Source organism: Onthophagus taurus, chromosome 8 (assembly GCF_036711975.1).
Source record: "Onthophagus taurus isolate NC chromosome 8, IU_Otau_3.0, whole genome shotgun sequence".
Lineage (NCBI taxonomy): Eukaryota > Metazoa > Arthropoda > Insecta > Coleoptera > Scarabaeidae > Onthophagus > Onthophagus taurus.
Window position 1 is genome coordinate 20,703,184 of NC_091973.1, and position 56,040 is coordinate 20,759,223.

At 34.5% G+C, this 56,040-nt stretch overlaps 2 protein-coding genes and 1 long non-coding RNA gene across 3 annotated transcripts; 2 read left to right on the forward strand and 1 right to left on the reverse strand.

Moving 5' to 3' along the window:
* Nucleotides 1-18,251: 18,251 nt before the first annotated feature.
* Nucleotides 18,252-23,423, reverse strand: LOC139431393 (uncharacterized). Its single transcript, XM_071199053.1, has one exon. It carries the CDS (start codon nucleotides 23,421-23,423, stop codon nucleotides 18,252-18,254), a length of 5,172 nt encoding a protein of 1,723 aa, XP_071055154.1.
* An 8,630-nt stretch (nucleotides 23,424-32,053) lies between these two features.
* LOC139431394 (inner centromere protein A-like) lies at nucleotides 32,054-33,640 on the forward strand. The gene has a single exon (XM_071199054.1). The coding sequence runs from the start codon at nucleotides 32,054-32,056 to the stop codon at nucleotides 33,638-33,640; it is 1,587 nt and encodes a 528-aa protein (XP_071055155.1).
* Nucleotides 33,641-47,908: 14,268 nt separating this feature from the next.
* On the forward strand, nucleotides 47,909-50,247 carry LOC139431082 (uncharacterized). Its single transcript, XR_011641377.1, has 5 exons — nucleotides 47,909-48,225; nucleotides 48,290-48,892; nucleotides 48,960-49,122; nucleotides 49,180-49,307; nucleotides 49,370-50,247. It is a non-coding gene; the product is annotated as an uncharacterized lncRNA (long non-coding RNA).
* The last annotated feature ends 5,793 nt before the right edge of the window (nucleotides 50,248-56,040 follow it).

Here is a 56,040-nt window from a genome sequence, read left to right on the forward strand (position 1 = left end):
GTGTTATATTGTATAATTAAGATGTAAATTTATATTTACGGAACAACATCCTCAAAATACAGTCTTTAATACTGCTGTTTCAAAAACTGCAATAACTTGTGTGAACTCTGCATTGATATTGCAATAGTTAAATGTGCTTAGTGTTTGACATCAATGTATATGCAGCACTTCTTTACGGTAACAAACGACAACTCTCCACATTACTGTACTAATTTTAAAGTATAGGTCAAAAAGCACCCCGATTAGAAGGAGAGTCCACCACGTTCACGTCGTGCATCCTGGATAACGCTAACAATAAGAAAGGTTTGATAGTTACTTGCATCACTACTTGTATTGATGAGTTTCCATGATTCGTTACTGTTTGGGGTAGTTTCTGATATTAACCGTTTCCTAGAAATCGGCCTTAAAATTATCATTTGTTAAATTTTTTTTTAAATTTTTCGCATTTTTTAACAAGTGTGTACCACTTTTAAAATAATGCGCCCCCCATTTTATATTCTTGAAATCAGACATCAGATTCGTCATCAGCGACCCCTAAAACCCCTAGTGACATGATTTCGCAACAATCGAAAAATTAATTCGTAAAATAATCGCACTTATCTCCAAAATCGGAAAGGGTGATTTCTACCCTTAAAACGGCGATCGGGCGGAAATGACAATATACGTGTCGAAAATTTTCCATACACTACTTGTGTGCCAAATTTCAAGAAAATCGCCGTATGTCACTTCCCTAGTGTTACTTGTTAGTATGGAACAGAATTCTATTAAGTTAATTGGTGGAACGCGCTGTTCCTATCTTGGAGAAGTAACGTGGAGTGTCCTTCCAACCAAAGAATGTACCTCGACATACACTACCCTATATCATGGCCCAGCGACTCAAGTTACCAGAAAAGGTACTGACCATAAGTATATAGTCGTGGAACACCAAGACCGTATCTTTGCGCTCAACATTTTGAAGAAGAACTTCATTTGCTATTCAGAGGTATAGTTAACTGAACATCCAAGACTGGTCCTGTATTTTATCGAGAACAAAGAACTGATTCCGACTTCTCATCTTGTTAACCCGAGGGACGTATATTTGGCAGCATACATTAACAGTAAATTTATGTATGTTGAACATGCATACAAGAAATCGCTGAACGTGTTGTACCGAGACACGGTTCGGAGCCGTTGTTTGATGAAGAGGGAGATACTCCAAAATAGACTGCTGATGGCTGCTCGTGCGCCAAGTGCTGTAAGTACTCTATTAAATAATCACCCTGGTTATGTGGGTCGAGTAATTGGGGAAGTGAAACTGTTGCATATCCGTAAGGAAATCAAATGCTATAGCGAACTACCGTTATAACTTCATAGACGGCTCGAACCAGACTTATTTTATGGCTCCGCTGACGCATATTTTTACTAAAATGGGCGAGGAGGTGGATTGCAAGGTAGCGACTCCACTAATGTTCCCAATAAAAGATAAATGGGTATCTATAGGTCCACATGCAGTGTTACAAAATCCTCCTGATAAGCTAGATGTAAAGGAAGAATTGGCGTTTAAGTTCACTCCCTTATATAGTTTTGGAGCTGCCGGGTTATATACTCGAGAAGGTTTGGCTCCAGCTCAACATGCGATTCGCTTGGGAATCGAACGTAATGCCATCCAAAATATTCTGATTAGGCGATTGCAGGGTAAACATACGTATGGTAGTGGGATAGATGTGGAAAACTTTTTTAACACCAGCGAACTGAGACAATTTGCAAAAAGTACCTTATCAGTGGATTTATTGGAATTATAGTTGTATTTCAATTACTAAAAAGTATGGCGAGTGTAATAATAAATGGATACGCATTGTATCGAACGGAGGGCTGTTGATTGGTTATTCTAGCCAGTCTTTGGAATAACTTAACTATGTGGCTATTAAACAAACATAGGCTCAGCGTGTGGCCATGTTCCTATTGAACCGAAAGTTCCTCCTGAACCTCAAATTGTAATACCCAAGAGAACCCGTTATCCGTCAGGGGCCGAACTACCAACCTGGATGAAACAATCAACGTCAGGGAATAAAGACATGCGAGCTAGCTGATCTACGGAGCAGCAAGTGTAGAGTGAGTCGCGAATGTGTCGTGTGCGCGAATAGAGTCATTTCCGTAGTGTGTAAACAGAAGAAAATTGTACTAATGGAAAGAGCAATAGAACTAAAAAGACAAAGTGCGGATAAAAAAAATGTTTAATAAATTTAACTTCTTTAATCGTTGTTTTATTATGTTAATCTTGTTTACTACTAGTATCATATATCGGATAACATCGCCGTTATCGCAGTTTTATTTCTTGTTTGTGTAGTGTAAGTTGAAAAGAAACGCTTCTATGTACTAGCATTCATTTTTTAGGGGGAAGTGATGTGGCGAACCACAGGTTCGGTTAAAATTTATTGATTGATTTTGTCTTTGATTTTCAATTTTTACTTTATTTGTTTTGAAAATGGTTCTCTGTATGATTTCTCACCTAGTTTAGTTTAGAACTAACGGTTTCGACTGTTCGAGTTGTCGGCCAATGGAAACGATTGTTTAGATTAAGAGCGTTCGAAAGAAAGAGTTTAAAAATCTCAGACGGGAAAAAGAGAGGCAGTCCCGCAGTCTCGTAGTCCGAGATCAGTTGTGATCTTGCGATAGTAAATTGAAGTTGAAGAGTTTGGAAGTTGGAGACTTAAGGAAGAAGCCGAGGAGGCAGTCACTTGAAAAGGCTGGAAGTAGCAGAGGCAGTTCCAGTGGGTGGAGAAGTAAAAAGTCGACTCGAGAATTGAGAAATAGGATCGTTGGTCGAAGGAACCCCGTGGCAACGATGAGATTTTTAAGCCTTTGCGAGTAATGTTTTGTAAAATCGTACTAATTGCTTACGTTCTGTTTGGTTTGGTATGTGTTTTTCCTACATCTAATGCGGTATGTCTTCATACAATCAAAATCACCCAAGTCAAAAAAAAATAATGTTATTAGCGATTGAACAATGAAAATAATACAAAAAACACTAAAAAGAAAATCCCTAAATTGAACCCGCACGACTCCGTATATTTGAGCTCAAAATAAAGCCATAATAAAAAAATAAAACTAAAATCAAAAATAAATTCGCCAATGAAAATTATCGTAAAACAAAAAAACTAACTAATTCAATAGATCAAAAAAGTGGTAAGTACAAAAAACAAGTAACTGAATTATACAGGGTGAATAAAAAGTCTGGAACACCTGAAATATCTTCAAAACGAGTTTCTTTCTGAAAGAATCCTTTCAGGTGTCAAAGACTATAATAAATTTGTCGTCTTTTCCTATATCTAAATTTTTTTTACAATGGCGTACATTTTCGGGGTCCAAGGGAGCAACATTTTTTTAAAAGGCGACCCCAATTTTTTATTCGATATTCTGAAAGAACACATTTTTTTCAGTATCTTAGAGCAAATTTTGAATTAGGTTGCATAAGAAAAATTCTGCGAAAAAATTTTTTTTTATTAATAAATATTTGATTTGGAGAAATTTCTAGTAGGCGCTGAAACTAATTGAAAATGCTTTCAAACTATCGCGATGCATGAACTTATCGAAATAATCGAAGTAGGCTTTGTTCGTATCTATGGTTACGTTGAATGATATTTTTACAAACAAATAAATGATTAGTTGTTTGGTAATTTTGAACATTCAAAATTACTTTAATGTGTTAGTTAAATCAAATTTTCTTCGAAAATACATAATTCTACTGTTAATTTCAAGAAATCTTCTAAAAAATGTCTCTTTCTGAAAAAGATAGAATTGAAATCCTCATGATGTGTGGTTACAGAGATATGAGAAGAACCACTGTGGAAGTCTGCGCACTTTTTAATGAACTACATAACGATCGCCCAGCAATATAACGAGCCACGGTGAGTAAAATTCTTGCTAAATACAGAGATCATGGGCATGTGCGCGACTTGCCAAGATCTGGTCGTCCTACAATCGATGAAGATGCACGACTTGAAATTTTGTTAAGAGTTGCTGATAATCCTCATACGGCTTCTCGTGAAGTAGGTTTAGAAATGAATTTGAGTCAAAGTACTGTTCTCAATGTATTACACATAAATTCCATCCTTATAAAATTTCACTAACTCAAGAACTAGTAGAAGATGATTTTGACCGTCGACTGCAATTCTGCGAACAAATGCAAATTCTGTGTAATAATGTTGTTTTTAAATATTGTTTTTTCGGACGAAGCTACCTTTTCTTTAAGTGGAGCTGTAAACCGACAAAATTTCAGATATTGGACCTTAGGCAATCCCAAGTGGATGCAGGAGGCTCATACACAGTTTCCAAGAAAAGTTAATGTTTGGGCTGGTATAGTGAGAAACAGAATATTGGGAAAATTTTTTTTTATGAAAATCTGACAGGCGCTAGCTATTTGCAATTTTTACAGGAAGATGTGGTTCCAACACTAATAGCGATATACTCAGATGCAGATCAACCGGACAAATACGATAAACAACTATGGTTTCAGCAGGACGGCGCACCACCTCATTATGCCCTTCTCGTTCGAACGTATTTGGATGATATTTTTCCACAAAAATGGATAGGTCGACGTGGGTTTTTAGAATGGCCACCTCGTTCCCCAGACTTAACTCCCCCGGATTTCTTTTTATGGGGTCATTTAAAGAGTAAGGTATACGTTAATAAACCCGCGAACATCGACGATTTAAAGGTACGAATTCGGGAGGAGGTTAGGAAAAGTTGAACCTGCCATAATTGATAGAGTGCAAGATGAGTTTATTTTTAGGTTAGGGCACTGTCAAATAGTAAATGGACAACAGTTTGAGCATCTTATTCATTGATATTTTCTGTTTTGTTTTGTATGTAAATAAAATCAATTTTTCTACTTATAAATGGATTTCTTTTCATAAAATTATTACATGGCAACGTAATAGAAAGCTTGCTCTTAAAACAACAATGCCTTGCATGCTATGGTATAAAAAATGGGAATTGCAACGTCTACTAGAAATTTATGCAAATCAAAAATTTTCTTATGTAACCTAATGCAAAATTTGCTCTAAGATACTCAAAAAAATGTATTCTTTCGTATTATCGAATAAAACATTGGGGTTGCCATTTAAAAAAATGTTGCCCCTTTGATCCCGAAAATGTACGCCACTGTAAAAAAAATTTAGACATAGGAAAAGACGACAAATTTATTATAATCTTTGACACCTGAAAGGATTCTTTCAAAAAGAAACTCGTTTTGAAGATATTTGAGGTGTTCCAGACTTTTTATTCACCCTGTATACAATAATTTTAAGTTATAATTATTCATTTTATTTTAGGTTTTTATCTGACCTTGACTGTGGTGAACCTAATCCAGTAACTTTCTTCTTCAGCAACGCCTTCCAGAACTTAGAAAAGGATGGATATTGATGAAAGAGATGGAGTATTGGACTGGTGTGAAGTTATCCATAAATCCCAGCCATAAATTTAAAACATTAATAATTCCGTAGCCAATACGATTTGAGTCACCAAATTTCACACACAGGTCACTCTTACCCTCAAGAACAGCTTTTTCGGGGGTGGGGGTTGAAATTTTTTTTTTACCAAAAACCCCCATTTGGTAAAAAAAAATTTCAACCCCCACCCCCGAAAAAGGGAAATTTTCACCCTGATGGGCACCTTCGAATTAAACCAAATTCTACCACATAATAGAACACAGTTCTAAGTATTTTTATCAATTTTCAAAACACTGTAACCACTAACGGTTTTCGAGAAAAAAAATTTGTTATTAGATTCCATACGTATAGAGCGCGGCGCGGACTTTGGGGTGAATTTGACCCCGATGGGCACTTCTGAAATTGATGAAATTTTAGGAAGATTTAGAGGATGCCTTTAGCGATTTAAATCGACCGTCAAAACATAGTAACCCTTAACGGTTTGAGAGAAAAAAATTTGTTATTAAATTGTACACGTATGTAGACCAGATAGTAGGTGCCTTTAGCGATTTTAATAGATTATAAAAACTGCGAAACTCTTAATGTTTCATGAAAAAAATAAATTTTTTAATTTTATGGGCTTTTAGTCGTTACTGGCAAACGGTAAGAACTCCGCCACGTGCAGTTACAAAAGGTGCTTCCGAGAAAATAGTTGCCGACTTATTCGGTGTTGTTTTTGAGCGTCATACACATTTTTTAGATTTTGCAAGAAGGGTGAGGAGTAAACATAGGAGTAAACTATTCTATTGGGGACGGAGATCACTAGTTGATATATTTCGCTGTAGTTCGCGCTTTATGCATATTTTATCGGTTTTTTTAGAATCAATCTGCTTCGATGTTTTCGTTAATATTTTTGTGTATATAATATATTGTGTATAAGTGTTGGTATTTAATATATAATATATATATTAATATTTTGCCGAGGCAACGACGTCATCATTTAGGAGCGCGGTAGAAGTTAATAAAGAAATAGTGATATTCAGAAACTTATTTTTGATGTTAATAAAGGTACGGGGAATTCCTTTTTAACTTCTTTTCGGTAAAAAGGTCACTTAAGCAGGTACGTAGCTTACGAGTTAGTGCATTGTAAGTACACTTACACCGGCTTTGACCAATCATAGCCATGGATATTACTGTAACGCAGGTAAGAACTTAATAATATATAAAGGTTCCTCAGGTATTGCAGAAATCAGTTGTTCTGGTTATCTCTTGTTAAAAAGTGACCAGTGAAGATGCCGACGAAATTACTGTTTTTGGGCGATAGTAATTTTTGCCGAATGCTACGTACTATACAAAGTAAGTGTTTGTTTTAACAGATGTGAAATTAATTCCTACTAATGGTATATAGTTTTAGGACGACAATCAAAACGGACAAGCAACGGAAAATATTTCCTCGACTTAGCAGTAGGCGGTCAAACAATACTAAAACTTTTGCGGCGCGCAAAGTGTATTCCAAAAACATGTTCCCCTTGGCTGAACTTGGTGGAAACATATTGTTGAACGACATATCGTTATAATGATAGGAACTAACAATATACTCCACAAAACATCACCATCCCAATTGAAGTCCCAATATTCTCACCTCTTCCGCTTCCTTCTTTCCTTAAATCCTAAAGGAATACAAATTTGCACAATTGTTATAAACCGACCAATTTATTTTTTAATTAATTTCATTTCATTTTCTATTTTTTACGCTGACGAGCGGTAATACTATATCGTCTAGTCGTACGTGATTGTCCGCTTGTTTTTAAAATTGTAAAACAGAATGTAAGTTGTTCCCAACGGAAAAACATCAAATAAAAGAAGTTCGTCAAGGAAGCTTTTGGTTTAACTTGCAAACCCTCTTCTTCCCAGTAAGAACCCCTTGGTTCGCAACACAATTCCTCCCTGCAAAAACTTCGAGTCTGTGAACGTAAATATTATAATTTCTATGTCATGCTATAAATAAATAATTTCCATGCCTTTATAGGAAATCAATGATTACATTCGACGGTTTTGTGCTGAAAAGCAAATCAATTGTATCGACATTGAAGCAATTGTTAACAGAAACATGATGGAAACACAACGTAAAAATGTTTCTTTTCTTATGTATTTAATACAAGTTTCTACACAGGGATGGCATTCACTTAAATGAACAAGGGTCGGAAGCGGTCTGGAACGCGGTAACAAGTAATTATAATAATATTCTCAATCCATTACATAATTTAATTATAAGTAAAACAGACCATTAATATAATAAATTTCTTTCTCTATTCAAGGTTTTTTTTCTTTCAAAAATCCACCCTCCAAATCATCTCATTAATTTCAGAAGTGCCCATCAGGGTCAAATTCACCCCCAAAGTCCGCATCGCGCTCTATGCGTATGGAATCTAATAACAATTTTTTTTTCTCGAAAACCGTTAAGGGTTACGGTGTTTTGACGGTCGATTTAAATCGCTAAAGGCATCCTCTAAATCGTCCTAAAGCATTAGCATTACTACGTACAGGGTGTCCAAATTTCGATAGGTTTGCAGGGTATCTCAGTTATTATGAAAAATAGAAAGTTGCGACTTTCGCGAACCTGAGCTACTTTTTTGTGAAACTTATAATGCCGCAAACCAAATTTTTATAGACCTCTTCGTTTTTGATATACATTTCAAAATTTACGATTTTCAGACACCCCCCGTATCTCCGCTATCCGGAAACTTAGTAAAAAAGTAAAAACGGGTTCTAATAGATTTTTTTACGTAGAATCCAATGGTGCACGTAGAATTTTTCTAGTCATCACAGTTTTTAAGTTATAAACACAACTTAGGTTTTTTTAAATGGAACCACCTATATTTTATTTTTTTATTGAACTAGAATTTTTTCAAGCTTTTCAATGATATATAATGCTCTATACTTACCTTTATAATTAACCTCGAAATTGAATAAAATACATTATTTTATAAGTAAGCAATGATAAATAGACTGCCTAGCCTGACGTCACAGAGATGGCCGAAGCTTATATCGACTCCAAACAATTTCGTTGCTAACCACAGTTGCTAATGATAAACTGTAATAAAAATGTCATTTGAAATGTCATATAAAAAGTCACTTAGTTTATTTTATTTTAACACTAATTGAAAAATTGCATATGGTGATTTACCGTTAGCAACCAAAGAAATTGTATAACTAGAAGCACATATAAACACCAAGAGTTGAAGGTGACGGTACGAAAAAGAATAATAAAAGAACATTTCATTTGTAAGTAGTAATTCTAATATAATTGGAAAATATATGTATATAACATACAAACTGATTTTAGTTTTCCTAAAGATAAAGATAGAAAAAAGAAGTGGTTAGATATTTTAGGAATTGAAAGTGTGCGTGAATCTGCATTGGTATGCGGTGATCACTTTAAAGATTCAGAAAAATATAAAGATATACGGAATCGTACATTGATCAAAAAGACTGCTGTTCCTGAACCTTATTATGTTAAGCCAGTGGAAGAAAACGAAAGAACCAGAAGATCGGCTAAGTAAGTGATGTAATTATTCTTTAATTTAATTTAATTTTGTTTTAACGTCTTCAACGGCTGAATTTTTTAAAACGCAAAAAAAAAACTTAAAAAAATTTTTTTTAAGGCTAATTCACTTTTTGTAGACGGTACCAAATAATTAATAAAAGCAAATGGACACATATGTGCCATCGCCTGAAAATGTCAGGATCTAGATACTTAGTATTGATTATTTTTAAAAAAATTTTAAGTTTTTAACTTATGTCTGAGTTTTTTTGTTCTTTTTTGACAATTTAGCTGATGATGGCCTAGTAGCCGAAACCGGTACTGATTACTGATTACATTAAATTTTTTAGCGAGAAAGAAGTTATTTTATTTAAATACCTAAATTTTATATTTATTTAGTATTGATTGTTTCAGTTCTTTCAACAAGTATTCTTCAGCTACAATTAGCAACATTTATTCAACATCTGCTACTTTGACTGCAACACTATCTTCCACAACTTTGGCTGCATCAGAAAACATTTCTTCATCATCCTCAGGATCAATTAGAAGCAAGATTAAAGGAAATTTTAAGAAGCCTCGAAGGTGTAGTTTTTTTAATTTAATTCACTTCCATATTTTCTTATGTTATAATTGTAGGAAGAAAAAACGAGTAATGGTAGGAGACTGCAGTTCAAGTGATATGGATGAACCACAAAAAGCACGCCACAATTGGAAAATTGCTTGTAATACCATAAGGAATCTACGAAAAAAAGTTAAAATTCTTCAACAAGCAAAGAGAAGATTAACGAAAAAAGTGGGAACTCTAAAGGAATTAAGTGAACATCTGAGAAATAAAGGTTTTATTTCAGATGAAGCTGTAAATACTTTACAAGTAAGAAACGTTATTATAATATTAATAATGTTACATAGATACAGTTTTATGTTTTATTAATGTTTCAATGTAAGTACTCATTATTAATTTACTATTACAGGCATCTTTACCAGATGGAGTATGCCAAGAATTGTTCAACAAAATTCTTAAAGGTCCATCAAAAAAGAAATACACCCCAAAGTCAAGAGCTTTTGCTGTAACGTTAAATTATTATTCACGAGCTGCCTATATGTATGTTCGTGAAACATTTAATAACAGCTTACCACATCCCAATACTTTGATGAAGTGGTATCAAAGTATTGATGGATCACCAGGTTTGACAGTGCAAGCATTAAATACATTAAAACGTAAAGTTGAAGAATATAAGATGTCTAAACGTAAAATTATATGCAATTTAACGATGGATGAAATGTCCATTAAAAAACAAATATTATGGACAGGTCAAACATTTTCGGGTTATGTAGATTTTGGTTCCGAAATCGGTAATGAGCAAATGATTGAAGCACGTGAGGCCCTCGTCTTCATGCTTGTTGGGATCAACGGATATTTGAAATTGCCTGTTGCCTATTTTTTAATAAATGGAATGACAGCCGATCAGAAAGCGAACAAAATCTTGAAGGTTCTTGAGTTTGTACATGACTCAGGTGTTGTTGTTACGTCTATTACTTTTGATGGGACTTGTACAAATTTAGCAGCGGTAATTCAATTGGGTGCGTCCTTAGACGAAGGTCATATACGTCCATATTTTCAACATCCCATATCAGAAGAACAAGTATATATACATCTTGACGCTTGTCAAATGTAAAAGCTTGTGCGGAATTGTTTAGCAAGCTAACAAATTTTAATTAATGAGAATGGCGAAGAAATAAAATCTGAGTTTATTGAAGTTTTAAATAAGGTGCAATTTGAAGAAGGATTAAGTGCAGGTACTAAGATATTTCAAAGGAATGTGAATTGGGTACGAGAAAAAATGAAAGTGAAGCTTGCTGCTCAAACCCTCAGTAAAAGTGTGGCTGATGCACTTAATTATTTACAAAATAATACAGACCTAACTGAATTTAGAAATTGTAATGCAACTGCTCAATTTTGTGCAATTTTCAATAATTTATTTGATGTACTAAATTCGAGGTCCCTGATAAGCACATACATATTTAAAAGGGGTATTGGTGCCGAAAATGCTGAAGTTACATTTAGGTTTTTAGACTTTGCCTATAAGTATATTATTAATAAGTATACTTAATACGCGCTGTAAAACAGGATTTTTAGGTTTTTTGGTATGTATCGATAGTTTAAGATTAATGTACAACAAATATGTTCAAGAAACACATAAATTAAAATTTATTTTAACTTATAAATTGTCACAAGACCATTTAGAAATTTTTAGTGCAATTAGACGTCGTGGTGGGTGGGTATTGTAACAATCCTACTGCAATACAATTTGAAAAGCTTACAAAAAACTATTAGTACATACTGACATTAAAGGGGCAGAATCTGCAAATGCAATTGCATTAGATCGTACTAATATTTTAAACTGTTCATCAATACACTTCATTTTGGGCCAAAAATAGAATCTGCTGATACGATGAAATGGTTTAAAAATCCCAGCATGTCCAGCACATGGGTCATCATGATGCCCCCCATCTCCTTACGTTTCTCTTTAGGAACAACCCTTTTCCATTTTTCATTATCTTCCTACTGAAATGATTTTTTATCAACACATTTGTATAAATGAGTACTTTCCACTCGCCAACACGTATATTTTAAACGATTTTCATATATTGTTCTCATCATTTTTAAGTACCATTTACCAGAAATAGTTTCATTCGGTATAAAATCGTTATCGAGAGCATCAACTTCAGGAACAGAACGAGAAAGTAAATCCGGTACTATGTGATCTTTTCCCTTTCTATGAAGCAAAATATTCGAGAAGATAGTGAATGCTAGGTTAATGTGGGTACTTGAAAGTAAAAGGCTGTTATCCGACCGTCAGTTTGGTTTTGGGAAGGGTAGATCGACTACCGACAATCTGGTATTATTGGAGAGAGCTGTGCAGGACGCCTTCTACAGGGAGGAACATCTTGTCGCGGTCTTTTTCGATATCGAGAAGGCCTATGACAGACATGACGTGGCGGTTCGGGGTCCTAGATCAAATCCGCGAATGGGGTTTTCGAGGACTCCTCCCTACGTTCATCGCATCCTTCTTAGAAGATCGCCAATTTAGAGTGAGAGTGGGAGATGTTCTTTCCAATGTAAAGGTACTGGAGAAAGGCATTTCACAGGGTTCCACGCTCAGTGTGACCCCGAAAATTTAATCACTCGAGGAAAAGTAGCCCTGAATATAATCAGGATGACCTCAAATACCAAATGGGGTGCGGACACGTCGGTTCTTTTTAAATTGTATCAGGCTATGGTATTGCCCATTCTGGTGTAACGAAGTTACATTATTTTTATTTTTCAAAAACCGAATATTCCGAAAAATTACCGAAAATTAAATATATCCGAGTATACTTCCCACACTACCTCGATACGTTACAGTTTCCACCCGATTTGTAGAAATTCCGAAAAAGATATCTTATCTCCTTATCACCGCCCGTTTATGCAACCCAATTCACATTCTATTAATTTTGATAATTTTCTTAATTAGACTTTGATTTTCTCCGTTTTCCATTTAGAAACCGTTATCTTAAATTCCAACAACGTTCCCTGACCGAATCAACAATAAATGAAAGTAATTAATAAAATTGCTGAATCACGAAAACATGTGCTTTCCGAAAAATTATTATCAAATAATTAAATAATTCCGAAATTAACAAATTTTCAAACAAGATACGACAAGCCACATGTTTCTATCAGTCCAGCCGACCGTCCCGAGGAAGTTTCAGCAGCCACCGAGATACCGTCGGGCTACTGTATACCGATTTCAAACATTTACAAATATCATGAAATAACCGTTGAACGATTTTAAAGATGATCCGCTTATTATTAACACAATAATTCACCGAAAATCATCCCGCATCATAATTAATTAAATTACTCCGTTCCTGATGGTCATCCGTTGAAAATATTGCCCATGTAGGATTGCCCCGAACATCGCCCAACTGCTGGAATTGTTTTGTGTTAAAGTGCGCGTAAATTAATACCGATTAATTGGTTTTAACGTAAAACACGTGGTCGGGAAATCGTTTGTGAATATAAGTGCCGTAAACACTGGCCGATTTTGTTAAAAATATTTTTGTGATTTTCCGTATAAGTAAGGGTATCTTTTGATTTGTGTTATAAATTTTTCCGTTAATTATTGTTGATTAATTGTTAATTACTCCGCCGTTCCTTAGCCGATTTTACTCGTTCAAAGACAGCAATTATGTAATTTTGTCTCCCGCATCCGATAGCGCCGTCAGAATTTTGCTATTTTTGTTAATTAGCGCCGCGCATTGCAAATTAGTCGTTGATAACTTGTACTGATACGATCCCCCACGCGAAAAAATCCAGTTTTCGCCCCAAAATGGTATAAATAGCCGGCCAAAATTCTGATTTAAAACAATTCTTCATCAGTTCTACGACAGCTTCAAGTCTTCAGTCCGCAACAGCCGTGATTAGTTCCGAAGACACCCGCTAATTTTTCTTAGAAATACCCGTATTTCAATTTTACCGTAAGTCCGATTTATTTTGAAAGACTTTGATTTTATTTTTGTTAACTTTCGTTAATTTTTGTACATTTTGTCCCAACCTTAATATTCTTGGAAGGTTCTTCGAGTATTCCGTTCCTTTACACCTTAGGAAGGTTTCCAGGTGTATCCTATACCTCCGCCTCATTTTTTTTGTTCGTTTAATTTAAACTCATTTATTATAAAGTCAAAGTCTTGTCAATTTATTCCAACCGTCCGCTTTCTCCGACTGTGGTCAAAAAGTAATAAACTGCTCTCCCATTTGTTTATTTTATTATTAATAAAGTTTATGGTTATTTGTTTTCCGAATTTTTCTTGTTTTCTTCTTTCCCATACCGAATCCCTGAATCTCCGACTGTAACCACCAAAAGTTACCTGGAGGCGAAAGAGTTCCTTAACGGTCGGTCACCTAATTAATATTTTAGTTTAAAATTACTTCTTGAGCCACGAGGTTTCTTTGAAGTTATACGTGTGCGCTGTAAATTTTTACCGAGATTTTTACTTATTTTTTTTGCGAAATGTATCCGCGTAAAGTTAGAAGGGTAGATCGAGATGAGAGTGTTAGAAGAAAAGATAGACCAAAAAAAAGGAAACAATCATTTAATCCTAAATCTGCAGAAATCGATACTGCATCTTTCGCCAGCACATCGGCGAAAAAACTTAAAAACCAAGAAGAGAAACACGTCTCGGAAGACGCTACTCTTCAATATGCTATTATAGACTTTTTCTTAGTTTTTTCAACGCTTTCTAATTTTGTGAAGTGTTCTAACATTATAAATGAAAATGGAGATGAAAAAGTGTGTGATGGTAAACTTCAATTCAAACAATGTGCAAAATTAGGCATTGGTTTTAAAATTATGGTGGAGTGTGAAAAATGTCAGCCTAGATATATTTCATCGTGTCAAAAAATAGGTAAAGCGTATGCAATAAACCGCAGATTAATTTTTGTTATGCGAATATTGGGCTTAGGTCTTGCCGGATGTAAAAAATTTTGTGGGTTAAGGGATATTAGTAGTTCTTTCTTGAATCAATCAACGTACGATTTTTATGTCAATAAGATACATGAATGCATCAAGACGGTTGCCGATTCACTTTTTTCCTCAGCTGCAAAAGAAAAAATAAACTTAACGTGTGATGAAAACGGTCTTGAACATACGAAAAACGCGGTTATTCATCATTATACGGTGTGGCCACGTTGATTGGTTATTATTCTGGCAAAGTTTTGGATATATTTGTGAAAAGTTCATATTGTAAATTATGTGAGACTTGGAAGAAACAACTAGATTCGGCAGAATTTGAAGAGTGGCAAGAGGATCATTTAGAGAAAAAAGAATGCAGTGCCAATCACCAAGGACCAGCTGGTAATATGGAAGTTTCCTCAATCGTTACAATGTTTCAACGTTCGTTTGAAAAATATGGCCTGAGGTACATAAATTATATTGGAGACGGGGACTCCAAAACATATACCGGAGTTCTTAATTCCAAACCTTATGGTGAAAATGTTCAAATAAATAAAAAAGAATGCATAATACACGTGCAAAAAAGGATGGGCACCCGTTTACGCAATTTAGTAAAGAAAACTGTTGATGAAAAAAATATCAAAGGAAAAACGATTAGAAAAGGAAGTCTTTCTGGCAAAGGCAAGCTTACAGGTAAATTGATCGACAAATTAACAGTTTATTACGGGCTAGCTATAAGAAGAAATTGTAATTCGGTTGAAAGCATGAAGGACGCTATATGGGCAACTTACTTACATTATAGCTCTACGGACCAAAACCCACAGCACGAAAAATGTCCAAGTGACCCTGAGTCATGGTGCGTTTGGCAGCGTGCTTTTGCTATGAATGCCATATCAACATTTAAACATGATTATGCTCCATTGCAAAGCGATGTTTTGTCGGCTATCAAGCCTATATATGAGGAGCTTACAAAGGATGTGCTTTTAGAACGGTGTGTTGGTGGCTTCACACAAAATAATAATGAAAGCCTGAACCAACTAATTTGGAAAATCACTCCAAAAATACTCCCTGCCGGTTCCAAAATAGTTGAAATTGCTGCATTTGTTGCCGCTTCTACTTTCAACGAAGGGATCTCGGCTTTATTAATTTTTTTGCACGCGATGGACATTAAACTTGGTCGAAATAGCCACGAATACGCGCGAATAGAAGATGAAAATCGCATACTCATAGCTGAGAAAAAAGCTGAAGCTAGGACTCGAGAAGCTAGAATTCGTCTTAGGCAGGAACAAAAGGATGCTTTGGACATTGCAGCTGCAGCAGGAACATTACTTTATGGAGCTGGAATCGACGATTCGATATAAGTTAAAAAAAAATTTCTTTTTCGTTTTATTCCTATTTAAAACTTTAATCGCGTTTTTCTTAAAATTCTATTTTGGAAGTCGGTGGACACGATTTCTCAAAAACCAATGCACCGATCTTATTTAAATTTTGCACACTTCTTTAAAATAGCATTGACTAGTGACTGAACGAAGGGTTTTTGTTTTTTTCGGTTACAACTAATTTTACAAGACTATACGTAGTGTAAATTGTACCAAAAATTGCACTTTATTGCGAACAACTCTGCCAAAAATTAAGTTTTCAATTTTTTTTTAAATCCTTCGTTCAGTCACGAGCTATACGTATCTACTTACAGAAAAAAAAATCTTTTTTAATTTCGGATAAACGGTTTTTGAATTATCGTGACCACCGCGCGGACACTTTCTTTTTAAGGGGTCTCCGGAAACCAGGTCCCACAGGCTGAACTTTACAAATTTCTTAATGATTTTTTTTTTAAATGTAGTTTAATGTTGCTATTTTATATACGTAAAAGTTTGAATATAATAATTTATTCATTATATCAAAAATATAATAAAGAAAATATGTTTTTTTTTAACCTTCCAAACCCCTTAACTCTCTAAACATAAGGTGGCGCCCGAGACCATTAACATCCCGAACTTATAACAGGGCACCAAGACCCCTTTTCCTAGGACCGAACCAGGAAAGGTCGTCGCACTGGACTACGGAGCGGTGGTGTATTCGTCGGCCAGGAACTCTCTGTTGAGGAAACTGGATGTCGTGCACCACCTGCGCCTCCGTTATGCTATCGGCGCGTTTCCGACTACTCCCATACAAAGCCTCCTCTGCGAGGCTTGTACTTCATCGCTGTGGAAAAGAAGGGAAAGAATGCTACTCACGTACACTGTCAAAATTCACGCTCGGCCGAACCATCCCGTTCACGAATGTTTATTCGAACAACCCCTGCCGTACTCCCTACGGCCAAGCATTTCGCGTCCTTGGGAGGTAAGAGTAAAGGAACTCCTTGATCGGATTAATTGGGTATTATTAATTGGGGCGAGCCCTGGACGGAGGATGCCGCCGCAGTGCTCCGCGCGGTGAAGCGCGATGTAGCAAAATATAAATTTCCGATTGCCATTCCATGATCTGATCAGGTCTGGTTTCGTCGCTTGCGACTTGGACACACAGCTTTGACATCGACCCTCGCTGCGAACACTGTAATAACATACTCACCGTACGACATATATTGGTAGAATGCGATCGATGAAACGACCTAAGACGCCGATTCAGAATTAACTTGGTTGATACATTTAAAATATCGCGGCGAAACATACAGAATATTATAAACTTTTTCAAGGCTACAGGTCTATATGGTCGTTTATAAATTATTAATTAATTGTTATCTGTGATATATTTATTATCTGTAATATAGTTATAGAGATTTATTTACACAAGTGTTCGTCATTCTATGTTGTTTATAGAGCTATATTTCCTTACATGTTTGTACGGTCAATTATTTATTTATTTATTTATTTATTTATTCATATTCGGGACACGTACAGGAAAAAATCCCAAAAAAGTGTCCACTACAATAATATAAAAGAAAAGAAAAGAAAACAGACTACATAAGAAAGAACAAAAAAAAAACTAAAAAATATATCAAAAGCATGAAACAATAAAAAAAAATGGAATTAAATCAGCAAGCACGAAGCAGAAAAGAAAATAAACACAGAGACTGGATTGGTCCACATAATCATCGATATTACGCGGATAGAAAAACAGAATAAAAAGGACCATAAGAAAGGACAAATTTATGTTGCTTTTCTTTTCTGCCCCACCACCCGCAAGAAATCAATATAAATATGGTAAACGAATGTGTTTCGATCGAGTAAATTAATTTTACAAAGAAAAAACTAATGACAAATACTTAAAGTTAAAACGGATTTTTTAAACGACATCATTGAATTACTGTTAAGATTATGAAAGTTTCACGACAATCGGAAAATAGTTTCCCGAAAAATTCAACGAAAACTAAAGTGAAATTGGAATGAACGCTTGGAACAGGTTTTTGAAATGACACGCACGAAATTTCGACGACAAAAGAGAGACATTTATTTTAGAACAAGACTTTTATACATCCCAAACAGGAACGAGAAAAACGACACGAAGAAAAAATAAAACTAAACGTGGAAATAAAATTAATTGTAAAAAAAATAATAATGAACTTTTTTAACATTCCGCCCGCCTTGCCGTAACGGCAATGAACACTAACAACGACGGGACGAAATAAACAGAAATTTCAATATGAACGAAAAAAAAAAAGTATAATAATTGAAAATAAAATAAAATAAAACGGAATATCTGAACGTATCCTAAAGCATGACAACGCTAAACAGGCTAAACAGCTAACTTCACGAAGACGCTCAAGATGTCAACACAAAAAAAAAAAAAATGAATTCGGAAATTATCTTAGCCAGGTAATGAACATAATTTTACTATTGGTCGAACTAGAGTAGTAGTCGGTGTCTTTATTGTAGCCACTCTAACACGATTATCAGCCCCAGGGTGAAGTTCCAAGACACGTGCAGTGGTCCACTTGGACGGGGGAAGCCGTTCGTCCTTGATAAGAACGAGACTACCAACTTTAGGTAAGTTCTTTTCTTGATGCCACTTGTTTCGGTTTTGGAGAGATTGGAGATAAAATACTTTCCAATGCTTCCAGAATTCTTCTATCAAACGTCGGAGGAACTGGTAACGGTTGAGACGTGAGATGGTTTCATCCAATAGAGATGGTTCTGGAACCACAGATAACGACGACCCAATCAAGAAATGAGCTGGACATAAAAATTCAAAATTAGTAGGGTCATTGGAAACAGGACAGAGAGGACGGGAGTTTAGGACGGCTTCTATTTGTATGAGGACAGTGGTGAATTCCTCGTAAGTGAGAACGGTGGAACCCATAATTTTCCGAAGATGTGTTTTTACGGAGCGAACTCCAGCTTCCCACTTCCCTCCAAAATGGGGTGCTGAAGGGGGGTTGAATCTCCAACGGGTTCCATCGTTGCTGAGGACGTTGATTAAATGATTCCACTCCTTGGAGGCGGAGCTGAAGAGGGATCGTAGTTCCCTATCTGCCCCAATAAGGTTGGTACCACAATCCGAATACAAACACTGGCAAAGACCACGACGTCCGGTGAATCGTTTGTATGCGGCAATGAATCCATTCGTCGTGTAGTCAGTGGAAATCTCTAAATGTATTGCTGATGAAACTAGACATACAAATAGAATTAAATAAGATTTATATGTTTTGTGACCTCGTCCTTTGTGTGTTTTCAGAATAAATGGCCCAGCATAGTCGACCCCAGAGTGGAGAAACGGTCTCGATGGGGTTACTCGTGACGGAGGTAGTTGACCCATCATCTGTTGACTGGTTTTTGCACGTTGACGAGCACAAACGATGCATTGATGTATGAAGGATCTGACTGGAGATCTTCCACCAACAATCCAAAATCGTCGACGAATGGAAGATAATGTAAGCTGAGTTCCACCATGAAGAACTCGACGATGATGAGCATCAATGATTAGTTTTGTGAAGGGATCGTCCTTGGGAAGAATCATAGGATGTTTCTCGTCCCAATTCAAAACGGAAAATTGTAGACGTCCTGTAATTCGTAGAAGTCCATGGCCGTCTATGAAAGGGGTAAGTCGATAGATCGAACTACTTTTTGAAATAGATTTTCCGGTTAATAGAATTTGAATTTCTTCTCTAAAACTGGTTTTTTGAACCTCTTTAACCCAAAACAACAAAGATTTTTCGAGTTCTTCTGGAGTTAAATTGCCTGAAACATTTGAATTTTTTGATTTATTTATAAAACGGAAACACCATGAAGTGACCCGAATAAGCTTGTTTAATGTAGAATATTTTTCTTTTAAATTCCAGGTTTGAATCGCAATGTGATGAGAAGAAGATGTCCTTTTAATTTCACGATCGGCTTCGACTGAGTCAGCAATTTTTAACGAAGGCCAATCTGATGAGGGAAGTTGAAGCCATGATGGACCGGACCACCATATCGATTGCTGTTGAAGTTTATTTATTGGCACACCACGGGAAGCTAAGTCAGCTGGATTATCGGAACCAGGCACGTAAGACCACTTTGCTTGTGATAGTTCTTGAATCTCTATGACACGGTTACGCACGAAATCTTTCCATCTGTTGGGATGGCTGCGTATCCATGACAAAGCGACAGTGGAATCAGTCCACAGATAAGTTGAAAAGTTTTCGAATTCTAGCGTAGATCGAATCCGATGTACCAACCGAGATAGAACTACCGCCGCGCACAGTTCTAAGCGCGGAATCGAAACAACTTTTAACGGAGCCACTTTTGTTTTAGAACTTATCAACACAACCCGCACCTCCGCTAAGGTTTCAACCCGAATATACGCAACCGCCGCGTATGCGTTTGTTGATGCATCAGAAAAACCGTGGATTTGAATGTTGGATTTATTGTTATCGATGCCAAACCATCGAGGAATGCTGATGGTAGTAACGTTTAGAAGGTCTTTTTGAAAATTTTGCCACCGTTTCGCGAGATCTTCCGGTAATTCATCGTCCCAATCAAGACCAAGCACCCACAATTCTTGCATGAAGATTTTTGCCGTTATTATGAACGGAGAAAGAAGACCGAGGGGATCGAAAAGTTTCGCGATGAATGAAAGAACAGATCGCTTGGTAAGATTTTCATCGGTATGAGTAACACTTAAATTAAATAAAAACTCGTCTTTTTTATTATTCCACAGAAGTCCCAATGCGCGTGGAAATTCGGATTCGTCTTCAAATTTTATGGTATCGTTCATGGAAACGTCATCGCGCGGTAGATTTTCAAGCGTAGAAGCTTGATTCGAAATCCATTTCCGCGCGTGGAAACCGCCCGCCGTAAGTATACTGTTTGTTTGATTAATGAGAGTTTTAACTTCTTCAATGGTCTCTGCGCCCGACAAAATATCATCTACGTACGTGTCTTTTTTCAGAGCCACTGATCCGGAAGGTTGAATTGTGGAGTGCTGATCAGCCAAATGGTGCAGGCACCGGATAGCTAAGAACGGAGCACACGATAACCCATAAGTAACAGTGTTAAGTTCATAATTTTCTATTACTTTATCCGAACTATCGCGCCAAACAATTCTTTGAAAAGATCGATCATTCGGATGAACGTTTATTTGACGGTACATCTTTTCAATGTCGCACGAAAACACGATTTTATGACGTCTCCATCGGAGGAGAACGTCAACTAGCTCGGCTTGCAGTTTTGGCCCGACGTGTAAGCAGTCATTAAGGGAAAGGCCCGATGACGTAACAGCTGAACCGTTGAAAACTACGCGGAGTTTTGTCGTGGAACTTGATTCGCGTACTACACCGTGATGCGGAAGGTAATAATTCGTATTGTTTGGGTTTAACGACACCAAACTCATGTGCCCTAGTGTCAAATACTCGTGCATAAAATCACGGTAGGCTAGAAAAAGTTTTTCGTTAACGGCGAAACGTTGCTCCATACGACCGAAAGAACGAACCGCGACGTGACGCGATGAACCGAGATCCGATGAAGGTCGTCTAAACGGAAGCCGCACTACAAAACGTCCGTTTACGTCTCGCGAATGAGTGATTATAAAATGGTTCTCGCACTCAAGATCGTCTGAGGCAAGTTTTTGAGTTGAATTAGTGTCGTCCTCGATTTTCCAAAATTTTTGAATTGCGGTTAACAACTCCCGATCAACGGAACATTGGAAACCGAACCGTTCCGAATTTGCACTTGGAAAAGAAACGTGACCGAAAAGAATCCATCCGAAAAGAGTCTCTTGAGCTACCAAAAAACCGTTGTTAAATTTCCGAATATTATTCAAAATAATTCGCGAATAAAACTTCACCCCGAGAATCAAATCAATTCGACGATTCGAATAGAATTCTGGATCGGCTAAATCCAAAGAATTTACTTCAACCGGAATGGTTTTTGGTTCTTGTTTCGGTATGTAGGAAGTCAATTTTGGTAATATGAGAGTCTCTTCGACGATGGAAACGTTGTTGTCACTTTTGGAAATGATATTAACCGACGTTGTACCGTTTGAAACGCACGTTTGTGTTGATCCAACGCCGTTTATTGGTACGCATGTGGCTTTGCGCGGTAACGACAGACGCTGCACAAGAGCCTCGCTCACGAAAGAAACTTCCGACCCTTGATCGATCAAGGCGCGAACCAAAAGGGAATCACCTCGAACCGATTTTACCCGCACCAAAGCTGTAGCTAGGAGAACCGAGGAACTGAGATGAAATGTGTTGACCTGGTGACTCGTTGAGGTACCAGGGACGCTTACTTTACTTTCGACAAATTCGTTGTTTTTGTTAGAATTTGAGTTGCAACTTTTATTTAATTTTTCAGGAGGAAATTCGTGCAAAATGGTGTGATGACGTTTTGAACAAGTTTTGCATCGAGTTGCTACACGACAGTCAGGAAGATAGTGATTCCCGAGACAATTAAAACACCGCTTATTTTGAATTACGAATTCGCTCCTTTGTTTCGGAGATTTTGTAAGAAAATTATCGCATCGAAATATTGAATGGTCACCATTACAAATAAAACATTTCTGTACCGCCACCGACACGTTATGGGATTTAAACGAGCTGGGTTTTTGAGCAGACCCAGACGAAACTGAAAAGCTTTTCTTTTTGGTGGAAAGTCTTTCGATCGCTTCAAGTGTCAATACGCGGTTGTTAAGAAAATCCATAAACTCTTTAAATGTCGATGAAATTTTTCGATTGTTTATCGATCGTTCCCACTCTTTACTCGTCTCGCTGTCGAGTTTACGAACGAGGATGTGTATGAGGACAAGATCCCAATGTTCGACCGGACATTGCAGAGCTTCCAACGCGCCGATGGATTCGTTAATTTCGCCGATGAAGCTGTTCAACTCTTCAGACGAATCCGTGCGAAGAGATTTCGAAGACAATAAAATGGTAAGTTGCGCTTCAACTATCACCCGTAAATTATCATACCGATCCTCCAAAATTTGCCATGCAACATCGAAGTTGTCATGTGTTACCGATAAATTTTTAATTAATCTAGCCGGTTCTTTTTCCAGACTCATTTTCAAGTACTGGAACTTCTCGACGTCAGTTAATGAAGTGTCGTTTTTTATCATGGTAACGAATAAATCGCGGAACTGGGTCCAATCAACACAACGACCGCTAAATTTAGGTAAGTTGATACGCGGAAGCTGTCGCTGATGAGGAATCACGACCTCTGGTGCTGCCTGAACCGGTTCCGAACGAGTTGCCGCTTTACTGATGTCGCTCAGCATGTCCAACATTAGACCTTTCGCGTTGGTGTAATTTTCCTCGCACGAACTGAATAAATCATCCGAAAAATAGATGGTTTCCGAATAATCCGATCGGTGTTGATTTAGTAATAAATGGTTCTGTTTGAACTCATTCCAATTATCGATGATACGCTCAACTCGCGTATTAATTGAACCGACCGTACGACGCGCATGCGGCAATTTTCGAAGATTATCCTCGGACTTTGCAATGAAACTGAAAAGTTCATTTTGTCGTTCGAAAATGTATTCTAAGTCTTTACTTGGTTGAGCCATTTTAACAAAAAAATAAACGAACGAAAATGTCAATCAAAGAAATTGTAAAGGTATTTTTTTTTTTAAAAAAAATTAATTTTTAACACTCCGACGAGAAATGAAATTAAATAAATTGAAAATTGTCACCGTTTTTTTTTTGTCAATCCGTAGAACCTAGAGGATCCACTCGACGTATGCACGGCGATGCTCCTGGTGCTGACGAAGACACCAACCAGGACGCTGGACGGATGTAATCTCCTTGAAGACTCGGCGTGAAGGGGCTCTTCGGGGGCCTTGGAGCGCCGAGGAATGAAGAATAAAAAAATATACGAAGTTGAATTCAATTTAATTTTTTCTTTCTTTCTCCCCTTTTTTCCAATTTGAAAATGAAGAGACGAAGTTCCAATTTAAGTTCACCGTATGAAGAACACTTAAATTTGAAGAAACACGTTTCCGAAATGAAAGATGGTGAACACTCGCGTAACACTATTCGAAAATTATTTTACCGATCGTAAACTGAATCCGGCTCGAAGGACCAGAAAGTGTTAAGATTATGAAAGTTTCACGACAATCGGAAAATAGTTTCCCGAAAAATTCAACGAAAACTAAAGTGAAATTGGAATGAACGCTTGGAACAGGTTTTTGAAATGACACGCACGAAATTTCGACGACAAAAGAGAGACATTTATTTTAGAACAAGACTTTTATACATCCCAAACAGGAACGAGAAAAACGACACGAAGAAAAAATAAAACTAAACGTGGAAATAAAATTAATTGTAAAAAAAATAATAATGAACTTTTTTAACAATTACAAAAGAAATCAACATTGAAACAATAAACATTGCAAGTGTGCATCAGTCTCAACAGAGGTGAACCGGCATGCGCACTAGATCCAGAAGCAGGTAGTCTGAACAAAAATGGTGATCGAGTAGCATAAGAAGGAACATTAAAGTGAATCTGCTCTAAAAGAACCGGAGCGTCGAGAACTCCATTAACTAGGTTGAACGGGAACAATAGGTCCGTACTGTGTCGACGGCCACAGAGAGATCTTAGACCAAACACCCGGCATCTTTGGGAATAAGGGCAGCACGGAAGATAAAATTTGTGAGCAAGATAACGGATAAATGTTCTCTGTAGGCCCTCAATAAGGTCGATGTAAATATTATAGGCAGGACTCCATACTACTGAAGCGAAATTTAAACCGCTAGCAACGTATGCCATATATAAAGAAGTAATGCAGCGGACGTTTGTAAATGGACGAGAAATCCTAATGATAAATCCTAGGCGCTTAGTAGCTGCAGAAACGATAGAAGAAATATGATCGCGATAGAGTAGTCTAGAATCCAGAACAACGCCAAGATCTTTAACTGAAGAGGATTGAGTAAGATAATGCGGACCTATCATATATTTGAAGTTAACATTATATCTCTTTCTACTGAACGTGATCTGACAACACTTATCAGGATTTAGAAATAAGTAATTTTGTGAGCAATAAGAATCAAATCTGTCAATGTCATCTTGCAACCGAATACAGTCAGAAGCAGACCTGATGCTAGCAAAAATTTTACAGTCATCAGCGAAAAGAGAAAAATTCGAATAATGAAAGCACTCAGAAACATCATTTATATAGGCTAGAAATAAAATAGGTCCAAGATGGCTACTTTGAGGTACACCAGATGTAACAGGAGTAAAACTAGATATGAAATTATTTACTTTCACTGCTTGAAATCTCTTAGATATATAGGACGAAATCCATAGAGACAGCCCGTTAGATAGGTTAAACTTGTTCAGCTTATCCATAAGAATGTTATGGTGAAGCTTGTCAAAAGATTTTGTCAGATCGGTGTATATAGCATCCACCTGAGAGTTATTATTCATAGAATCCTGAATGTATTGAACAAACGCAACCAGATTCGTCTCAACTGATCGCCCACGCAAAAAACCGTGTTGTTGAGGGATAATAGCAGGTCGAAGATAGCTATATAAGTTGTCATAAATTAATTTTTCAAAAACCTTCGAAACAATGGATAATAGGGAAATTGGACGATAGTTGCACACAAAATGTCTGCTACCCGATTTAAAGACTGGAGTTATGAAGGCTTTTTTCCATTCAGAGGGAAAGACTGAATTTTCAATGGAGCGGCTGAAGATAATAAATAGAGGAGTTGCTAACTCCCCTGCACATTTAGCAATAAAGTGTCCCGGCAAGCCATCGGGGCCAGGGCCCAATTTATGGTCGACTTGTGTCAGAAGGTGAGAAACATCACGTTCAGAGAACCACGGCTGCGATTGGTAAATAACATTTCGCTTGTGAGAGGTATTCAGGCAACCGTCGATATAAACAGAGCTAAAAAACTGAGAGAAAAGTTCAGTTATACGCTTCCCGTCATCCGCCACTTCACCGTTCAGCTCCATTCGAGACGGAATACCGCCGCCACCGCGTCTTTTACTTTTAACAAAAGACCACAAACTAGATGGGGAATCAATCAAGTTACTCTGAACGCGATTCAGATAAGTGCGATAATCAGCAGCAATTAAAGCCTTGGCACGCTTGCGCTGGAAGCTAAAGGAAAGATAGTCGTTTCGATTACCCCATCTCTTCCACTTTTTATGGTATTTCAATTTTTCTTTAACAGATTTAATAGTAGAAGGCGTATACCAGTGAGGAAAACGATTATTACGGGAGAAGCTTTGGGGAACGAATTCATTCATATACCCATACAAGACAGAATAAAAAGTATCAACACAGAGATCTACATCTAACCCAGCAAGTAAACTGCGCCAATCAACACTTGCCAGACCACCCCTGAGACCGTCAAAATCCGCACGATCAAACCTCCAGGTGACCGATGGGCTCTTACGCAAGACATGACGTTTATCAAACTTAAACAAAAATTCTAAAGCAGGGTGATGCCCATCCAAGTCAACTAGCGGATCGTTACAGGAGCGCACCGAATCGATTCCTCCCGAATTGCACAAAATTAAATCTAGGTATCTGGAATTATTGTTAGCAATATTATTAAATTGAGACAAATTACAATAAGAAATAGTAAGAAGTAACTCAGTCGCACGAGGGTTAGCGACGACAACAGGCACAAGGTTCCCCGCGACTGATGCGGCCCAAGAAATGTTGGGAACATTGAAATCACCCACCAATAGTATAGGTGTGTCTGGAGACCGGTCGCGCACGTACTGAAGTTGACGGAGGAAAAGGCTAAATGACACAGAATCACTTGGAGGTAAATATACGCAGCATAACAACACTCGCGAGCCACAAAAGCATACACTCAATCAAAGGTCCTCGGCATTCGAATGAAAACTAGGTACAGGGACCGCGACAATGCCCGCGCGAACCGCAACAAGAACACCACCGCCTTCAAAACCAGCAGAAGTAGTCGAATTTCTGTCACGACGATAAATGACGTAGTTACTGCAAAGGATCTCACCGCTGTAGATGGAATCGTTCAGATTAGTCTCTGTTAAACACACCAAATCGTGGGTCAGGTTCAGTGAGTTCGCATAAGATATAGCAGTCTTGGTGCGCAAACCACGCACATTCTGATAGTAAATAGACAGAGTCATAGTCTAAATAAAAGGCTTAATAAAAATTTTTAATTTTGGCTGACCTAAAGCTTCGACAAGTCTTCGGCCGATTTAATAATCATGACCCTCGATTTATCGTCGCGACGAACGTGTATTACGCAATTTTTCAACCAGCAAAACTTGTACTCCTTCAAGCGGCATGCCTCTTTACTCCTTTTAAATAATTCAGCGCTAGCAGGGGTCAGATGTTCGTTAATAAACAGCTTGTCGCTTATATTGGGAATACAGAGGCCAGGGAAGGTAGCATTGTTATTCTTCCGATACATCTTAGAGGCCGAAAGAAACTGATTTCGCAAGTTCCTAGACACAAACTTTACAACAATATTTCTCCTTCCACCGCCAATCCCATGTGCACCGTCTTCTCCAGAGGGAGAACGAGAAGGAAGTCGATGAACCGCGTCAACATCAGATCCACCAACCGGGCAACCAATGACCGCTCCAATATCAGAAATGACCGCACCCAAATTTTCATTTCTTTCCTCCGGAATGCCGGACAAGATAAGATTACTCAACCTGGAGTACTGTTCCAAATGCTGCACACGTGAGGACAAGTCGGCAACAGTCCCTCTCAACTGGACATTCTCCGCAGCGACACCTTCCACTCGTTTAACTCTATCATTAAAACCCTTAAGGGTTTTCTCAAAGTCACTTATTTTATCCCCAAAAAAGGTAATTGACTTCAACAGATCATCGTATTTGGAGTTCATGACCTTAATATCCGCTTGGATAGACTGTAAAATGCGATGCAAATCAATCACAGAAGGAGTCGAAGAAGAGGTCGCAGAGTCATCCTCAATAACCACCGAACTATCATTAGCGCCCCTACAGCTGGGACACTTCCAAAATACTCCCTCGGTTTTATATTGAGATAAGTTCGATTTAGCAATCTTGACGCAAACCGCATGATAAGAACCTCCGCACTCTCCGGAGCACTCCAAACCAGGTTGTTTCGTAGTAATACGCGCGCCGCAAGAGCGGCATTCACGAGACATTACGCTCTGAATTAAGCCTGAGAGCAAGTACGGCGAGGCGCAAAAAACTGGTCACGAAGAAACTCGCGTCGGAACAGAAAGATAGATCTTTTTAAAATGAAAGTACCTTAATACTGATGAATAACGAATTAAACCCGTTAATCAGCACACTCACTAGCACCGTGTAAGTCAAAAAACCAAAATTAAAAGTACCAAAAAATACCGAAAAATTACCCAATCGGGATTTGACAGTAAAAGCACGTGTAGTCAGCACTGATTCATACATTAATTAATTATTAATTAATTGGTATCTATGATATATTTCTTATCTGTAATATAGTTATAGAGGTTTATTTACACAAGTGTTCGTCATTCTATATTATTTATAGAGCTATATTTACTTACGTGTTTGTACTGTCACCCTTTTAAAGATTATTATTTACTTACATATTTTGAGCCAGCAAACGAGTGATATTTTTCTTCTATATCAAATAGAGTTGCGTAACCGAATGATTTATTGGGAATAAGTGGGAATGGTCTTAATAACCACAGAAGTTGGACCTAAAAAAAAAATAACATTAATGATAAGCAAAACAAAATGTACAAATTCCACTCGATTCGTAAAGACCTCAAACTCCTAAAACAAAAAATCAATGATAACGAAATTATTGTCACAATGGGTGATAAAAACGGAGGGTATGTAATAATGAACAAAAATACCTACAAAGATAAAACTAAAGATTTTTTTAAAGAGAATAACATTACCACTATAACTAAAAACCCCACTAACATCTTTAACAATAGATTGAAAAAATGCATCAAAGACCATCAAAACATATACAACTCCATAGTCTAATGAATAGCCTAATTAAATTACACAAAGAAGATAAAAGTATCAGACCCATCATTGCTAACTGCTATACACCCTCTAGTAAAATAGCCAAAACAATACAAAGTTTTCTATACAAAACATTTCAAAATCAATTTTCATACAACATAAAAAATTCATCACAACTTATCGAAAAGCTAAAAAAGATACATATCACTGATAAACACAGACTAATCTCACCAGACATAAAAAACTTCAACATACCCATAAATACTTCACTTCAAATCATCAAACAACACTTAATAATAACCTTCACATTGTAAATAGAGTCTACTTTATTAATTACGTTTGATGGCAAATTTGCACTTTTTCCAAACACTAATTCATGTGGAGTGTAACATGTCTCTGTAACATGTTATTGCTAAAGGCTGTACATTTGGTTTAGAGTACTTAAACCTTCGGCAATGTTCACATTTCCTTACAAACAATTCAACATCCTTCCTTAATCCTGACCAAAAATAGTATTTCTTTATGTTGGAAGCATATGAAAATCATTCAAAATTAACTGTCTCGTCTCCAGATCATCAATACTTGAACATCACTTAATAATTGAAATTCTTAGGCCATCTTTTAGTAAATTCTTGTTTGCTTTCAATTCTCTTAATAATAATGCACATTTTTCACCATTCATTATAAATAATTCTTCAATATTCAATTTTCTACATATGTTAAATCCAGGATCCCATTTTATATGTAGAACTTCTTTGTTTTATCATATATAACATTATCTTCTTAATTCTTTTTTTTTTCCTTAAGGCCTCAAACTCTGTTAAAAGATTATTTAATGGCATATTTCGGGTTTTTAATCAATTCTACCACACCAGGGTGATCAAACCTTTAGTGGTGTATTGTATCAAATTCCTTGGTGTCATTTTTTCGTTTTGTCTTGGTGATTGAGGTAGTCGGTACGACTTAAAGTAAATAAATTTTGTTGATGTTTGTAAATGAATTTCTTCTTTGTAAACATTTGTGACCGTGAGCGTGTCGAATTCCAAATGAAACACATCAGCATATTTTTCAAGAACTGTTTGTAGTTTTTTTCTGTTAATATTTTTTTTCGATCTGCATCCAGTAAGGAATTGTGTAGTTTGATTATGTTGTTGGTGATGATGATAGCAGTGCAGGGCTTAATCATGGCTTACTGGCATTCTTCGTGTTTTCTTCTTTATATTTCTTTTCTTCTTCATATTTCTTTTTCTTCTCTATGTTTCTTTTTCTTCTGTCATTTTAACGTAGCACAGCAAACCTTGTCATGTTTATTGTACTAACCTTATTAAATAGCCTTATTACTCCTAACCTACTTAACCCTTAATCGCCGTAGTGCGGTCTGTGACCCTCGCACATCTTAGTTTCTACGTAACATACCCACACTTAATTATTAGCTCTGTTTTGGTTCACTTTTTCGGTGTCGATTCCGGATGGTTCCGGACGGTTACGAACGGTTCTGAACCGTTTTGCGGTCAGATATCGAATTAGCAACAGATTTCTTAACTTAAATTTGAGCGTAACACAACGTGAGTGGATGTAGTTAGTAAAACATCGCAATTTTTAAACAAGTTTATTCAATTCTTTTCCTATTATTTTTCGATTTTATTTTTAAATATAACAAATACACTTATTCTATAATGAGTTGCGAAAGTGAAAAAGGTGAGGGTGCAACGTTTTAATTAAAAAATCTTAATTAATAAAATATACCTTTCAGATTTTTTTTTAAATGTACACAATACAAGGGAGCTCATAAAACTATATGGGCTTTATAGAAGTAAAGTTAGTACAAGTTCAAATTTAAAGAATATTAACCAAATGTGGGTTATTGCAAATGAACTTAGCACAAATGGTAGGGTCATTTCGCCTGTTCGCGTCCATCGCCCAATTCGCGTCCATTTTACGGATCTCCCTTTAAAAATCCTCGAATACAAGTAGACTAAAACACCAGTCAAACGAAAAGTCACTACCCCTAATACCTCAATGTATAAGAGGGGCGCACACATGGACAAAAGGTCCGTGCGGCAAAGCAATCCCGTTTAGAAGAAATAGTTAGTCTCGGCTGTTCGTCAAGGGAGTGCGTACGTGCCAGATGTTTAGATAAAAAACAGTGTGCAGCGGCGCGTTCGAAGGTAAGTTTTTTATTGTTTTATGTGAATTTAAGGATACATAACTGTTTCTAGACTTTTATAATGAAAAAAGGAATAATATTAACAATGAATTTGCTTATGTTTTTTATGTTTAACGAATAAAATAAGGTGGACGCGAATTACTCCATCGAATTTACAAAACTTCCACTTTGCGTCCGCAATGGACGTAAACTATTCCAACAGTGGATAATAATAAACCAAATTGCGTCCACTATTTTCGTTAAATACAATTGACTTGCTTGTAAAAATAATTTAAAATGTATTGATTATTATTATTGTACATTTTTTATTAAGATTACATGTGTATAATTCTATTTTTAAATGAAATGAGTAATTCCTTTCATTCTTATTTTTTTTTTCCTATTTAAGATGAGTTCGTCGGAGACAAGACAGAAAAAGGAAAAGAGAAAATACACAGAAGACGATTTAAAGAAAGCGATAAATGAAATTCGAGAGACGAATAAACCGATTAGACAAGTATGCAAAAAATATGGTATTCCCAAGACCACAATGTTGGACAAAATCAGTGGGCGCCGACCAGATGGAGTAAAGAAACCGGGACCAGAACCAGCGCTAGGAGTAGATGGTGAAAAAAAAGTTGTTGAATGGCTTCTTAACATTTCCAAATGTGGATTTCCCGTGAAAAAGCAGGAATTGTTGGATACTATTCAGAAAATAATTCGAGAAGGGGAGTTGAAAAATAATTTCAAAGATGATCGCCCAGGTCAAAAGTGGTTTGAAAAATTTTTGGCCAGGAATAAAGAAATTTCACTTAAAAATGCGGAGGGTATTAATAAAGCTAGAGCCCAAGTCACAGAAGAATCAATCAGATTGTGGTTTAGAGAATTAGAGGAATATTTGGGCAGTATACACCAAAAAGATATTTTGAGTGACCCGAAAAGAATTTTTAATGGGGACGAAAGTGGTTTTGATCTCTGTCCAAAGACAGGAAAAGTTTTAGGTCCAAGAGGGTTCAAAAACTTATACCAAATAAAGCGGTAACGAAAAAGAAAACATAACGGTATTATTAACATTTAATGCGAATGGAGATATGTGTCCACCATGCATCGTGTTTCCATACATTAGACCACCAAGAGCTGTAGTAAATAGTATGCCTCAAGAATGGTGCTTAGGCAGATCGGAGACAGGTTGGATGAAAGGAGATATATTCTTTGAATACATCACCAACGAGTTTCACAACTGGGTAGTGGAAAATAACATAAAAAAACCAGTGCTTTTGCTAGTAGATGGGCATAAATCGCATATGTCCTTAATTTTAAACAAGATGTGTGAACAAATGGAAATTACTTTGTATGCCCTTCCGCCCAACACCACCCATATTTTACAGCCAGCTGACGTTAGCGTATTTGCACCTGTAAAAACATATTGGAAATCTACAGTCCGCGAATTCCTATCAAAACCAGAAAATTTCAATTCTGCCGTCACAAAAACAAGCTTTTGTAAATTGTTAAGTGATGCATTGAAACATCCTAACATACCCAATAACATAAAAAATGGGTTTAAGCGATGTGGTCTGTACCCATTCGATGCCAATAGTCCAGATTACACTAAATGTGTAAGAAACACTTTGGAAAATGTTCAGGCCGTTAATCAACAGTCACAAGATAATGTTACCCACTCGGACATTAAAAGATTTAAAAAAGTTTTGAAACACCTGAAGCCGACACTAAAAGAAAAAAATATTGACATTCGAACTATAACGAAAGCAGTCAATAGGTTGAAAAAATCTCTCCCTGCAGAAGTAGGATTTGCAGAGATTTCTATCGAAACAGAATCTGAGAAGTCACATATGGAACTTTCAATAGAAAAAAATAGGAATATTTTAAATCCTATTGATCGCGAATTGGTTCCCACTAAAGAGACCACCATTTCTTCATTTCACGAAGACGCTGAAAACAAAAGTGATGAAGCTAACTCCGATCCTACTGTACGGGTTCAATCAGTATCAGCCGAAATACATTCTGCACCAAAACAATTTATCGAACCTTGCACATCAAACATAACCACCAGCAATAGAACTCTAGCATCTTCTAAGATTGACTGCGATGAAATCACAGTATATCCAGATGAATATTCAACTCTTGACACCAACAAAAACGATTCGTTCCCTGACTTGTCCCTTTCGACGTTACATCTTTCTGGAAGTTACCTCGACGTCGGCTCTACGGTGTCCTTAGACGACATTCTAATTCTACCATTACAAGATATTACATCAACTCACACCATATTAAGTGTTGAAAAAAAAACTACCATCAAGGAACTAACTCCAGAACTGCCTCTGACTTCATCAACAGCATCAACTGTATCGCTACCATCCTTTTTAAATACAGACTCTCTAGTACAGCCAGCTTCAGCAGGAACGCAAAAGAAAACCTCTGATCCATTTAAACACCACCTGATGCTACCTAAAATTTCTAACAAAGCACGGAAAGAGAATCAAAGAACTTCAGCAGCCATATCTTCTGCTGCATGGAGAAAGTATTATGAAGATAAAGAGCAAATCAAGAGCGAAAAGCAGGAAGCAATACGAAAAAGAAAGTTAGAACGAATAGAGAAACAAGAACAGAAAAAGACTTTAAAACGCTCTGAAACGATTCGTAAAACTGCTCCAAAATGAAAAAGTAAGATACATCCTATTCAAGAAGTCACACAGGAAACGGTAAGTGAAGAATTTGATAAGGAAAATTTACCAGTCGTGGAGCGAGTGAAATGTTCTGAATGTGACGATATACTAATTTCAGATGTAGAAGACGATGATGAGAAAAACATAGGCTGTGACAAGTGTATTAGATGGTATCATCTGAAATGCACGCGATTTGTAGGATTAAGTTATTTAGAGGCCAAAGATAAGTCTTTTGAATGTGACCTGTGCAATTCATTGAAATTCTAAGGCTATAATAATCATACCTTGTCTCATAATTTTTTGATTCTACAATTCTTCTAGTTGTATGATTAGACAAAATTTTTGTAGTTTTGTTGCAATATAACCAAAAACTTAGTATTAATCAAGGCTGATTTTTAGCAATAATAATGTGATACCTATTAGGGTAAAATTAACAGAACTGACTACTGTTTATTTTTAAAGGTGCAATCATTATTTACCTACCTGCTTACCTAATTTTAAGTTCAATCAATGTTGAAAAGAATTGTGTTTATTTTTTTAAAGTGTTGTTTAATAATAATAATGTTGATTTTGAATATTAATATTCTTAAATAAAGAAATTGTTTTAAAATACAATCTTTCTTTACAAATTCTTAAAAATATCATCCCTATATTCCTTTTCTAAGCTGGTGGACGCTAAATGGTCCACGGGTGGACGTAATTTGGATTTTGTGGACGCAAAGTGGGTAAAACGCCTAATTCTGAAGTTTATCTATTTAAAAAAAAACACAAGATGTTTCGAACAAAACTGAAAGTTATTCTTAAAATAGACTATATAATGAACACATTACATACATTCTTCATAGAAATTAGTGCTGGGATATTTTTATTATCGCCGTCAAACTTGCCAACTGCACTAAATGAACCCGAACAGGCGAAATGACCCTATAACTATTACAGACGTAAAATGTCAGAATCGGTGGAAAGTTTTAGAAAGGAATTACAAAAAATTAGTTGATAATGATCTCAAAACTGGTAAGGGGCGTAAAATTTTTGAATTCGAAAATGAAATGAAGACCTAGGAAGGAAGAGGTCTATCCACCCAAAAGTTTTACTCAGTGCTGTCAATGAGTATCCACTAAATGAAGCCTTTCCCCAATCACATACTGCCCCCCATAGTGAAACCACCTCTACCGAGGAATCAAGAATAATAAATATTACACCGTCTACCTCGCAAATAATTCAACACAGTTCCCCAATTGACCCTAATTCAGTAACGTTAAGTATGCCGGAAACACCAAAACAGAAAAGAAAAGCGAGACCAACAGTTACCTATAGAAAAAGAAATGACATATTATTTGAAATGAAAAATGACTTAAAAGCGTACTATGACAAAAAAATTGAGTACATGGCAGCAAAAGAAATATGTAGACAACGAAAATTAGAAATTCTGGAAGAACACTTGACGCTTCAAAGAGAAAAAAATAATAAAAATTAGTTTAAATTTAGTTAGTAGATTTATATTTTAGTGTAAGAGATTCTTCTGTATTTATGTTGTTTTATATATTTTAATATACAATACATTATTTTTCATATGTACCAATGTGTATAAATTTTACTTATCTATTATTTATTTACTTATCTATTATTTTAACAATCCCTTCAGTTTTTCCCTTACCATAATTTCGGTTTTATAAAGATCTAATTGTTTGAATCCATGTTGCAAGTTCAGATAACCAATATGTGAGAAAAGTATTTAAAACACTTGCTTTATTACTTTATTTTCACGGTACCGGTTTCGAGTTTAATAAGAATCATCAGCTGAATGTCAAAATTTAAAAAATATACACTAATGAAACAAAAACATTTCCATAAACACTTCACACAATTGCAAATAATGTATTGAAAACTTGAAATAGACAAGTTTATTATAGAATAAATAAAATAAATAAAGTTTTTGTTTCATTAGTGTATATCTTTTAAATTTTGACATTCGGCTGATGATGAGTTCTTATTAAACTCGAAACCGGTACCGTGAAAATAAATTAATAAAACAAGTAAAAAAGTTGTTTTAAATACTTTTCTCACATTTTATAAATATCCGTTAATAATGGAGAAGGTTTATAACCAACAAACCTTAAAAACATATCCTTTTGTTTGTTACGATTAACTTTTATGACCTGAGCAGGTACTTTCATTATTAAGAAAAAAAAAGGATGTCAGGTAACGTTATGTTAAAAGACTTCATGTAAATATAGTACCCACTCTATTTTCTAAAAAAGAAAAAAAAACAAATATCACTTTTCAAATTCTAAGTAAAAGGAATGCTAATGAATTTATAGGTAGAGAGGTAGATAGTATTAAAACAAAACCAATAAAGTTAAAATCTTTTTTTTATTCAACAAGTTTTACGAAAACCTTGGGCCTTAAAGGTTGAACAATAAGGATAAAAAAAAATTGTATTAATACCATGTACAAAAAAATTTTACAAAAATTTACACAAAATTTTTTCAATCTCCAATATTGTATAAAACTGCAGCTATATAGTTCCTGAAATTTTTTCCGGCGTCGTCTCCTTCATTTTCATCATCATCTTCATTGTGCATGATCATATTATCATTTCCATTACCTTCCTCATTGACATCATCTATATTAACGTCATCATCCAAACTTAAATTATAGAGCACAAAACAAGCCCGAATAAAATGACATATGGTGTTAATATTTCGTAACTTTAAGTATTATAATTGGCGAAATTTCTATTTTACAATATCAAACACATGTTCTATCCTAATTCGGGATTGACTAAATTTGTAGTTATAATTTTTTTTTGTAGGATTTAAGTGACCATTATCCCTGTATCGTGTCATTATATTTTTTAGGCAAGGATATGCACTGTCACCTAATATATAGTAATCCCCACATTTTTCAGCCAAATTGTTGTATAAAGGTGAAGTTCTAAAAACCCTGCTATCATGCACCGATCCAGGATAGCCAATAAACACGTCAATAGTCCTTTTAGTACTGTCACATACTACTTGTGCCTAGAATCAAAACATTACTTTCATTCTTTCACACCACCAAATATACATTATACTAAAAGAAATTAACTTACTTCAATGGAATAATACTTTTTCCTATTTAAATAAGAATCGGGATCGTCGGATTGCTTATCTATTTTAATGTGAGTACCATCAATGCACCGAATAGCACCGAAAAACCCATTTTCTTTGGTGTTTTTCATTTTCACGCTTTTCAGTTTCATTTGGCCATTTTATAACGGATTTATAATATATATGATTTATAACTTAGGAAATAGACAACTTTTTCTATTAATTGATACAGTGTACTAATGCTAATATTAAATCGGTCTGCAACATCATGAAAGCCAGCTGCTTCATGACCAGCATACAAGCAAAATATTGCAATGCATTTTTGGGCTGGTGTTCTATCGAACCTAGTATCAGATTTCGAATAGTAGTGGCTTGCTTCACATTCCGTCGACAATTTTGTACTTAAATGTTTTGAAATCCGAAAATGTTCAAGATATTGTTGGTCCGTATATTGATGGATAATCGTTTCAAAATAATTTTCGTTTTTTGTACGAGAATATAAAATTTCGTTTAAGCATACTGTAATCCTTTCTTCATCAGAAGAAGATGAAGACGATGATGAAGAAGCAAAAAAATTTCGGAATCGGACATCTATGGAGTAATTAAAAAAGCTTTATTTATCCGTTTGCTGAATTATCGGATACCTACTTACAATCGAAATATAAAAAAATTATGTTGAAAAAAATTATTTTTTGAAAAATTGTTTTCACTAAACACTTCCACTTACTGATCTGAAAAGGAGTTCGCACTTTTGCCCCGTTACTGTTTGAACGGTTCGGAATCGGTTCGAACGATTCGGAACTACCTAAGTACGAACGTTTTTAGAACCAAAACAATGAATTTAGTAGTTCTTAACCAGTTCTACCAGAACCAAAACACCTTTTCTATTAATACGCATGCGCAGAATGGTTCAGAACCGTTCGGAACTACAGATTTGCCGAACCAAAACAAAGCTAATTATTTTTCCATGCGCATCTAGTTACCTTATTAGTAGTGCATTAGGAGTGTTCGGATGCTGTTACGCTATTTTAGCTTCTATATTTTTAAGTTATACTCATCAAGCGGTCTCTGTAACTACAGTGTTAGTACATATCGATGGTCTCAAATCAATACCTTGTAAGTTCGAAAATTGCTATTCTCAAATTTAAACGTTTTCCAATTCATTAGAATTAGAGGCGTCATCTATTAAATGGTAGCAAGCTTTGAAAAATCCGTTACCGGGGAAATGGCGCGAAAACAATACCACGTAAAATAAAATCGTTAAAAATCAATTCAATAGCTCGTAAGTCAGCAGTTTAACACGGCGAATGTCCGTTCAAGTGATTAGCCGATTTTTTAAAGGAAGACAATAAACTAATCAGAAAAAAAATTACTGTTGCATGGTAGTGTAATAACCGTTCAACAATTCCAGCATCGGAAATCACCTCAGCAATACGTTTAGGTAGAAACACAATAAATCCAGCTTCCAGTTCAACAATTACCGTAGGCCAAGCTCGGCTTGGAATACGTTTAGCTGCTACAATTGGATACGGTGTATGTAAATGTAAATCACTCACTTTTTTCTTAGGTAAAAATTCACACTGTCCTAAACGATTTAGATGTTCCATCTTTTCAATAAGCGGTGTATAAACTTCAAGTGAACGGCGTGGAGTGTAGATTCGGAATGAATAAATTTCGCAGCAGGCGGTAGAGATAATGTAAACCGCAAAAAAAAAAATTTGGTTAGACGCAATAACATCTCTCTAGATAAACAAATTTCCAATAACAACTATTGATAAAATAAAAAAATAAAATTATCAAAAGGAAAATTCGAGAAACAATAGAAATTACTTACAGTATAAAAAACAAATCGATCCTAAGTGTTCCCAACACATCCCAATGGTAGGTAAACCATGTCCCCCACAATCTCAATATGATTTCGATGGGCAACATCCCATAAAGCTCAAATACATAAACCCTTTTTTTAGTCTTAAATTCACAACCTCGGCTGCTGAATCAAACAGGCTTGATGGCTGTTTGACTCATCTTTTTATAATTTGATGTTTATGTTCTGGTATAGATTGAACTAATTGTATAATGTCTTTTTCACCACATTTTATATTAATTTTTTATCTGTCCTATTTTCCGATGTTGTCATCGGAAACAGAAATTTATCTGTTTTTTTGTGGTAATTTGTTTTTCGTGGTATTTTGTTTGTTTGTTTGCTTGTTCGCCACTGTATTTTTTGCAGATGTTATTTTTCCATGACAAAAATTTTGTTTTTTATATTTCTCAGTTATGATAACTGCGGTTTTTGTGGTTTTACTTTATAATGCACGTGTTATTTTTTTATTTTATTATTTATTTACTTAGAATAACGTTTTATTCAGTTGTGTCCCACAGGTAGATTTCATCGGTTCTATATCGGTTAAATATGGAAAATTTTAATCAAATTGGTACGTCATTGAATAGTAAACTTGATTTACTTAACAATATATATATGCAAGATCCAATAAGACCTTGGTTAGAGTCTCTCGTTTGGAGTGTAATAGAGTATATCGTATAATAGGAATTGAGAGACGTATTAATTCGAGTACATATCCCAAAGTTTTAATGGAATTGGAGGATTTTAAAGCAATTTTAGCATCTTCAATCAATTCTATCGGATTGGTCTTTAAAGGTTCTACCTATCTAATGGATATTTTAAATTTTGTAAATTTAAATGAAGTTTAATTTTTTTTATAATGTGAGTATTTCTATTGTTTCTCGAACTTTCCTTTCGATAATCTTTATTTTTTTTATCTTTTACCAACAGTTGCTATGGAAAGTTTGTTAACCACAAGCCGAAATGCGCGTGAAAAAACAACTATATTTTAAATAAAAAACAATGTATTAAATGAAAAAAATTATTTAAACCAATAAAATATATTTTTAAACTTTACAATACATTTTCTTTAGAAATCCAACTGTTCTCAGACAAATCAAAACCTAACCATTTCACGTACAATCTATCCCCTTTCCTCCTTCTTATCACTATTTCAACGAGATAAACGTCAGGTTGTTTAGATAAATTGAGCTCAAATTCATAAAATGCTCCTGAAATGGGTTGACCATTCATATCCTCCAACAAATATGTTACAGGGTTTGTTATCTGAACTTTAGCAATTTTAAACAATTCAGTAGTCCAATTTGGTAGGTATCCTTTATCGAAAACATGTTTATGTCTACTGATTCGTACCGTATCACCAACTTTAAACTTTCATTTACCAGCAATTTTTACGAAATTGTAGACTGTACTGAGAAGCTGATTTTCAATAGATTTAGAATTTATTAAATTAGGAGCTAGCTTTGTAGTCTTATGCTTTGAAGCGTTATAAATTTTAGCTACATCATTCAAAAGATGTAATCATTTATGATTCCCGTAAAGACTAAAGTATTTATAGAGCCTTCTGTTTTATCTGACCAACCGCTTTTATCGGCATCGATACTTTTTTGAACTGAAAAGCGGATGGATGGGTAAAACAGATTGGTTTCTGATCAAATTATACCGTTGACGGATGGAATTCTTATAGTTACTGGGGGACGTTAAGGATTGTCACAGGTTGTTATATAAACTGTTTTAACAGATAAATTTTAACAGGCCGGTTTTAACCGATCTGTTTTATCTGACCAACCGCTTTTATCGGCACCGATACTTTTTCAAACTGAAAAGCGGTTGGATGGGTAAAACAGATTGGTTTCTGATCAAATTATACCGTTGGCGAATGGAATTCTTATAGTTACTGGGGACGCTCTACGGACTGTGGAGGATATGGTTGGAACAAACCCCATTAAAGCAAGGAAACATACATCTGAACATTTGCTTCAAGAGCAATATATAGCAGTAACAACTCCTTTAGAAAAAACAAATTCGAGGCTCCATGTATACATATAAACCATTGAGTGGTGAGGTGTCGGTAATCATAAACTAACAGGATATCCACATTGATAAAAAAATGTGGTCAGCCACAGAGAAAAACAACTGTGCAGGTGCAGGCCGTTATAGACAAACAAGATATCCACAATGATAAAAATGTGGTTAACCGTAGAAAAGAACAACTACAAGTGACTATATATATGACGTTCATGCTATGCACACACATTAGTTTCCATCATGACATTGAGACGTGCAGCAGTTGTAGATATTCAAGGTGTTCTAGTCGATTCAGAATTTGAAGCCAGAGAAGTCACTCTCATAGATTTAGACACATCCCACATGTTACATCTACATCTTCAGTCAAGCAAACCATTCCGAGCGCTGAATGAAAAGGACCAGAAGTCTTGTAGATATTTAGAACGACATCATCATCGATTGGGCTTTAACGATGGCTGGATCAGTCAAGGTATGGGTTTGAAGCTGCTCGATGATACCATCTCAAACTATGATGTGATCTATGTGAAGGGGAACCAGAAGGCACATTTTTTGGAAAAGCGCCCATGCCATCCAAATCGATGTTGTAGGAATTTAAAGATTATCGACCTATCACTAGAAAAATGTAATGTAGCCGAAGAGATTAAATTCAATGTTTCGTTAGATGCATGTTGGTGTCATAATGGATCCCCAGCCGTATGTTCTCAAAACAACGCATTGGTATTAAAAAATTACTTAAACCATTCAAAATTTATACTGTAAAATTGAATATATTTTGTAAACTGTTCGACTTTCTTTCATTTATCCACAACATTCGACCCAATTTAAATTTAAATCATCAGGATATGTTAGCTGAAGGTCTATCCCCCTTTCAAAATTACTATAATCTCCCTATAACAGGGGAGGCTGATAAGGATACATTAAAGCTACTGTCAAAACCCCGATGTGGTAATTTGGATAACAACAACAATAAGGTCAACATCAGTCTCAAATGTAAACGTCTCCCATATATGTGATGTGGATGGGAAGATTTCAGCATTTTTAATTTACAATAAAATAGTCTATGTTTTCTTTAAGCAGTGGGTCTGGTTAATTGATCTAAAGACTAAAAAACCGATTCAATCTGAACCTGTAAATATTTTAGATTGGATACAGCCCTTGAGAGGGGATTTAGACAATAGCGACTATAAGTATGTAGTGTCAGTAGATTCAAATGGCCTATTCACATTTATTATCAAAAATGAAATATATATAATTGAAATTAAGAGTTTAACTGTAAGGTATAAATATAGATTTTCTGAAACTGAATGTGGTTGCCAGTAATTACGGTTTGACATATATCTTTTTCGATAAACATTACATCATCCAGGTAGATGAGTACTTTACAGAAGAAAAAAGATTATAATGTCTGCAGATGAATTCTTTCCGGGAATTTCAAACAACTTCAGCGGTGTATATAAAACGCCTGATGGCTTATTAAATTTCTTTATATATTTAAAAGAGGTTTTGAGTAGTTCGAAAAAGAACCTATCTTTATTAGATATATCTTGTCCCTATAATTGATAAACTCAAATATATATTGTCTACAATAATTTTATCAAATATCACAATTCCAGCGGAAAATTAAATATGTTATGTATCAAATGTAAAAACTAAAAAAAAATGTAAAAATGTATCAAACAAACTTATTTAGGTTCTATGTAAATAAAAATTTTTCCACTTGTTTATTACATTTGTGGTTTTTTGTTTTTTGAAGTAGAATTAATTATCTTGACCAACTGTCATCCGTTTGTGGTTTTTTGTTTTTTTGAAACTGCTATCTGTTTTTTACCGCAATTATCTACAACTTATTTTATTATTTAAAGACAATAGATATATAAAGGATGTTCTCGTTACCGAAAAGTTAATAGCATTTGTTCGTGATCGCGTAGACACCGTGTTATTTTTTATTTCCGAAAGTGAAAAGAAAAAAGCTCTAAACATGTTTATTTGTGAGTTCTGTCAAGTGTCTTTTACGGCGAAACATAATCTTGACAGGCATATGCGAGGTAAACATGGTCAAACTAATTTCGATTGTACCGTGTGTGGAGGAAAATTTTCAAGACGAGATAACTTGAACGTACATCTGAAACGATCTCATGGGTTATCTATGAAACGTGAAGCACCACCACCACCATTACCATCAACCATCGAACATCGATCAAATCTAGAGATGGAAGTTCCCGGTACATCTACTAAACATCAATCAAATTTGGAGATGGTAGTACCAACACCATCAACATCACCACCACCACCACCACCACTAGGTAATAAACGTCATCGATATTCAGCACGTCCAGAGTCCATGATCGAAAACGATGGAAGGGTATGTCAAGTTTGTGGCGATTTACTACCATCACTTATCTCGCTTGAATGCCATCTTAGAACTGAGCATGTTGAAATAATCGATGATAATGTTAAAAAATTTAAGTCTTGTTATAAAAATAGGGTAGTTTGCTATAGAATTGATGGAGCTCAACCTGATGATGATATACCGTCATATCTATTGAAATGTTGTGAAACAGTTAATCGACTGATTGAACAACATCTCAATAGGAATGGTTCGGTAAAAGCTCAGATTGAGTTATTAGCAAATTATATTAAGTCCGGATTTGATGATGATGACGGGAATGAGGAAATTATTATGTCGGAGAAAAATTTTAATACAACATTTAGAATTATCACTGCCGCCACTGTGTTGAATGAGGTTTATGATGAGATGACTCGGGATGTTCTAACTCAAAGCGAAGAGTTTCAGGAGCGTGGGTCGGGGTGGGCTTTCCACTCTATATCTCACCTGCTCCTGAACATCAATAAATTTGAGCCCATACCCGGGTCATCATATATTCGTTTACCTCAGGATATCGAAAAGAAAAAGGCATCCATCAATATTAAGAACTACACAGAGAAAAATAATGCGAAAAAATAGCTATTTCACTTTAGTTGCCGAAAAAGTAGATAAACTATATAATGTATTAGTCGTATTGCCAATTGTAAATTGGTATTACAACATTTTTGAATTAGTTGAAATAATAGTTGTTAATTTATCCATTTCTTTAGATATAAAACCCAAAGCTTTTATTAATAAGATATTTCAACTAAATATTAGATGAAATAACTACTACATAATACGTTGTTATATCGATATTCAATAGTAAAAAAATCTAATCGTTCTTGTCGGAAATATATCTACATAATCAGAGGTCCATAAACTATTTTAGTAGATGAAATGATTATAAATTGTAACCATTTCAATTAGCTAAATTAACTACTACATTTAACAAACGTATTAAGTATTTTAAAGTAAACAATCTATAAAATTATATTAGTTAAAATAACTGCAACGGTAGGCGAAACTACCACAATTTGGCGGCGCATTGTAATTTATATGTGACGTCATCAACATCTCCGCTTCGGGCTTCAGTTTCATTCGTATAGAAACTACGATCGTGTTAATAAGTGTTCTCGTGTTTCCGAATTGGTACAGTACTAATAATGTTCCAAGACGCCATAGTAGTAGAAAAGGCCAACGTGGTTGCAAATTTATTGGAGAGTTGGGGTGTTTCACAACTAATTAACGATTTTGAATTTAAGTGAAAAGATTAATCATTATGATACGGAATTAGTGCGTTTTCGGTGTGACAATTTTTTTCTGTTGAGCATTTTTTTGTGTTGCGTTTATTATAATATTTTTAGTATAATATAGTCATTTCGTTGTTTGTTAGAATGTTTTCATTCTTGCATTTCGCGTTAATTTCTTAAAATACAATTAAAAGCAATTTTATATTCGGTTTTTTAGTTAGAGACGGAAAATTCGTTAAATCAGGCGTCTCACCGCTGGCGTCTGGCGTCCCGTGATCACCATCGTCGCGTCTGTCGCCAATCGATATTTTTTTTTCTACTACTTTTTTTTTTACCTACGTAAAATAATTATAATTGGTAGTATTTTATTAATATTATATCCTTTTTTTAAACAATACTTTTTCCTTTTCAATGCTTTCACCTTTAATTTTATGTTTTTGCTTAGTAGGTAGATAATGCGCAAGCATTTTACTAATTTATTAAAAAAAGTTAGTTTGAAATTAACCCATTTATGCCCAGAACTATTTTTGGTGTAGTTTTTTGATAAACATTTTATTAGTTGATAGTTGATAAGTATAGAGGGTTGCACACAGGGTTGTTAAGTTTTAAACAATTTGTTTAAAACCTATTGTTTAAAACATGTTTAACTTGTTAACCGGGCATGACGTATCAATACGTCAAAAAATAAATTTTTTTTTTTGTCGTGATATGGATAGTACTACTATAGTAAGTATGATAACTCAGCCAAAAAATCAAAAAAAAAAATCGAAAAAAAAAGTGGCCCGGTTAACAGGTTAAAACACTAACATATGTTTAAAACCAAAGGCTATAGCCGGGTAAGCATGCAAAAAGTGCCCCCAAGCCAAATCAAACTTCAAGTTAGCCATTCGAAAGTGTATGGTTAAAAAAAATTTTCACTTATAATACCACTAAAGGTCAAATTATTTCCGGAAATTTTTTGGAGCTCATGAATATTTTTAAAATTATCCCGAGTCAAAGACTCGGGGTCGTTTACAGTTTTCGAAAAACAAAGCATCCCTTTCTTCAGTATTAAAAAAAATTCTTGTTACAAATTTTATTTTTTTAAATTTATTTCTTCTAAAAACATAAGAAAAACAAAATAACACAAAAAGAAATATTTTTGTTCAAGAAATAATCCACGATTAGCAAAGATAAAAATCATGAGTTTAAATTTAGTTTAAGCTTTTTTAAATTTCAATTATTTCCTGCCCAAAAATGATTCGATGCTTCGTTTTTCAAAAACTGTAAACGACACAAAAAAATGTTTCAAACAAAAATTATGTGGAATTATGTCATTTAACAAACTGTTAAATGGATTTTAAAAATTTCTTAAACATAGTGAAATTTTCATCCACTTCCGGTCTAACCGGAAGTGATAAAGCCACAACGCTAACCTCAAAAGGTAGACCTTTTTGTCCTGTATCGATGTTCCAAATGTCAAATCTGTGGGAGTTATACCACAGGTTATACTTTAGGAGAAAAACGGGGGGTCCCAAAAAGTTGGGACACCCGTATACTAAAACTAAAACAAAATTTACTAAAAACTAACAGACTTATTAATGATTTTCACTTTTCACTATTTAATTCTTTAAATATAGAAACTAATTTAACCCGACTATATTTAATTTACACTTCTTGTATTAACGTCGTATCTTATTACCATCCTTAATCTCTTCGAAATAGGACCAAGCGGGGTCCTATACGCGCTAGAAACGATGGGGGTTCCCCGAATGATATCGATTTCTGATTTAGTACATAAATGGTACGAATATTCGCTAATTTAAAACACATGTTTAAAACAGGTTTTATTTGTTTAAAACTGATTTTTTAAGCAACGTCGTAAAATGGGTTTAAAACAAAAAGAAACAGTTTAAAACAATAAAAAACAGGTGTTTTGTTTAAAATTAAAAAAAAAAAACATGTTTTTTTTCAACCCTGGTTGCACATATTTTAGTCACTGGGTCGTTTTCGACCCGTTGGGCGTAAATGGGTTAATTGATACTTCATTATGGCCTAAATTGGAATAATAAATTGTTTGAATTTGAAACCAGAAGTTAATTAAATTAATTTATTTTGTATTTTTTTTAGCAAAAGGTATTGATATAGAGGTGTTGAAGGAGCTAACATTAAATGACATCGACAATCTAATACTTGCCTCACAATTTGGTCTAACAGTAAAGTTTAGGAAGGCGTTGTTTATATGGAAGACAGAAAATGTTGGTATTTCTTTCATCTTATTATCAATACACATTAGGGTCGGTCAAATTTGATTTTTTTTTTATTCAGCCATATGAATTCTAAGAAAAAAAAATTCAGTAAACCATATCTCTAAATCAATTTTTTAGCTCCCCAATTTTCAATTGTAGTAGGCTGTATGACACGGTAACAAATTTGTTATAAAATTAGCGACATAAATTTCTCTACTGTGTAAATTTCACATTAAAAATGCGCAGACTGTAAACCCATAGACCCATAGAAACTAAACCTATAAACAATAAAATGTCATGTCTCGTGAACTTATTGTACTTTCATGTATTCTTGTGCTATAGCTTTCCTCATGTTTGTATGTATCTTAGTCGCTTTCTTTTGCCATCATCGATAACAAATATTCTAGCTGCTAATTATCCAAACAAAGGTTGTTTCGGTAAAATGTAGGATTTTCTGAGAGAAGTTCATTGTTTAACATCTTTAACATTTTAATACGTCCTTTCCTTGATTGCGTCGCTGCAACCATTTCTTACACTACAATAGACGTTTATTCTACGTTTTTTCAGATAATAAAACACTGATCAAAAGGCTAACTCATGTTGTCGATAGTGCAAACTATAATAGAATCTAATTTTCTTTCATTTAATTTTTGTTCAAACCATTAAGACCAAAATACCTATTAAATAACATGACAATTTATTGACATGTTACCGTATCAAACAATTAATTTTAAAGGCAAAAATTACATTCAAATTTGCTATCAAAGCTGTTAAATTCGCGCGATAAATTTACGTCGTAAATTTTGTATCAAATTTGTTTCCGTGTCATACAGCCTTTATAATGTTTTCTACAACTAGATAAACTTGAAAATCGGGGGGCAAAAAATTTGGTTTAGAGATAGGGTCCACTGGAGTTTTTTTCTTAGAATTCAGTGCAGAATACGAATATGACCGAATAAAAAAAAAATTTTATAGTAATTTGACCCGCCCTAATATACATAGCTATGTATAGAAGTGTTCTTGGAAACTGCGTCGCGTAGGACGAGAGCCGCTGTGAGTTCCGACATGCCCCACAAGCCCATCTCCCTGAATTTCGTGTGCGCTCGACACAGCCTGCTTGGCCAGCCGCATTTCGGATCTCACAGCGGCTCTCGTCCCACGCGACGCAGTTTACAAGAACACCTCTGTACTTATACGGGGTCTCCTACGGAAGTGGGACATAAGGTTTCATAGAGAAAGTACAGTTGCAATAGTAAGAGATGTAAGTATATTTTAAGGGTAGTGTCATGTCTCAATCACTTTCGGTTATACCGGAAATGGCTACAACCTTCATTATTTTTTAAAAAATTTTAATTTTATCTTTTAGCAGTTACATTACTTAATTCTGAAATACTTATACTCGAAGAAATTTTTTGTATCGTTAAAAAAAAATTTCCGGTATAGCCGGAAGTGATGGAAACAACACTACCTTCAAAAAGACATCCTTGCTCTGTATCTATGTGAGAAAATGTCAAATCCATGGCATCTATAGATTCCCTATAATATGCTACGTTTCACTTCCGTTGGACACCTGTATGTATTTATATTACATTGGAAATATTTTAGGGATATCTCACACCACTACCATCCACCGAAAGTGCATGTACAACACCCTCTAGTTTAAGCAGTTGGTTATATGAAAACAGTACTATTGAGGTTGATAAAGAAGGTGAGGAAAATAAGGAAAACGAACACAACATATTCTCACTGGTAATTATTATTTCCATTACTTTTTTTTTATTATGACTTTTAAATATAAATCATTTGTATAAAGGATTTAGAAAAATTACTGCAGTCGACAATAACTGGAAAAATAATACTTCAAGATAGTGGTGCCCAAAAGTTTTTAAGTGTAAAGAATAGACATGCACTCACTACAATCATAGCCCAGTACTTACTAGACCATGACGTAACAGTGGGAAAAGCCGTCTACCAGGATATATTCAAAAAAATTAAAAAAAAATTTCCTAGAGAGGATGAGGTTTGTTATATAATACAATTAAAGTAATAGACGCTAATATAATTGCTGTTCACAAGTAACATATATTGGTGAAAAATTCAAAAGAGGAAAACTAGTAGAAAAGTATTATAATTTGTCAAAAAAATATCGAAACGTTGGTATCATTAAAAGTAAATACAAACGAAAACATTCTACGGACAGTGAGTCAACAAGTAATTCAATTAATGAAGAAAGTGAAGACATTTTAGAAAAAGTAAGTGGTGATAAGGAATGGTTACGATATAATCAGTCTCCTATAGAAATTGTTGAGACAAGTGGAAAAATACTTTTGGCATTAGAAGAAAAGACATTTTAAATGGAAATGTGGATGTGTACGTAAACTGGCCAATCCTTAATCAAAATATTGACCTAACATTGGTAAGAATTTGTTGTAATAGCACTTTTAACTAAATTTATAATTATCCTTAATCGATTTTATTCTCAGTTTGAATTGGATTTTAATGTGCTACACAAAGATAGGTGTCAATTATTATTCTTGAAATGGCCCTCATTTTGTGATAAAATTACCGCAATTTACAAAAGGAACGTCAACGACAAGAAATGTAAACAAATATTAAGCTTACTAGAAAAATGTGATTTGCCGGAAGGTATTTTTATAATATGCCCACTTACCAACAGCTATTAAACTATTTTTATATTTTTAGACAGTCGGAATTACGTTATACTAATCAGCCTCAATGCCATCCTAAAGCCACAATTAATTAAAAAAATAAAGGAAGTTTATAGACCATCCATATTGGATGCGCAAAATTGTTTTACATACTATTTAACCGTAAGACTAAATTATTATTACATTTCATTATAGGAAGTTGTATAACATGTGATGTGTTTTAGGATAAAAGTTACATTCAAACATTTTTAGAAAAGAGAAAGAAGGAATTTGAGGTGCAGCAATGGAGGCTCCAACCAACTATTTTAGTTATTGGGCCAAATATTGAAAATTTAAACGAATTTTACATATATATGAATGACGTTTTATACAAAGTTGAATCCTATCTAAAGGCGGTTTCAGTGACTTTTCAAATTTACTACGTTCTCAATTTGGAATACCAACGTCAGTGTTTGCAGCCTTGGCAATTCATCGAAAAGTTTTTTTTACGAAATACAGGATAATAATATTTCGAACACTGTAACTACACTTATTTCCGAATTAACTTCGTAATTTAAACTTTAGATTTATTTAACGATTAGTTGTTAACTGACCATCTTATAAAATTTTATTTAATTTTGTTAATATGAATTGTTTTTTATGCACAAAATCTTTTGAAAACGTTAAAATTTATCTCAAACATTTGCAATATGTCCACAAGTGTAAAAACACATTGTGCAATTTTTCGTGCACTGCTTGTCCACAAATGTTCCAATCTATGTATTCTTTTAAACGCCACATAACAAAGCATTTTCAACAAAATTTTGTATACATTTTTGTAACATTTCTTATGTAATAAACAATTATTATTTATACGAAATAAATGTGTATTTATTTACCTGTATTGATACCTATCCTATTTAGTCCGATTAACTACTTCATATATAGTCAAAATATCTAGAAAAGTCTAGATAAAATATCTAGAAAGGTCTAGATATAAGACCTAAAAAAAGGAGTTGTAATACCAACAATAATTTTTTACATTGACTAATATAAACTAGATCAATTATCCACATTTTGTCGTTAAAACAACAAGTTATTTTCTATAAAATGTTTATTATTACACATTAAAATTACTATTTCGACTAGATATAAGACCTAAAAAAAGGCGATGTAATACCAACAATAATTTTTTACATTGACTAATATTAACTAGATCAATTATCCACATTTTGTCGTTAAAACAACAAGTTATTTTCTATAAAATGTTTATTATTACACATTAAAATTACTTTTTTGTTAGCTAATACATTACACGAATACTTTAAATCTGCTGTTTATTCAGGTACTGTAACTGAAAACAATAGCTAAGTCTATTTATTTTCCTAAGCATTACTATTAAGATACATTGAAATATCTACTTAATAAATATAAATAGTTAAATTCGCCACTTTAATACTTAACTAATTTCAATTAGTTGTAACACCTATTTTATTTAGTTAGCTAACTTTTAACCACGAATTCTAGGCAATTTAACTAGAATTTAGTTAATCTATCTACAGTTTTTCTCTCTGTGTAGTAAACTTTCATGTTATAAGCGTTATCAAACAATACTGTGTGACTTAAGACAACTCGATATAAAAATAAAACGTTCTCTACAATTTTTAAATAAAAGGGGTGAAGGGTTAAATAGAAGGACACGAAGTAAACGGGTGAGATGGCAAGATATCGCTTCAGCATTCGAATCCCGATTACGAACGGCAGCGATCGTCAATTTAACGCATATAGATCCACAAAAATTTTTGGAAGATTGTGTTCCACTCATTAAATCAAGAATCCGAAACATATTAAAAAAAATGAGCGGAGTAAAAGTGAATGTAGAACTATCAAGTAATTTTATTATTCCCACGACCGAAGAACAGGATATCAAATATTTTAATACACCTAACAGGGTAATATTACAATCTTCATGTATCAACACAATCTTAAATGAATTTATCGAGATAATTTTGGCTCAGGTGAGTTTCTTTCTATGTTTTATAAAAGCATATTAATTAGCTATTATTTTTTTTATTGAGATGAGTGAATTCGCTGAGCGAGATTCTGGTTGGGCATTCCTCTCCCTCAATTATTTATTGGTCTGCATCAATAAATATTCGCCCATCCATGGAGGTAGCTATATAGAGTTGCCTAGTAACTTGAGTAATAGGAAAAAAGGAGCGATTCTTAATATTCGAAATTTAAACGATAATTTGTGTTTTATTTATTGTATGCTGGCTTCTATATATAAAATCAACTCAATAGAGGCACGATCATATAATTATTACAATATTGAAAAGATCTTCAATTTGCAAGGATTAGATTTTCCTCTTAAATTATCGGATATTAGTAAATTTGAAAAACAGAATCCTACAATGTCTATTAATGTTTTCGGATTCAATGATGCTTTAGAATTAGTAGGACCATACTATCATACAAAACAAATAAAAGATAACCATTGTAATTTACTAATTTTGGAAAAAAATAATTTGCATCATTACTGCTTAATACACGATTTAGCTCCGCTATTATTTAAATCTATTACCAAAAATAGAAACAAATTATTTATTTGCGATCGTTGCCCCAACCATTTTAATTCAAAAGATCTACTACATAAACACTCATTAAATTGTAGTGATCATAAAGCAGTTAAATTAACAATTCCCGAAGAAAATACTCTGCATTTAAAAAATTTTAAAGCATTATTTAGGAAACCTTTCGTTATTTACGCAGACTTTGAATCTTTACTAAAAAAAATTGATGGTTGTTCTAATTCGAACTTAAAGTCGTGTATGTTAAATTATTAATTACATGAAGCATGCAGTGTTGCATTTAACATCGTTTGCTCGTTTAACGAGTGCTACAATAGTTTTAAAATGTATCGAGGACAAGATCCTCAAATATGGTTCATTGAACAATTAAAACTTTTAAGTAATGAACTTTACTTAATCCTAAAAGCCAGCACCACAAATCGTATGCATCCCATGACGCGAGCAGAAAGGAACGCATTCCATTCCACAAATAACTGTCCCATCTGCTTTTGTAATTTCACAAACACAAATCCAAAAGTCAAACATCATGATCATTTTACAGGAAAATTTATATCTCCTTTATGTTCCAACTGTAATTTACAAATTAAAGTACACTGAGAGAAAAAATCATCTTTAAATTAAAATGGTGGCGTAGTTAACGAAAAATTCTTGAATTTAGTGAGAAAACGTTTAAGATGAATACTTATTAGTTCAATTTAAAAAATGTTATGATTATTCTAAAAAGTAAGGTTTTTTGCTTTAAAATAGGTAAGACACTTAATACTACTATGAATATATTTTGAAGTAAGCCAGAAAGTTTTTATCGAAAATGTTTACTTATTTTGGGGTAAGATATTTTATGATTGTTTTAAAAGGTACGGTTAGTTCATTTAAAATAGCAAGACACTTAATATCAACAACGGACATATTTCAAAATAAATGATAAAGTTTTGATGGAAAATGTTTACACATTTTGAAATAAGATATTTCATGATTATTGTAAAAAGTACGGTTTTTTGCTTTAAAATAGGTAAGACACTTAATACTACTATGAATGTATTTTGAAGTAAGTCAGAAAGTTTTTATCGAAAATGTTTACTTATTTTGGGGTAAGATATTTTATGATTGTTTTAAAAGGTACGGTTAGTTCATTTAAAATAGCAAGACACTTAATATCAACAACGGACATATTTCAAAATAAGTGATAAAGTTTTGATGGAAAATGTTTACTCATTTTGAAGTAAGATATTTCATGATTATTTTAAAAAGTATGGTTTGTTCTTTTTTTTAAACTTTAAAGACAATTAATATTTAATGAAAAACAAAATAAGTAACCTCTTACTTGCAAATTTATTGTTATTTTACTTCGATACTAGTTTCGAGGTGCTACCTCATCTTCAGTCGAAACTACAAATTTTTAAAAAAATTTTTAAAAAATTAGAAAAACGAAAAAATGTTAACATATAGAACTTACAGTCAAAAATTTTTAGAGATGTACACAAGCGAGAAAAAATTTCTTTATAGAAAATATCAAAGATATGAACATGTTGAAAAGTTTTTTTAAAAAATTATACGTAATAAAATTTTGAAGGTCAAACGGGATAAAAATGGTTGAAGACCGGTAACTAAATAAGAGGTTAAATCTAAAAATAAATAATTACTAACAAATATAATATAATATGAGAAAACTTACGACGATATGAAGATAAACTGACGTGGCATAGGCTGCGAGACTTTTAACGTAGAAAAAACCCGAAAAAAGTTAAAGAAAATTTAGAAAATATGTTAGAAGTCACGCAGCGATGCGGTGGAGGAACCAGAAAAGACGAGACTAAAACGACTTAAACGACTAACGGAGAAGGAAGCGTGGGTAGGGAAACATGTTCGCGAGAGAGGGGGAAAAAATCAGCATTTAAGTTCAAAATCTTTTAAAAATGAAAATATTGGTTTTTGAGTTAATTGAAGTTGATCATTAAGAAGGACAAATTCATTATTATTTTTATGTTTAATAATTTCAAGAATCTCAAGAAAATCAAGTCTTTGACTTTTATTACATTTGTGCAAAAGTTTAATATCTTTGTAATTGATGTTATGTCCTGTTTCAATATGATGTTTGTATATGTTGGAATTAGTTTTATTTTTATGCTCGCGAACACGTGCCCCAAGCGTACGTCCCGTCTGGCCAACATATATGGCATTACAATTAGAGCATCCAATCGAATACAATTAATACAATTAATATTTAGGACGAATATATTTCGAAATAAATGCGAATGTTTTTATAGAAAACATTTACTCATTTCGGATTAAGCAAATTCTCAATCTCTTTAAAAAGTACAGATTGCTTAAATAATTAAAAATAGTAAAGATACGTAATATTTACAACAAACATATTCCGAAATATGTGCGACAGTTTTTATGGAAAACGTTTATTGATTTCTGCTCGCGTAAGAGTGATGTTTAAACTAAGGCATAAACTAAATAAATTAAGGTAAGTTGTTAATACCGTATTATAAATTAAAAATACGTGCTTTGAATTTTGTTATTTAACTGAAAGTTTCAAAATATTTTTTTAAGATTGCGCTATATAATGCAGCTAGCCCTGACAAAGGGACGCGCCGCCATCAAGACGACAAGTCGATTCAACTGGCGCCTGCCATTTTTCTTTATTAATCAAGCAAGTGGTATCTGTAAGTCACCTGTTTGTAATATTGGTAAGTTATTAATATGTATCATACCATCATTTAGTTATCGTTATCAATTTAGCAAATAACAGGTCGGTGCCGTAACGAAGTTGCAGTTTTAATTATAAATATTGTTTTATTTTAAAAATTAATAATCCGAAATACGCTCCTGACCTTTTAAAAGTAGACTGAGAGAAGGAAAGAAAGAAGTGATGGAAAAAGATGCGAAGAGGTCGCTAATTTTTATACCAGGAAAATAACGTTGCATATAGGTATTGGTTGTTTTTTAAGAAAAGGAAGGAAGGGAATAACGGTTTTGGGAGTGGTAGGGATAGATATGAAATAAATACATGTTTGAACACGTTTGGAAGAACAGTGGTTGGAAGCGTTGGTAGTAGTGTTGGTCGTGTCATTACCGTCATTACTAGTGGTTGCTTGAGGTGTAAGTCAGTGAGTGCGTCCAGTCCAGTAGGTCCAGTGGAAAAGATCAAGTAAGTAAAAAATGTATAAGGGTAGATGAAAGTTCTGGTAGAGTCGCGGCTTGTTTATTTTCCGTGACAGTATTGTTCCGAACTTTCCACGGACGGAATTGTAGGATATCTTGTCGTTAGTAGAATTACGGCGGAGTCCGTTGATATCACGTGAACAAAATGGTGGTGGATTTATTAGTATTGTTGTGAGGTTTTCCGCAGGCGGAATTGAAGCATAAAAGTTTTCTCTCGGGTGTAAAAATTAAATTGACTGTTGATTAGAGAAGGCCTTTTCTTTCTTTTTTAAACAATTATATGTTTAGTTTGTGCAGAGGATTGTTTAGCTACGAATATTTTTTTAAATTTTTGGATTGAAAGTCGATTTCCGTTTTTGCTTTTATTGTTGTTATTGTTCTTAATTTTACTAAAGGATATATTATATTTTTTAAAATTTAAAATCCAAGGTTTATTTTTCTAACAGTTACGTAAAGGGAATAGAGGACCTTCCACCTCTTTATACAGCGAAAGGTGGCGCCCGAGACACCGTTGACCGACGTGATTGTGTGGGATACCGAACTACGTCACAGAATTTGGCGTCTATGAGCGAACCGTTGCTTTTGTTAGCGAGCAGCGACTTGTTTCTTACAGAACTTGGATATGAATCGGTAGTATTTTTACAGCCGGGATTTGATTTTTGTTTATTATTTCGAGGCAAGAAAAATAGTGGATTTCGTTTTCTATTAAGAAGAAAATATTAATTTTCGTTTCTTCTCGTTATTGTTTTCTTGTATTATTATTTTATTGTGTTGTGGTACCACCCGTCTACGTAGTACTACTCACGTAGTATTTATCTTTATAATAATAGGAATATAATAAATTTACAATATAATAATGTAGGTATCAAAAGTAATGATTCTGTAACTAAAAACCAAACAACCACCAGAGACATGTGTGAATAATAAATATATCAGGGGACGGAACCACATGGGAACAACTCCTAATTCTCCTTGTCTCTGCGTATATCAAGAAACAGATGGAAACATACTTAGTTAGCTAACGGAAAGTCCGTGTAGTGCCTTGAAGAGAGCAACATCGCCTGGAGAGAAGTTTGAAGAATCCACCACCTGCAGCGTGAGCGAAGGAAGGAGGAAGATTCGAGTTCTGCCTAGGTGACCTCGACAAGAGTAATCCG

Coding starts and splice junctions, on each gene's coding strand:
- LOC139431393 (XM_071199053.1), bottom strand. CDS start 23,423: ATGGCTCAACCAAGTAAAGACTTAGAATACATTTTCGAACGACAAAAT.
- LOC139431394 (XM_071199054.1), top strand. CDS start 32,054: ATGTGTCCACCATGCATCGTGTTTCCATACATTAGACCACCAAGAGCT.